The following is a 72,089-nucleotide window of genomic DNA, read 5'->3' as shown; positions in this document are numbered from 1 at the left end:
CTGTCACCCCCAGTCAAGACATTATTTCCGTGGCGACGGAAACCTCGCAAGTGATGTCATCAACAAGCGCTCAATCTTGACTCATTTCGCAACGATTTTCAACTCATTGTAAATAATGGTTGGCTGTCTGCAACAACAGTATTTCGGGTTCGATAAACCAAACCTAATTTATCACATCTGTTGAATCCTGATTTAGAGTTTACAACATCAATCAACATCTCTCAATTCGCTAATCTTATAAAAACATTTCGATGGACACAAATCTATCGTAATTGTTCCCCCGTTATTATTCAGAATTAATTTGATTTAAGTTACTGTCTCGTCTTTGAATTAGCATTTTTAATTACGACTCTTTTCCCAATGTATTATTCCCAACAAATAATTTAGTGAACAGACATCGCCTTGCATCAAAATCTCCGTTCTTATATTAAGTTGAATGAATTAGTCTTTCAATTTGAACCAAACAAACTATTTAAAACGTTCAGTTTATATCTTATACCAATACTAGTGACTATAACTTTCTCTGCAAAACAATTAGTTTAATTAAAACCAAAAACTCAGACATATATAACTACTCTTTACACCTCAGCTGGGAACCGAACCCCGGCCTCCCACGTGGCAGGCGAGAACTCCACCACTGAACCACCAATGCTATGGAACTGAGATTCTCCGCAAATAGACCCAATTTACAGTTATCTGTATTTGTTACTCCGGCATCTGAACAACAGAAAATAGCACTAATTTAAACGCCCAAAGTTTTCCCTCAATTAGGATTCTCATTAATCTCGCTCCCTTCGTATCTGACCCTTCTTTCTTAAATACGTGAATTTTGTTCTTTTCTGCCTCTTTCTCTCTTAACCCACATTCCATTGTTTTCAACTGGACCCCGGTTGGCAGTCCCCCTCCTAGGTAACCTGCTTGCGTCCATCTTAACTTTACTCCCTCCCAGACTTTCTTTATATCCTTCCACTGTCCCTTTCCCCCTGATCTATATTCCATTTTTTTGTCTAGGAACTCATTAAACTTCAGCTTTGGAGTATTGGGGGTCGCCATTGTGAATTTTTAATCGTGATTCAATTTAATTCAATCGGAAATTAATCGTAACTTAATCGGAATTTTACCAGACTACTTGAATATAATTAAAATATACTTAGCCCGTCGTTAGTTAATAACAACGATGTATTCGAGGAGACACTATTGCTCACACTCTGCCTTATCTCAGAGCTTTTCCTTGTATATTCAGTTCGAGAAAAACGATTGGGTTGGTATAGCTTTCGTGGAGCGCGCAACCAAGGGATCTATTCGACTATATAGTCGCAATATTAAATATTATATTCAGATCTTATTTCAATTATACATCAGTCATTTTGTTCCTGATTATACATTTTACACAGAAGTTATAGATACATACAACACAGAATTTTCGGATTTATTCAATAACCCTTCTTGAGTTCTCTCTCTCTCTCTCTCTCTCTGTCTCTCAAACCATCAACAATCTTAATGGAGACGATTACAACCACATTACATTTTAATATGAACAGTTACAAATACACGTTATCTCTCTGACCCCTATCAGCTTATCTTTATCATTGGACCTCTTATCAGACTGGACTTCGACCGAGTCGCGGGACAACCTCGGCGCCAGGTTTAATGAATAGCAATTAGCTATCCCCTTACTGATATCTATCCCTAATCTCTATCGTGCTGATCCCTATCAGAATTATACACATGTCCGACCCCTATTAAAATTATCTCTGACCCCTATCGAAACTAATAATTACACATGTTCGATCCCTATCAGAATTATCTTTAACCCCTATCGGAACAACAGGCCTCAAAAGTGATCCCTCATCATTGAAAGCTATCAGACTGCGCTGACCGGGTCACGGGACAAAATTACAATTTATCCCCTCGGCGCCAGATTTAATGAATAGTAATCAGCTATCCCCTTACTGATATCTCATCAATGATTTAATCACCCGGCCGTCGCCGGTTTGTACCACATATGTTCACTCTACTGTTCTTTGACTCGTCAGCAAATTATAAATTTACACAAGAATTCATACTTACTCGGAAATACTGATCAGAATTTAGACAGACTATACGACAATATGCAAAGTTTGATTTAACAGGTTTTGCTTACCTTGTTTATGGTGCACCTTTTAGATCAGTTTCCCGAGTTGAGCAGAATTATTGTCCTCCCCCGAATTTCTTTCACCCGTCTCTTTTTTGGAACCGTCCTTCCGTCACTCTCCTTCTCACACCCAATCAACTCACTTCGACCGGACCGTTATTCAACCATCCTCTGGCTACCATGTTTTGTTGATAAAAGGATATTAGAAGGGTGAGCCGGTTAAGGATCGATTCAGACCAGGTGTTAAAATTGTACGACAAGCGACAGTTTATTTCAGAGGGAGAATATCTGGTACACGTAAATACGGCTCTTCCGTTAGTTCGTGTTGGAACAGCAGGCAGAGAGCGCGTAAACAGTCAGCACAGCCCTTATATACGTCACAGAAAGTAGGTTGACTCTAGAAAGATCGGATCTACGGATTGGTTCAGCTGGTTGTAGTCTTCCGCCATTGGCTCAGTTGTCTGTCCGTCATCGTAGAATCTTCTTCGGGCACACAGTGTTCGTTTAAAAGGGAGATTATGTGTGTAATGTGGGAGCTATCCTGTAGGGGACCCCACAGGCTTTACTGTGAAAATACGTTGCTATGTGTTGTCTCAGTTATAACAATGCAATAGCCACGTATTTAGCAGTAGATTGGTCTCCTGCATAATAGCAATTCTTTACACATGTCTAGTTTAATCATCTTCGATCTTCCATATCTCTTTGTTCCAGTTGAACAGTTGGACAAAATAAACAATGGTGGTAATAAACACGTGGGATATTTTGTCCTTCAGCAAAGTAGCCTACTAGCCCAAAGCGCACAGATTGATAAAAGGCAATGCGCAACAAGCAGGTAAAGTCAGAACCATGGAGAAATAATGAGGACAAAGCTACAACTTGCAGTAGCGGTGTGTAGGTAAAAATCACCAGGGAAGAAAGCCAGAAAAATAGCCATATTACATGTTGTGATAATTGCGTTGTTATAACCTGTTAGTTCATATGCCTTGACACAGCTGAGACAAGAAGACAGTGGCAGAATACATTCAACCAGACCTTTGTTACATCATAAAGCTAGAGAGCAACATCTGTCCTGTTAAGTTCACAAGAAATGTTGCATGTAACAGTTACATGACCTTCAGAATGGTCGAGCAAGTGAATGTTTCTGACATTTCAGGAAACTAAACAACTATTGATTTAGAGTTACTGAAAAGTAAACAGGTGCTTCCTCCACTGTTAAAGCACCATTTCAACTTCAACATCATCTAATTTAGTGACAACTAAAAGATACCAAAAACCAGGGGTGCAACGTTCACTGGGATTGAGTGTATCTGCAGGAACAGTCACACCCATGGCCCTCACGCTAGCTCCACTTCTACCTACATAATATGTTAAGGAATCCCTAGTTATCTTTCTGTCCTCCCTAACTGTGCACTTGTTCACTTTCCTTCACTGATTTGAAAGGAAATGGCTGTTATAAAACATATGGTGGATTCTCCCACTATCACATGACTCCACCAATCCAATGACGTTTTTTTCTCTCTTTGGTACAATTGTCATAAGTATGTTGTAGATTTTCGTAACTGTAAGTACAACGATGTTCCTGTCATTTGTTAACAATACATTTAACTATCATTTAATCAAACTGATAAAAACTGATAAGCAAAATTATCAAGCGTCAAGTTTACATACCAGTATTTATTTATTTTTTGAATGAAATTTGAAAAGATGTAGTGTACAATGTACTGCTGAAATACTTGGGTGGTAAATTACAGTTTATTACACTCATTTTCTGAATGTTGACCGTTTTAAATGTGGATGCTGTTACAGTAATAAGACAAGTGGAGCTTAAGCAATGTTACATGGGGCAGAAATTGCACCAGGCTGCACCCATACCTTTTTACTGTGGGTTTCTACTACATGTTACAATACCCACATATCTGATGGTTTCTTCTATGTATTTACTGTATAAGGATACTGAAACTATGAGACTGACATTTTCTCAACATTCTCCAAGTGGGATAACTAGCAGCAGTAGTTCTGGTGTTTAGGTTTTTCAACATTAGTTCTGCCTAAACCAAGATTAACTCAGGGGTGAAAGATGTGTTCAACTCTAATGAATACTCAATCAAAGCTTCTGAGCATTAGAATTGTTATACATTTGTGGAAAGTAGTGAACAGTTACACACTTCAGGAGAAAGGAGGTATTATAAGGATGCAGCCATCAATCAGAGATTTAGACTAATCAAATGTTTGGTCTAATGATATTCTATGTACAATACTTCCTGTGGTCACCAGGACAGAGCTAGTCCGTCCCCCTCCACCCTGCCGGAGTCCCCTGGTCACAACTCTCCTGGTATCGCCTTACTGCTGGATCTGAAGAGGGTTTCTGTGCTGCTGGTCGACTGCAGGAAAACACCAGGGCAGAGTGGAACTGTGAGAGAAGGACACGAGGAGGGGGAGGGAGATGGAGATCTGATTTCATCAAGTAAGAACAGTGGGGGGTGTGGATTAGACTGCAATCTGATTCTGCATCTTCTGTTAATTGATGGAAAAACAGTAAACACTCAGTGGCCAGTAAATTCAGTCCAGTTTCGTGTACGGAGGGGAATGTACCTAATAAATTGTTTGATGATAAGGGCAGCAGGTAGCCTCCTGGTTAAGAGTGTTGGGACACTAATCAAAAGGTTGCTTGTTACAATGTCTGAGGCGACAAGGTGAAAAATCTGTATGTGCCCTTGAACAAGGTACTAAACCCTAATTGCTCCTGTAAATTGCTCTTGATAAGAGCGTCTGCTAAATAATAAAACAATAAAAAATAAACGTTTTGGAAATATGGGTTCATATACAAATACTAACTATTCAAGGTCTTTATTTTACAGGGGACACCCCTAACCATCGTTCTCTTAGTGGGAGGGGCTTATCGTCTGGGGAGCCTAAACAACATGTTGCTGAGGAGACAGAGAAGAGTCTCTCCAGATCAGAACATCTCAAGAAACACCAGCAGGGACACACAGGGAAGAAACCTCACCACTGCTGCTCTGACTGTGGGAAGAGTTTCACAAGCCAGAGTGGCTTCATTATTCACTGTGATCAGTGTGGGAAGAGTTTTGCTGCATCTAACACCTTCAAATCTAATGTAAGAATTCATACAGGAGAGAAGCTTTATAGCTGTGATCAGTGTGGGAAGAGCTTCAATCATTCAGGCAGCCTGACTACACACCAGCTAACACACACAGGAGAGAGGCCTTATAGCTGTGATCAGTGTGGAAAGAGCTTTGCTGCAGCTTCCGCCCTGACTACACACCAGCGAACACACACAGGAGAGAAGCCTTATAGCTGTGATCAGTGTGGAAAGAGCTTTGCTGTAGCTTCCAGCCTGATTAGACACCAGCTAACACACACAGGAGAGAAGCCTTATAGCTGTGATCAGTGTGGAAAGAGCTTTGCTGTATCTTCCGCCCTGATTGTACACCAGCGTGTACACACCGGAGAGAAGCCTTATAGCTGTGATCAGTGTGGAAAGAGCTTTGCTGTAGCTTCCTCCCTGATTATACACCAGCGTGTACACACAGGAGAGAAGCCTTATAGCTGTGATCAGTGTGGGAAGAGCTTTGCTGCAGCTTCCGCCCTGACTACACACCAGCGAACACACACAGGAGAGAAGCCTTATAGCTGTGATCAGTGTGGAAAGAGCTTTGCTGTATCAGGAAAACTAACTAGACACCAGCTAACACACACAGCTGAGTGTGGGAAGAGCTTTGCTGTATCTTCTCCCTGATAGCTGTGGAGAGAAGCCTTATAGCTGTGATCAGTGTGGGAAGAGCTTTGCTGTATCTTCCGCCCTGATTGTACACCAGCGTGTACACACAGGAGAGAAGCCTTATAGCTGTGATCAGTGTGGGAAGAGCTTTGCTGCAGCTTCCGCCCTGACTACACACCAGCGAACACACACAGGAGAGAAGCCTTATAGCTGTGATCAGTGTGGAAAGAGCTTTGCTGTATCAGGAAAACTAACTAGACACCAGCTAACACACACAGGAGAGAGGCCTTATAGCTGTGATCAGTGTGGGAAGAGCTTTACTGTAGCTTCCAACCTGATTAGACACCAGGTAACACACACAGGAGAGAGAACTTATGTCTGTCTATGTGGGAAGAGCTTTGCTCGAGCTTCCTCCCTAACTATACACCAGCGAACGCACACTGGAGAGAGGCCTTATAGCTGTGATCAGTGTGGAAAGAGCTTTGCTGTATCAGAAAAACTAACTACACATCAGCGAACACACACATTAGAGAGGCCTTGCACACTGGTGAGAAAGACGCCTTATATCTGTGATCAGTGTGGGAAGCGTGTCAGTCAGTTATGGACCCTTTATTCACACCTGTAAGGGTTTTCCTGTGGTGAAGTAGAGGTGGACCAAAACGCAGCGTGGTTATATTGATTCATGTTTAATAAAAACAGATAAACATGAACACTACAAAACAATAAACGTGGAAAACCAAAAACAGCCCTATATGGTGCAAAACACAGAGACAGGAACAATCACCCACAAACACACAGTGAAACCCAGGCTACCTAAGTATGATTCTCAATCAGAGATAACTAATGACACCTGCCTCTGATTGAGAACCATACTAGGCCGAAACATAGAAATACCCCAAAACATAGAAAAACAAACATAGACTGCCCACCCAACTCACGCCCTGACCATACTAAAATAAATACAAAACAAAGGAAATAAAGGTCAGAACGTGACAACACCAGTGAAGACACACTGGAGAAGGAACCTTATGTCTGTCCAGGTGGGAAGAGCTTTGTTTATTTAGGGCCAGTGAGAAAACAACAGAAAGCACAAACATGCTGTATTTCATCTCCCTCCCATCTGGCACCGGTTCCAGATCCCTAAATAAAGGATCAGTAGAAAACATCTAGTAAACAGTCATATCCATCTCCCATTCTTAAATAGTTTCCTCAGTCTGATCACCATGGTAACCTCTGTGCAGCATAATATGCAGCTCTGATCTAGGATCAGGTCTCCCCTGTTTCTGTAATATCACACATTGATCTACATGGATAAATGTTATCATAGGAAATGTCATAGTGAACCTGTGGGGGATGTTGATAATTGTATCTTCTTTCATGTACTCATGAGAATACTATTATTAAATGTCATTATGTAGAATAATATTTCAACAATACGTGTATATTCATGTATTCAATTGATCAATACATTCAATCCAATTATCTTCTAAACAAGAAGTTATCACTTAAATTGTGTATTTTATAAATCTGTATTGATTAAAATGATCCTAAATCTAATCCATAATATATTGGATAATTATTTCCATGAGTTCAAGGCAAGATCTCTGCATACTGTGTCTTGTAACAACGGTTAATGTAATAACTTTTAGATTTATAATGTAATAAAACTGGTAAATGTAACATCTTGTTGGTTAATATGTTAAAATGTTGTCTAATAACCTTTTCCACTTAATGTAATAAGTTATTGGTATCAAGTAACAACTGTTTTTAATGAATAATGTAATAACTTAAACCGATCATGTAATAACACCTAAACCAATGTTTAATGTGTTACTTCACCAATGTTAATGCACATACCACCCTCCACCAATTACAAACCCACACACACAAACCTATGCCCTTGTACTCTTACACAAACAAGCACACAGTTATAGACACATTGATAAAAAAAAAATGAAATAACAATTAATCGGTAGTTCTTATAGTCAATGAGACAGGGGGCTCGGTCGTGCAGGAGAAAGGAGGATTGGGAAACTGCAAATAACAATAAACTGAACTCCGCCTCCGGGTTGTGTAAAGAATTGCTATTTCTTATGCAGGTGACCAACCTACTGCTAAATACATGGCTACAACTCACAGTAAAGCCTGTGGGGTCCCCTACAGGATAGCTCCCACATTACACACTAACTGCCAAACCAGCGCACACACATAATCTCCTTTCTAGCCGAACATTGTGTGCCCGAAGAGGATTCTACGATGACGGACAGACAACTGAGCCAATGGCGGAAGACTACAGACTACACCCAGCCTGAACCAATCCAAAGATCCGATCTTCTAGAATCAACCTACTTTCTGTTAGTATATTAGGGTTGTGCTGATTGTTAACGGCCTCTTTTCCTGCTGTTCTGTGCGAGCTAACGGGAGAGCCGTAATTACGCTGTACTAGTTATCTTCACTCTGAATAAACTGTCGCTTGTCATACAATTTACCACTTTGTCTGAATCGATCCTTGACCGGCTCACCCCTCTAAATATTTAATTACTAACAGAACTTGGTAAGCAGAGGATAGTTAACTAACGGTCCAGTCGAAGTGGGCTGATTGGGTGTGAGAGAGGGGGTGAGTTGGTGGAAGGACGATTCACGGAGGACGAGTGAAGACGTTTCGGGGGTGGACAAAAATTCTGCTCAACTCGGGAAACTGATCTAAAGGTGCACCATGAATAAGGTAAGCAAAACCTGTTAAATCAAACTTTGCATATTGTCGTATAGTCTGTCTAAATTTTGATCAGTATTTCCGAGTAAGTATGAATTCTTGTGTAAATTTATAATTTGCTGACGAGTCGAAAGAACAGTGAAGTGAACATATGTAGTAACAACCCGGCGACGGCCGGGTGATATAAATCATTGATGAGATATCAGTAAGGGGATAGTTAATTACTATTCATTAAATCTGGCGCCGAGGGGATAAATTGTAATTTTGTCCCGCGAACCGGTCAGCACAGTCTGATAGCTTTCAATGATGAGAGATCACTTTAAGGCCTGGATAGTTCCGATAGGGGTCAGGAATAGAGATCAGTAAGGGGATAGTTAACTACTATTCATTAAATCTGGCGCCGAGGGGAGAAATTGTCATTTTGTCCCGCGACCCGGTATGGCTCAGTCTGATAGAGATTCACTGATAGGGGTCGGACATGTGTAATAATTCTGATAGGGGTTAGCTCGATAGGGGTCAGGAATAGAGATCAGTAAGGGGATAGTTAATTACTATTCATTAAATCTGGCGCCGAGCGGAGAAATTGTAATTTTGTCCCGCGACCCGGTATGGCTCAGTCTGATAGAGATTCACTGATAGGGGTCGGCTTTCAGGGGTCAGAGATATAACGTGTTGTTTTGTCTTGTTTTGTCTATTTGTAACTGTTTATATTAAAATGCAATGTGGTTGTAATTGTTTCCATTAAGATTGTTGGTGGTTAGATAGAGAGAGAGAGATAGAATTATAATAAGGGATATTGGATAAATCCGAAACTTCTATATTGTATGTACCTATGACTTCTGTGTTAAATGTATAATCAGGAACGAAATGACTGATGTATAATTGAAATAATATCTGAATATAATATTTAAATATTGAGACTAAATAGTCGAATAGATCCCTTGGTTGTGCGCTCCACAAATGCTATACCAACCCATGCGTTTTTCTCGAACTAAAACATACTAAGGAGAAGCTCAGAGATAAGACAGAGCACGAGCAGCAGTGTCTCTTCGAATACATCGTGGGTATTAATCAACGTCGGGCGAAGTATATGCTAACTATATTCAGATAGAAGGAGAGAATTCCGATTAAAACTACGATTAAATTCCGATTGAATTAAATTAAATTACGATTAAAGCAAATTCACAATGGCGACCCCCAATACTCCAAAGCTGAGGTTTAATGAGCTCCTAGAACAAAAAATAGAATATAGATCAGGGGGAAAGGAACAATGGAAGCACATGAAGAAAGTTTGGGAGGGATTAAAGCTAAAATGGACGCAAGCAGGTTATTTAAGAGGGGGACCGCCAACCGAGGTCCAGCTGAAAACAATGGAATGTGGGTTAAGAGAGACGTTGCAGGAAGCTAGAGAGAAAGAGGCAGAAAAGAACAAAAAATCACGTATTTAAGAAAGAAGGGTCAGATACGAAGGGAGCGAGATTAATGAGAATCCTAATTGAGGGAAAACTTTGGGCGTTTAAATTAGTGCTATTTTCTGTTGTTCAGATGCCGGAGTAACAAATACAGATAACTGTAAATTGGGTCTATTTGCGGAGAATCTCAGTTCCGTAGCATTGGTGGTTCAGTGGTAGAATTCTCGCCTGCCACGCGGGAGGCCAGGGTTCGGTTCCCAGCTGAGGTGTAAAGAATAGTTATATATGTCTGAGTTTTTGGTTGTAATTAAACTAATTGTTTTGCAGAGAAAGTTATAGTCACTAGTATTGGTATAAGATATAAACTGAACGTTTTAAATAGTTTGTTTGGTTCAAATTGAAAGACTAATTCATTCAACTTAATATAAGAACAGAGATTTTGATGCAAGACGATGTCTGTTCACTAAATGATTTGTTGGGAATAATACATTGGGAAAAGAGTCGTAATTAAAATGCTAATTCAAAGACGAGACAGTAACTTAAATCAAATTAATTCTGAATAATAACGGGGGAACAATTACGATAGATTTGTGTCCATCGAAATGTTTTTATAAGATTAGCGAATTGAGAGATGTTGATTGATGTTGTAAACTCTAATTCAGGATTCAACAGATGTGATAAATTAGGTTTGGTTTATCGAACCCGAAATACTGTTGTTGCAGACAGCCAACCATTATTTACAATGAGTTGAAAATCGTTGCGAAATGAGTCAAGATTGAGCGCTTGTGGATGACATCACTCGCGAGGTTTCCGTCGCCACGGAAATGATGTCTTGACTGGGGGTGACGGAGAAAATGGTTGGTGTCTTTTAGAAGGAAATGCGTGCATTATTGTTGAGTCACTTTTCAGAAGTTGATAAACATTTCGAAATACATTTTAAAAGGAGTATGTAAATCGTCAGGAAAGATGCTAAAAACTAGCAGCTGATTCGCTGGGTGGGTATCATTGATTTGTGGCGTTTATTTGGACTGTAATTAGGCCATGAGAAAGATAGATTGAATGTCTGAATCATAAAACATCGTGATAATGGATTCTGATGGTTATTGATTCTTGGTTTGATCGTTTAAATAACACCAGTGAATTTGAGCACTGTTTCCATTATGTGGAACGGTGTCAGGGTATTAATGGTGAAAAGCAACCTCTATAGTAAAACATAATTGTACATGTTTTAGTAAACTAGCTAGGTTGAATTTGGTTATTTGAGCATTTCCCTTGATACGTAGACATACGTAACAGGGGCAAGTTGTTTTTCCTTGAGGAACACGCAGATGGTGTTTTGTTTTATTGAGATGTAAATGTGAGTTGAAGGAGCCAAGGGAAAATACGTTATTTTTATTAAATATCAGGGATTATAATCTTGGGGAGAATGAGGCCATAAACGACCAAATTGGAAAGGCCTGGAAGTTTTGATTAATCATTAAGGTTTGCAAATATATACACATAAAACATTTGTTAGGACCAATTGTTTTTGTGCAAAGGTATTTTAAAGAGACACGCTCAAATATGGAACTTTATGAGTTTTTATTTTATGAGTTTTAAATTACACAAGTGAATTTGGATTTTAAGGATAAAGGGTTCTTTAATATGTCTAATGTAGTATAGAACTTGACTATAAATGGGTGGGTTGACTTATTGACCTTATCATGACTGTCTTCTAAGGTCTGATCAGCCTTAGGGGAGAGTCATTGGTATAATGAATGTGGTCATATTGAGTTACTAGTTTTAAGGTAAATTCATTATAAAGGAGTTTAGGTTAGGAGGTTAGGATAGGAGATATATTAAGCCAATAGAGCAGGGAATTACATAGAAAAATAAGTTTCAGTTCTTAGGGGTGATAAATTACTGTAGATAAGGAATTCTGCACTTTGCAACATATATTAAATTCATGTTATTGTCAGATAGAATACTGAGGGTCCTTGAAGGAAGGATTTTGATATGATAAGCATTTGTTTTGAATTTTTTGACTATTAGCAGTTTTAAAAAAAATAGTATTAAATTTAACAGGTATATAGGACATCTGTGATGATTTAGGATTATTGTTAGGTTGATTAAGGAAATGTAAGGACTTTAGAGATTGACACTAATAGACATGATTTTAGATAAAGTCAAACAGTTAGAAGCTTAGTGGTATTTGAGAGATATGAGAGAAAAGGTTTAAATTGGTAAATATATATTTAAGAAAATATATAAGTAGCGCAGATAGTTCTTAAGTAGATAAGAAACTTGACAGGGAATTGGTACTGGATTGACGCCCAAGGGAGAATTGGACATGTGGAAAACTAAAAGGGGCTCCTTCATGATGATGTCAGACATAAGGATAATATACTAATCTTACCTAAGTCATTATTTAGAGTAGGTAAGGTTGATACCTGAGCAGAGTCAGGTATCAAAAGGGGGATGGGTAAATTGTGGTCTAGGATAGGATGGGGCCTATTGGATAAGAAACTAATAATTTAGTCTAGGATAGGATGGGGCCTATTGGATAAGAAACTAAAAAAAAATAAAAAAATGTAGCTAACAAATGGGCATAGAAGTTAAAGATATAATCAGATAAAACACATGAGAAATTGTTTGTTAACCAAGCCTGTATGTCCAGGATTTTATGCATTACAGGTGAACTACAGGTGAAGTCACTCAATCCAGTCCCAGAGGCTTGGGGACCATAGAAGACCCCTGGTGACAGCTAGCTGAAAGAGCTACCCAGATTCATATCGCACGGCGGAAGGGTAAGACACTTTTTCACTGTCGGACAATAAACAGAGTTCGGGAGAAGAACTGGAATTAACAGAATTCCGGGGGCCAACTCTCGAATGAAGTAACCCTCCCTGTCCTATCACCCCTGTTTTTGTTCATAGAGGTGAAGATGTGTCTGGCTCTGGCTAAGTGATGTGTATTTTGTTCCAAAATAAGCATAAGAGATCCCTAGATCTGGGTAGACAGGAAGTTAGAGTAGAGATTACATGATAACCGATTTCGGACAGTTCTAGGATTGGAGAAGAGGGTATCCTTATAGCATAGGGAATCCCACAAGGGTGGATAGGTTTTCCATGATATGGGGAAACCTGGGAGCAATGTTGAACTTTGTAAAGGTGATGAAATCCTACTAACCATCAAAACTATTAAGCTCTCTGATGCAGGCACTCACACCCTCGGACTACAAAGGACGAGGACAGACATGATGGGTGTGTTTTCTATTAAGGTACTGCCAAGAACAGAGGTAACCGGACACACTCCTCTACCACCACTGTGTTAAAAATACCATTCAGGTAATTAATGTTAGAGACTATTCGGCTATTGATCAATTAGGAACTGAGACTGGTTTTGATGGTAGGGACAATTTGTGGCTGTCTTATATGAGGTATACAGCTAAAACCCTGAGAAGAAAGGACTGCATTATTTGTAGTCATGCTAGACCTGTTCTGGCTACACACCCATTTGCTGTAGGAGAAGGAGAGGGGTGGTTGTGTATTCTGAGAAGTTTTTACCAGGTTAAGCCCAATTCAACCCTCTGTTCCTCTTTGAGCCTTGTGTTTCCTGCAGTACCTCCTCATTGGGCCTCTTGGGGTGTTGAGGCATATGGGGGCAATTACAAGTGCATCACGGGTACAGGTAATGGCATTGATTATGGGAGATTGCCTGAAGCTGATTGCAGTAGTAACATAACCATTAATTCCACTTGGCCAGTTACAGGCCTAAACCAAACTAGTGGTCTGGCTGATGTGTGGTGGATGTGTGGAGCCAAAAGAGTGCTGAGACCCATTCTTTGAGGAGAATGGCAAGGTACGTGTGGTCTGACCAGTTTGATAATTCCACTGATCATTGTTGATGTTGCTGCTGAGCAGCTGCTGGGTTCTGTATCCAGGGGACCTGAAAACATTCCATCCCATGGGAGACATAGATGTAGTGCTCCATGGACAGAGGATGCAGTTGACATACACACTAACCTGTTGGGAGTGCCAGTGGGGATTCCTCATGAGTTTCAGGCCTTGGGTAGGAATGATGGACTCTGGCACTTACTACCTACTATGGGTCTAGCCATAGTGGATGCTAGACAGACTGCATGGATTAATTATATCTACTATAATCAACAGCGTTTTGTGAATTACTCCCGTGATGCACTCACTGGTATGTCTGAACAGCTTGAGGCCACATTTGGGGTTTCCAGACAGAATAGACTTGCCTTGGATATGCTTCTTGCCAGTCAGGGGGACGTCTGCAAGATGTTCGGTGAACAATGTTGCACGTATATTCCTAATAATACCAGTCCAGATGGTAGTATATCTAAGGCGGGCTTGATGCACTATCTGCTAAGGTGAGGTCCACAGGGGGGGTGGAGGAGTCTGTTCTCTTGGCCTGGTTTGGTAAGTACACTGGTATGATGGTTACTGGATTTCTGACCCTAATTCTTGTATTATTTGTTATTGATGTGATGTGCTGCTTGCATCATACCGTGTTTTAAGAAGTCTGTTACAGATGTGATGAAGGCTTCAGGCATGATGCCTTTGCTTGATGCTCCAGTTGGAGATGCCGATACGGACGCATGCTTTCAGGGGAGGATGGGACTGACTGAGGATGACACATGGTATGCTGTGGGTGAGGCAGTAGAATAATTTTACACCACCACAGTTCCTTGTTATAAATTTTTATGATAGGTTTTCTTTCCAGTATGTTTGTTCTCCCTGTTGTGAAGGTTTAGAGTCCCTGGGTGGCAAGGAGCCCACCTGGTACAGGATAGGAGTAGCTGAGAGGACCAGATGGTTTCTAATAATTCTTTACTCTGTTTTCCATGACCAAAGTTTTATCCTACATCTTACATGTCAATAAAAATAAAGTTTTATCCTGTTTTTGATAAGTGACACCCTTGTGGGTGACAAAAGGGGGAAACAAAAGCATATATCATTTGTTATTAATAATAAACTTTTTATTATTTTCATGAAATGCTATGACTGCTGAAATAAAGGATAATGAGTGACACCCTAGCGGGTGTCAAAAGGGGGACTTAAATTTCACACTATTTTCTTTTGTTCTGTTTTTGAATGAGCTGTTCTCTTTTGACATGAAGGTAGTTTAAACTTTGTAACTGTTATATGATTCATTGCTGAATTTTTGTTCACACCCTTGGGGTTATTTTACATTATAGCCATTACCATATATATGATTGAATATTATCTGCTGTTGCCTTGTGTGGATGTATGTATGTGTTATAATACCTAGCTGATTTGAAACATTGTTAAAAGTATCAGGGCCATGGAACTTTCTGATGCTGGAAAAATACAGAAGGGAGGGCACATTCAGAGCGTGGGGTTGCGAGAACAAGCGGTCTTTTGTTAGATAACAGGAGCCAGGTGCGAGATAACGGTATGGAGCATGAGACCCATCTTTCAGTTTTTGCAGCCATTTTAGGAGGGGGATCCAGTTGCTTTTATTGATTAAGCTTCTCCATTGTATGTCGTGTCCCATCTGGGATGGGAAGAGGGGGAAATTATTTTTCTTTGTGGGCCATTTCCGTATAGACTTACCTAGTTTAGGATATTTTTCCTTTTTGGATTATGTTTTCGTTTTTGCTTGGAGTAATGTATCTGGACTATATCACATCTCTTAGGAGATGTGAAGAGAGGGAATCACAACTTTTTCCTGCGGGAAAAAGTTGGCTTATGTGGACAATCATTTTACTTTTATTTTGAGCTGTTGTTCTCCGCTCTGTTAAATGAGGGTTGTAAGTTCCTAGGTGGCTGGTAGCCAACTTAGTACATAGTGGGATTGAATGGAGAACATGATGGTAATACATATATATCTATTTCTGTTTAATACCGTACCTTATTTCATAGTCCCTTTGGGAGAAGTTTCTCTTTGTGTCTGGATCTAGTTAGGTTGTGTCACGTCTCTGGTGAGACGTGAAGAGAGGGTTTTGTAAAGAATTGCTATTTCTTATGCAGGTGACCAACCTACTGCTAAATACATGGCTACAACTCACAGTAAAGCCTGTGGGGTCCCCCACAGGATAGCTCCCACATTACACACTAACTGCCAAACCAGCGCACACACATAATCTCCTTTCTAGCCGAACATTGTGTGCCCGAAGAGGATTCTACGATGACGGACAGACAACTGAGCCAATGGCGGAAGACTACAGACTACACCCAGCCTGAACCAATCCAAAGATCCGATCTTCTAGAATCAACCTACTTTCTGTTAGTATATTAGGGTTGTGCTGATTGTTAACGGCCTCTTTTCCTGCTGTTCTGTGCGAGCTAACGGGAGAGCCGTAATTACGCTGTACTAGATATCTTCACTCTGAATAAACTGTCGCTTGTCATACAATTTACCACTTTGTCTGAATCGATCCTTGACCGGCTCACCCCTCTAAATATTTAATTACTAACAGTTGCAAACCAAATTAAAACTCTAAACTTCAAAGTTTCCTGTGGTCACTTGTATGAACATATACAGAAAGTGTAAGGAATTTCTGCCCTGTTATCATTATTTATATTTATTACGGAATAGTAGGCTGATAAATAGACAAATCATTTGGAGTCCTGCATAAGTAGCAATTGTTTGCAGACGGTCATAATGCCAAAGAAGAAGACCCCTTCCTTCACAACAGCTCTGCTCGGTGAAGCGCAGCAAGTATGAATGTCCTGACTTCTGCCAAGGTTGCATCGCCGTAAATGCTTTATGGCCACTGCAGACGTCGGATTGAACATACATCGGACTTTACTGTTTCACCACAAGGATGGCGCAGCGCTAATCGGTATTTTATTTACGAGGCCACTCTTACTGGGCCTCAGCCAATACAAAATATCTGGACGCTCGAAGAGAACGTTGTCACAGAAGAGGCAAAGAGAGAGGCCCAACTCGAGGGAAAATCTGTCGCCCTCCAGTAGGTGGTGTTTTTTCGATCGACCAGGCAAGGAGTTTTGTGTGGAGGTCAATGAAAATGTGTTGAATTTGGTCAACAAAAAACGAATGGCTTATTTGTTATGTGAGGTTTATTTGATCGAATATAAGTTTCTTAGTCTGCACTCCTAAAACCGCTATAAGCCCTTGGCGGGACGCTTTTGCGTCTTCCATTCAGAGAACCGCTACACCCCCTATAAAGGCATCTAGCCATGAGCTCATTTGAAAGACAATAGCAAATAATTTCTCTAACTAAGCTGTTTTTGTTGTTTCTATAAATACCTTAGATTTGTGATTTTAGATTTTATTCGCAAATATAAAAACAATAAAACCACACGTGGACATAATGCATTTACTATAATTCAGGATGATACTAAAACAGTGAAACATGTCATGTACAGTTTAAATAGATTCATGATATAATACAAAAGTATTTTCTCGCACAATGACTCCCTAAACCGCTTCACCCACTTGAAGAGAGGTGTTGATGACTATGTACAGTAGGTGGCGGCACCTCTTAAACACCACAGAAGAAGCTGAAAAGCATCAACAGGAAGTACTTTGTTATCATCCTCTATCTAGTTTTCAAACCAAATATAATTCCACATGCTTTTGCAGGATGTTTCTAATGTAAGATTAGTCTAAATGAGACGTTCATTTTTCACAACTTAAATCGAGTTTTGATATTTATAAAGTTGTGGTCGAGCTATTCTTTATCTGAACGCTGTGACTAAGAAAGTAACTAGCATACACATTTAGTGTCGTTGTTAATTTTTTTGCAAGAATACAGTAACGTTAGCTTCCACGATGGATCGGGTAAGTTTGGTTGACTTGTATTAATAGGGTCCCTATTGTGGTGTTTTAAATGTTTAGGTCCAGTTTTCACGTGTGATCCTCCACATCCATGAGTTCGATTTGAACAGCAGGAGAAAAGAAACCATGGTGGTAATTTCAGCCAAGTACCCTACTAGCTCATCGCACACAGATTGATGATACAAGGCAATGCGCAACAAGCAGGTCAAGTCAGAACCAGGGAGAAATAATTAGGAATCGCCGACACCAATTATGTATATAAACCCTGGATTGTTGATGCTATATATTGGCCATTGAGGCTTTGAAGCCACCGGTTAAGTTCTTTGAACACCTCAAATTGTTTCTCCAGATGTCAGTTCGACCACCCAGCGTTTATACACTAATTTGTTGCGCCCAAATAAAGAAAACGACCATTGAAAATAGGTGATTTTTGTTGCTAGGCTACCAGTTACGTTGCTTCTGTTAGCTTGTTTGCGCGCGTCTTTATGCGGAAGTAATACAACAATGATAGCTAGTGTCGAATAATGATATGGAGTTAATATTAGTCAAATTATTGAGCATATCCTCCGCGAAAATAAGCATCAGAAATTGTCCTTATTTAGCATATCAAGACCTCAGTCTAGAGCTTAAAATATACAATGTAGGCCTACTGTCAGTATTTGTCGTCATATTGAGAAAGCCCTATGTGGACATCTTGTTATCACAGGATAGTGTATGTTTCCATATCCGCCCATAGGAAATGTCCATGTGTTATATTCAGAGTAATCCCAATATCATCTGTCTAAAATAAAATAGTTTTGATATATAGTTTTATACATTAGAACTTGAAAAAACACTGGAACAAAGACATCTGGATTGTTTTGAAACAGTTGAAGTCGGAAGTTTACATACACCTTATCCAAATACATTTGAACTCAGTCTTTCACAATTCCTGACATTTAATCCTAGTAAAAATTCCCTGTTTTAGGTCACTTAGGATCACCACTTTATTTAAGAATGTGACATTTCAGAATAAAAGTAGAGAGAAGGATTTATAAGCTTTTATTTCTTTCATCACATTCCCAGTGGGTCAGAAGTTTACATACCCTCAATTAGTATTTGGTAGCATTGCCTTTCATTTGTTTAACGTGGGTCAAACGTTTCGGGTAGCCTTCCACAAGCTTCCCACAATAAGTTGGGTGAATTTTGTCCCATTCCACCTGACAGAGCTGGTGTAACTGAGTCAGGTTTGTAGGCCTCCTTGCTCGCACACGCTTTTTCAGTTCTGCCCACAAATGTTCTATAGGATTGAGGTCAGGGCTTTGTGATGGCCACTCCAATACCTTGATTTTGTTGTCCTTAAACCATTTTGCCACAACTCTGGAAGTATGCTTGGGGTCATTGTCCATTTGGAAGACCCATTTGCGACCAAGTTTTAACTTCCTGACTGATATCTTGAAATGCGGCTTCAATATATCCACATAATTTTCTACCCTCATGATGCCATCTATTTTGTGAAGTGCACCAGTCCCTCCTGCAGCAAAGCACCCCCACAACATGATGCTGCCACCCCCGGTGCTTCACGGTTGGGATGGTGTTTTTAGGCTTGCAAGCCTCCCCCTTTTTCCTCCAAACATAACGATTGTCATTATGGCCAAACAGTTCTATTTCTGTTTCATCAGACCAGAGGACATTTCTCCAAAAAGTACAATCTTTGTCCTCATGTGCAGTTGCAAACCATAGTCTGGCTTTTTTTTGGCAGTTTTGGAGCAGTGGCTTCTTCCTTGCTGAGCGGCCTTTCAGGTTATGTCGATATAGGACTCTTTTTACTGTGGATATAGATACTCTTGTACCTGTTTCCTCCAGCATCTTCACGAGGTCCTTTGCTGTTGTTCTAGGATTCATTTGCACTTTCCGCACCAAAGTACGTTCATCTCTAGGAGACAGAACGCGTCTCCTTCCTGAGCGGTATGAAGGCTGCGTGGTCCCATGGTGTTTATACTTGCGTACTATGTAAACATCTGACCTACTAGAATTGTGATACAGTGAATTAATCTGTCTGTAAACAATTGTTGGAAAAATTACTTGTGTCATGCACAAAGTAGATGTCCTAACTGACTTGCCAAAACTATACTTTGTTAACAACAAATTTGTGGAGTGGTTGAAAAACAAGTTTTAATGACTCCAACCAAAGTGTATGTAACCTTCCGACTTCAACTGTATATATCCTAACATCACTTTACAAGGTTCTCTTCAAGAATCCATATTGTCTGAGGCCCAGTAAGGTAAAGGCCTCGTAAATACCGGACTGATTACCGCTGCTCTAGATTTGTGTTTGGTGGAGGAGGGTGGTATGTGCATTAACATTAGGATAGTAACACATTAAACATTGATTTTGGTGTTTTTACATGATCGGTTGAAGTCATTATGTTATTCATCACAAAACTTGTTACTCACCTGACTGATAACGTAACTTATTACATTAAATGGAAAAAGTTATACTATAACAATTCCACATTTTATCATATTAACCAACAAGACATTACATTTACCGGTTTTATTACATTGTAAATCGAAAAGGTATTACATTAACCGTTGTTACAAGACACAGCATACATAGTTCATGCCTGGACCTCATGGATATTATTATCCAAAATAATATTGATTATTTTTAGGAACATAAGTCAATTTAGATTTGTTTATTATTATAATAAAAATATAACATTGAAGTGATATATTCATGTTTAGAATACAATGGATTGAATTTATTGATCAATTGAATACATGAATATATACCTATTGTTGAAACCTTATTCTGCATGAGATTTAATGACAATAGTATCATGAGTATATGAAAGAAGATTATCCCCCCACACACAGGTTCACTGTGACATCTTCTATGATAACATTTATCCACTCAAATCACAAATGTGTGATATTACATAGACACAGGGGAGACCTGATCCTAGATCAGAGCTGTATATTATGCTCCACAGAGGTTACCATGGTGATCAGACTGAGGCAACTGTTTAAGAATGGGAGATGGATATGACTGTTCACTAGATGTTTTCTATTGATCCATTATTTAGGGATCTGGAACGGTCCAGATAGGAGGGAGATGAAATATGTCATGCTTGTGTTTTCTCATTGGCCCTAAATGAACGAAGCTCTTCCCACATACAGTACCAGTCAAAAGTTTGGACACACCTACCCATTCAAGGTTGTTGTTTTAAACTATTTTCTACATTGTAAATAATAAAGAATCAAATCAAACTTAATTTGTCACATGCGCCGAAAACAAGTGCAGACCTGGCCATCAAATGCTTACTTACAAGCCCTTAACCAACAGTGCAGTTCAAGAAGATGAACTAAAGTAAAAATGTGTAAAGAAGTAACACAAAAACATAACAGTAACGAGGCTATATAAAGGGGGTACCAGTACCGAGTCAGTGTGCAGGTTAGAGGTAATTTGTACATGTAGGTCGGGGTGAAGTGACTATGCATAGATAATAAACAGCGAGTATCAGCAGTGTACAAAACAAATGAGGGGGGGGGGGGGTCAATGTAATAGATGGGTAGCCATTTGATTAATTGTTCAGCAGCCTTACGGCTTGGGGTAGAAGCTGTTTTAGAAGCCTCTTGGACCTAGACTTGGCGCTCCGGTACTGCTTGCCCTGCGGTAGCAGAGAGAACAGTCTATGACTAGGGTGACTGGAGTCTGACACTTATGGGCTTTCCTCTGACACCACCTATTATATAGGTTCTGGATGGCAGGAAGCTTGGCCCCATTGATGTACTGGGCCGTACGCACTACCCTCTGTAGCGCCTTACGGTCAGATGCCGAGCAGTTGCCATACCAGGCGGTGATGCAACAGTTCAGGATTCTCTCGATGGTGCAGCTGTAGAACCTTTTGAGGATCTGAGGACCCATGCCAAATCTTTTCAGTCTCCTGGGGGGGAATAGGATTTGTCGTGCCCTCATCACAACTGTGTTTGGACCATGATAGATCTTTGGTGATGTGGACACCAAGGAACTTGAAACTCTTAACCCGCTCCACTACAGCCCCGTTGATGTTAATGGGGGCCTGTTCGGCCCTCCTTTTCCTGTAGTCCATGATCAGCTACTTTGTCTTGCTCACATTGTGGGAGAAGTTGCTGTCCTGGCACCACACTGCCAGTTCTTTGACCTCCTCCCTATAGGTTGTCTCCTTGTTGATCAGGACTACCACTGTTGTGTCGTCAGCAAACTTAATGATGGTGTTGGAGTCGTGTTTGGCCACGCAGTCGTGGAAGAACAGGGAGTACAGGAGGGGACTAAGTACACACCCCTGAGGGGCCCGTGTTGAGGATCAGCGTGGCGGACGTGTTGTTGCCTTCCCTTACCACCTGGGGTTAGCACATCAGGAAGTCCAGGATCCAGTTGCAGAGGGAGGCGTTTAGTCCCAGGGTCCTTAGCTTAGTGACGAGCTTCATGGGCACTATGGTGTTGAACGCTGAGCTGTAGTCAATGAACAGCATTCTCACATAGGTGTTCCTTTTGTCCAGGTGGGAAAAGGCAGTGTGGAGTACGATTGAGATTGCATCATCTGTGGATCTGTTGGGACGATATACGAATTGGAGTGGATCTAGGGTATCCAGGAGGATGCTGTTGATGTGAGCCATGACCAGCCTTTCAAAGCACTTCATGGCTACCGATGTGAGTGCTATGGGGTGGTAATCATTTAGGTAGGTTACCTTTGATTCCTTGGGCACAGGGACTATGGTGGTCTGCTTGAAACATGTAGGTATTACAGACTCAGTCAAGGAGGGGATGAAAATGTCAGTGAAGACACTTGCCAGTTGGTCCACGCATGCTTTGAGTACATGTCCTGGTAATTCATCTGGCCCCGCGGTTTTGTGAATGTTGACCTGTTTAAAGGTCTTGCTCACATCGTCTACCGAGAGCATTTTCACATAGTCATCCACAACATCTGGTGCTCTCATGCATGCTTCAGTGTTACTTGCCTCGAAGCGAGCATAAAAAGCATTTAGCTCATCTGGTAGGCCCGCATCACTGGGCAGCTCGCGTCTGGGTTTCCATTTGTAGCCCGTAAGAGTTTTCAAGCCCTGCCACATCCGACGAGCATCAGAGCAGGTGTAGTAGGATTCAATCTTAATCCTTTATTGACGCTTTGCTTGTTTGATGGTTCGTCTGAGGGCATCACCGGATTTCTTATAGGCATCCGGATTAGCGTCCCGCTCCTTGAAAGCTGCAGCTCTAGCCTTTAGCTCAATTCAGATGTTGCCTGTAATCCATGGCTTCTGGTTGGGATATGTACGTACAGTCACTGTGGTGACGACGTCGTTGATGCACTTATTGATGAAGCTGATGACTGAGGTGGTATACTCCTCAATGCCATTGGATGAATCCTGGAACATATTTTAGTCTGTGCTAACAAAACAGTTCTGTAAGCGTAGCATCCGCTTCACCTGACCACTTGCGTATTGATCTAGTCACTGGTACATCCTGCTTTAGTTTTTGCTTGTAAGCAGGAATCGGGAGGATATAATCAGGAGGATATAATTATGGTCAGATTTGCCAAATGGAAGGCGGGGGAGAGCTTTGTACGCACCTCTGTGTGTGAAGTAAAGGTGGTCTAGAGTTTTTTCCCTCTGGTTGCACATGTGACATGCTGGTAAAAGTTTGGCCAAACTGATTTGTTTGCCTACATTAATGTCCCTGGCCTCTAGGAGCGTCGCTTCTGGGTGAGCATTTTCTTGTTTGCTTATGGCCTTATAGAGTTGTTTTTTTTGCGGTCTTAGTGCCAGCATCGGTCTGTGGTGGTAAATAGACGGCTACGAATAATATAGATGAGAAATCTCTTGGTAGATAGTGTGGTCTACAGCTTATCATAAGGTATTCTACCTCAGGCGAGCAATACCTCGAGACTTCTTTAATATTAGACATCACGCACCAGCTGTTATTGACAAAAAGACACACACCACCACCCCTCGTCTTACCAGACGTAGCTTCTCTGATCTGCCGGTGCATTGAAAATCCCTCTAGCTCTGTATTATCTGTGTTGTCGTTCAGCCACGACTCGGTGAAACATAAGATATTACAGTTCTTAATGTCCTGTCGGTAGGGTAATCGTAATAGGACATCAATTTTATTTTCCAATGATTGCATGCCAGCAAATAGAATTGATCGCAGTGGAAGTTTACTCGCTTCCCTACAGATTCTTAAAAGGCACCCCGTTATGCGTCCTCTTTTCCGTCTTTTCTTCACACAAATGATGGGGAAATGGGCCTGTTCCCGGGAGAGCAGTATATCTTTCTTGTGTGACTTGTTAAAGGAAAAAGCTTCTTCCAGTTCGTGGTGGGTAATCCCAGTTCTGATGTCCAGAAGTTATTTTTTGGTCATAAGAGATGGTAGAAGTAACATTATGTACAAAATAAGTTAAAAAATAAGTTACAAATGCAAAAATAATAATAATAATTGTATAATTGGTTACGGGCATGTAAAACGTCAGCCATCTTTTTCGGCGCCATCTTAACAAGAAGACCTCAAAACTATGAAATAACACATATAGAATCATGTAGTAACCAAAAAAAGTGTTAAACAAATCAAAACATATTTGAGATTCTTCAAAGTAGCCACCCTTTGCCTTGATGAAAGCTTTGCACATTCTTGGCATTCTCTCAACTAGGTTCATGAGGTAGTCACCTGGATGCGTGTGAGCCAATCAGTTGTGTTGTGACAAGGTAGGGGTGGTATTCAAAAGATAGCCCTATTTGGCAAAATACCAAGTCCATATGGTGGCAAGAACAGCTCAAATAAGAAAAGTGTATACGGTCTGTCGCAAAAACCATCAAGCACTATGATGAGCGCTCTCATGAGGACCGCCACAGGAAAGGAAGACCCAGATTCACGTCTGCTGCAGAGTAAAAGCTCATTAGAGTTACCAGGCTCAGAAATGATTGCCCAAATAAATGCTTCACATAGTTCAAGTAACAGACACATCTCAACATCAACTGTTTTTGTATTTGTATTTTTTATTTAAAACTTTAATTTAACCTTCTCTGTTCAGAGGAGACTGCGTGAAATCAGGCCTTCATGGTCGAAATGCTGCAAAGAAACCACTAATAAAGGACACCAATAGGATGAACAGACTTGCTTGGGCCAAGAAACACGAGCAATGGACATTAGACCAGTTGAAATCAATCAGATTTAAGTGCAAGTTTTTGCGAACTTTCAAAGTTCTTGAAATATTCCATATTGACTGACCATGTCTTAAAGTAATGATGTACTGTTGTTTCTCTGTGCTTATTTGAGCTGTTCTTGCCCTAATATGGACTTGGTCTTTTACCAAATAGGGCTAACTTCTGTATACCACCCCTACCATGTCACAACACAACTGATTGGCTCAAAGGCATTAAGAAGGAAAGAAATACCACAAATGAACATCTAGCAAGGCACACCTGTTAATTGAAATGCATTCCAGGTGACTAACTCATGAAGCTGGTTGAGAGAATGCCAAGAGTGTGCAAAACTGTCAAAGGCAAAGGGCGGCTACTTTGAAGAATCTTAAATATATTTTGAATTATTTAAAATTTTTCTTGGTTACTACATGATTCCATATGTGTTATGTCAATAGTTTCTGTCTTCACTATTATTCACTATATGTCACTTCACTATATGTCTTCACTATTATTCTACAATGTAGAAAATACAAAAAATGAAAACCCTGGAATGTGTAGGTGTGTCCAAACTTTTGACTGGTACTGTATGTCTATCTAATGTTTCTCTCCAGTGTGTGTTAGCTGGTGTGTTTTCAGGTTTAATGATTGACTGAAGCTCTTTCCACAATGATCACAGCTGTAAGGCTTCTCTCCGGTGTGTGTTCGCTGGTGTGTATTCAGGTGTACTGATTGACTGAAGCTCTTTCCACAATGGTCACATCTGTAAGGCTTCTCTCCTGTGTGTGTTCGCTGGTGTGTATTCAGGTGTACTGATTGACTGAAGCTCTTGCCACACTGATAACAGCTATAGGGCTTCTCTCCAGTGTGTGTTCGCTGGTGTGTAGTCAGGGTGGAAGCTAGAGCAAAGCTCTTCCCACATAGACAGACATAAGTTTTCTCTCCAGTGTGTGTTTGATGGTGTCTAATCAGGGAGGAGACTACAGCAAAGCTCTTCCCACACTGATCACAGCTATAAGGCTTCTCTCCACTGTGTGTTAGCTGGTGTCTATTCAGGGTGGAAGCTACAGCAAAGCTCTTCCCACACTGATCACAGCTATAAGGCTTCTCTCCTGTGTGTGTTCGCTGGTGTATAGTTAGTTTTTCTGATAGAGCAAAGCTCTTTCCACACTGATAACAGCTATAAGGCTTCTCTCCAGTGTGTGTTCGATGGTGTCTAATCAGGGAGGAAACTACAGCAAAGCTCTTCCCACACTGTTCACAGCTATAAGGCTTCTCTCCTGTGTGTGTTCGCTGGTGTATAGTTAGTTTTTCTGATACAGCAAAGCTCTTTCCACACTGATAACAGCTATAAGGCTTCTCTCCAGTGTGTGTTCGATGGTGTCTAATCAGGGAGGAAACTACAGCAAAGCTTTTCCCACACTGTTCACAGCTATAAGGCTTCTCTCCAGTGTGTGTAACCTGGTGTCTACTCAGGGTGGAAGCTACCGCAAAGCTCTTTCCACACTGATCACAGATAAAAGGCTTCACTCCAGTTTGTGTTAGCTGGTGTGTAGTCAGGTTGCTTGACTGATTGAAGCTCTTTCCACCATCAAGGCAGGGGTAAGGCCTCTCCCCTGCATGAATTTGCAGATGAGATTGGAAGGCGTTAGAAGCAGTGAAACTCTTCCCGCACTGAGAGCAGCAGTACGGTTTCTCCCGGGTGTGAATCCACTGGTGAATAATGAAATCACTCCTGCTAGTGAAACTCTTCCCACAGTCAGAGCAGCAGTGTTGAGGTTTCTTCCCTATACATCTCTGCTGGTGTTTCTTGGGGTGCTCTGGTCTATAGAGACACTTCTCTGTCTCGTCAGCAACACAATGTTGTTGAGGGTCCGCCGATGTCAAGCCCATCCAACTGAGAGAATGGTTAGTGCTGTCCCCTGTGAAACAAAGACATTGAATAACTATGTTTTGGAAATATAGGTCCATAAAGAAATACTATATTTAAAAAATGTGTTTGTTATATAGCAGACTCTTCTCCAGCGCAACTTACAGGAGCAATTAGGGTTTAGTACCTTGCTCAAGGGCAGACAGATTTTTCACCAAGTCGACTCAGAGATTTGAACCAGCAACCTTTATTAGTGGCCCAACGCTCTTAACCACTAACCTACCTGCTGCCCTTATCAATATACACTCATTGGCCAGTTTATTAGGTACAACCCTCTCCATTCATGAAACTGGAGCGACAATTTACTGGCCACTGAGTGTTTACTGTTTATCAATGAATTAACAGAAATGCAGAATCAGATTTGTAATCTCATCCACACACCACATTGTTCTTACTTGATGAAATCAAATCTTCATCTCCCTCCTCGTGTCCTTCTCTCACAATTCCACTCTGCCCTGGTGTTTTCCTGCAGTCGACCAGCCACACAGACACCCTCTTCAGATCCAGCAGTAAGGCGCTACCAGGAGAGTTGTGACCAGGGGACTCCGGCAGGTTGGAAGGGGACGGACTAGCTCTGTCCTGGTGACCACAGGAAGAATTGTACATAGAATATCATTAGACCAAACATTTGATTACTTTAGTCTAAATCTCTGATTGATTGGCGCATACTTGTAATATCGCATTTCTCCTGAAGTGTGTCACTGATCACTACTTTCCACAACATTTTCAATCACTTTGCCAAATATTTCAGATGGAAGTGGTTTTTATATATATATTTTTTTTTACAAATTTCAAAATTGATAACACTTGGAATGCCCCGTCTTATGTTCAGAATGTTTGATTGAGCATTCATTGGAGTTGAACATCTTTCACCCGAGTTAATCTTAGTTAAATTCTGGGTTAAGTGTCACATAATTAGTCAACTGCTCGCTTAAGTTCTGGGTTCATAAATGGAGAGATTAAGAGATGGTAGAACAAGGAGAAGAACCGGAATGAGAAGCTCCACCCCCTCTTTCAAGATACGGGCTGAATGTCCCCTCCCCTTCCAACATGTGACAGATGGTAACACCTGCAAAATCATGATTGGTTCAAATAACCAGTGACACAAAACCTAAACACCAGAACTATTGCTGCTCGTTATCCCACTTTTGGAGCATGTTGAGAAAAATCTCAGTCTCATAGTTTCAGTATTCTTATACAGTACATATGTAACAGTTTAACTTTAGACCGTCCCCTCGCCCATACCAGGGCGCTAACCAGGGACCCTCTGCACACATCAACAACTGACACCCACGAAGCATCGTTACCCATCGCTCCACAAAAGCCGCGGCACTTGCAGAGCAAGGGGAACCACTACTTCAAGGTCTCAGAGCAAGTGACGTCACCGATTGAAACGCTATTTAGCGAGCACCACCGCTAACTAGCTAGCTGTTTCACATCCGTTACACATACATAGAAGAAACCATCAGTTATAGGGGTATTGTGGCATGTAGTAGAAACCTACAGTAAAAAGGTATGGTGTTGCCTGGTGCAATTTCCGCCCCATGCAACATTGTTCAAGATCCACTTTTCTATGTGACTTGTTACTGTAACAGCAGCCACATCTAAAAATCAACAACATTCAGAAAATGAGTGGAATAAACTAATTTACCACCCAAGTATTTCAGCAGTACATTGTACACTACACCATTATTTCAAATTTCATTTTTATATATACTGTTCGTAAACTTGACACTTTATAATTTTGGTTTTGTAGACCAGTTTTTAGCAGTTTGATTAAATTATAGTAAAATGTATTAACAAATGACAGGAAATATTTTCAAAAGTAATCAATTGCAAATGGCCTAAGTGTTTTGAAACATATTTTTGTGCTTCGAGTTGTGAAAATGTACCATTGGATTGGGCTAGTCATGGGCTAGTGGGAGTGAAGGAAAGTGAACAAGTGCACACTTAGGGGGGACGGAAAGATAATTAGGGATTCCTTAACATATTATGTAGGCAGAGGCGGCGCTAGCGTGAGGGCCATGGGTGCGACTGTTCCTGCAGATGAATCAATAAAATACAAAATAAAATTATGTGAACATCCCATTATTTAACACTATAAGCATTATTTAACCCTACAAAACATGGCAAATGTATATGATTGAATTAAATCCTGAAATTGGTCTAGGTGGTTGTTGCTTATTTTATAAAGCAATGTACCCTACTGTCAGTATACCTCCTTGAGGGGTCCCCTGGGACTAGTAGCTACGCTGCTGGTGGGGGAAGGAACAGGGTATTTATTTAGTAAGTCATTTATTAAGTGTTAATAGTTTAAATTAAGTTAACACACTGCCAGGACTTGAGGTAGGCCTACTTTAGAAGAATCCAACAATGACGCATTTTGTAGTTTTGTAATTTTAGTAATTTTACATGGTCTAACATATCTGTAGGCAGGAATTAGGAAACAAAACATTCAAAAGAACAGAATAGCATATTCTGAGTTTAAAGGTAGTTTCAGTGATATGATGTAGGCTATATGCACAAAGTAAACAGCATAGTGAGTCAATAACATGGACTTAATAAAGGCAGAACTAGTCACTTTAAATAACGCCACTTTAATAATGTTTACATATCTCATTACTCATCTCGTATGTATATAGTGTATTCTATAGCATCTACTGCATCTTGCCTATGCCGCACGGCCATCGCTCATCCATATATTTATATGTACATATTCTTATCCATCCCTTTACATTTGTGTGTATAATGTAGTTGTTGTGAATGTGTTAGATTACTTGTTAGATATTACTGCAATGTCGAAATTTGAAGCACAAGCACTTCGCTACACTCGCATTAACATCTGCTAACCATGTGTATGTGACCAATAAAATGTCATTTTATTTTCGCAATAACCAAGAACGTTGAACCGCGAGGCTAAACTTCTCCAATGTTTTGGTCCCATGGCTACCATGCTGGAAGAGCATGAAGCATACCCTTTGCACAGATACTGTGAGTGACTGTGTTAGAGCGAAGTCTTGCATCGTTTTGCTGAGTCTACCTTTAATGTAGCTTATTTTACAGTCACTATGCAATTTAGTTTTAATTCTTATAGTAAGAATGAGAAACAAAAAAACAACATTAAGTGAAAAGTAGGCATTGGTTTCAAGCTGAAAAAATAAATTCCCATGATCCCAACTCCACCCATGATCCCAACTCCACCCATGATCCCAACTCCACCCATGATTCCAACTCCACCCATGATTCCAACTCCACCCATGATTCCAACTCCACCCATGATCCCAACTCCACCCCACAGCTTTGACCTACTACAGTAGCTATGTTGGTCTATTGTACTTCAAACAATGATTATGCAGGTTGCTTATGAGCCAAACATTCTCAAAGAGCCCAATTCAGACTCTTAGAGGAGGTGCTCCCACAAAGTGATTTTTACCGCCTACAAGAATTCATTGCACACCACACTAATCCCATTCCACTAACTTTTGAGGCTTTATGTGTTATTATACTGAGCAAAAATATAAAACGCAACATGAAACAATTGAATATATTTTTCTTCATATGAGGAAATCAGTCAATTGAAATAGCTTCATTAGGCCTTAATCTATGGATTTCACATGATTGGGAATACAAATATGCATCTGTTAGTTACAGCTACCTTAAAAAATGGGCCTCAAGATTTCGTTGCGGTATTTTAGTGATTTCAAATTGCCAATCGATAAAATGCAATGGTGTTTGTTGACCGTAGCTTATGCCTGCCCATACCATAACCCCACCATGAGGCACTCTGTTCACAATGTTGACACCAGCAAACACCATACCATAACCCCACCGCCACCATGAGGCACTCTGTTCACAATGTTGACACCAGCACTCCCTAAAAACTTGGAGACATATGTGGCATTGTGTTGTGTGACAAAACCGCACATTTTAGAGTGGCCATTTAGTTTAATTTAATTGTCCCCAGCACAAGGTGCACCTGTGTAATGAATATGCCGTTTAATCAGCTACTTGATATGCCACACCTGTCTGGTGGATGGATTATCTTGCAACAGAGCTCACTAACAGGGATGTAAAGAAATTCAACAAATTTGTACAAAACATTTGATAGAAATAATATTTTTGAGAATATGGAACATTTCTGGGATCGTTTATTTCAGCTCTTGAAACATGTGACCAACACTTTACATGTTACATTTATATTTTGTTCAGTGTATAGCTTTGCTTTAATACTGTCTGTCAGTATACCTCCTTGAGGGGACCCCTGGGACTGGTAGCTGCACTGCTGGTTGGCTGCTGGTGGGGGAAGGACCAGGGTCTTCAAAATGATTTATTTATTGAGTTTAAATTAAGTTAACACACTGCTTTAATACTTACAAGACCATCATGATTAATTGACCGAATGATTTTGTCTTGTAGTAATGTGGTGCCTGCCTGTATTTCCTTAAACCTTTGTTTTAGCAATTTAGTTACTATTTTTTATTTAACCTTTATTTAACTAGGAAAGTAAGTTAATAACAAATTCTGATTTACAATGATAACCCACCGTTCCCCAGTAGGCTAACTGCCTTGTTCAGGGGCAGAACAACAGATTTTTACCATGTCATCTAGGGGATTCGATCCAGCAACCTTTCGGTTACCGGCCCAACACTCTAACCACTAGGCTACGTGCCTCCCTAATACACGTCATTAAAAAAAATATATATAATTCATAACAGATTTTCTTGCCCCCACCCCTAGCGCCGCACCACTGGAATGGCCGTACATGGCAGAGTTGTTGACAAATATCCAGATCGGAGTTGTAAAAAATAATCAAGACGGTCAATGAAGCCAGTCAACTGGCAGAGTTGTTAGTTTGGCCACTGTTGATCTAAACAGATTTGTATTAAAATTTCAAGAGGACAGGAGAAGAAGCACAATGGAATTTATTCTGAATGTTTGAAATTGGTGCGTTTTTCCTGATGCTAGCCAGCATGCATATGCTCACTGCAGTGCACAACGTGCTGTTTACGTGTATTTGTTTTCTCAGCTACAGTTAGAGTTGTGTCCTGTCCGACAGTGAAATATGTCTAGCTCTTACCATAGCTTGGTCTATGGAGTAGCTAGCTAGTGTTGCAAAAGTCTATTGCGTTGCATGCATTGTAAGGTAGCAGCGTGTCAATTTGGTTTTGAACTGATGTAGCTATGTCATTATTATTTATTTTTTATCCAGTCCTATAAATACTCCAAACAGCCTACTCGACCTCTCGGAGGCGTACGCATGGTCCTAAAGCACACCATTAATACATTTAGTATCACATTCCAATGATAAAACTAGGGGGGACAAAGATGCAATTTCAGAATGAGGTGGGGACATGTTCACTCCATCCCCAGTGAATGTTGCACCCCTGGTTTTTGGTATATTTTAGTTGTCACTAGTAGACTAAGCATATAGGTGATTGGAGGATGTTGAAATGAAGCTTGAACAGTGGAGGCAGCGCCTGTTTTCTTTTTCGACTTGCGGTAACTTGCTTGACCATTCTGAAGGTCATGTAACTGTTACATGCAACATTTTTTGTGAACTTAACAGGACAGATGTTGCTCTCTAGTTTTATGATGTAACAAAGGTCTGGTTGAATGTATTCTGCCACTGTCTTCTTGTCTCAGCTGAGTCCAGACATATGAACTAACAGGTTATAACAATGCAATTATCACAACATGTAATATGGCTATTTTTCTGGCTTGGCTTCCCTGGTCATTTTACCCACACACCGCTACTGCAAGGTGTAGGCTTGGCTTCCCTGGTCATTTTACCCACACACCGCTACTGCAAGGTGTAGGCTTGGCTTCCCTGGTCATTTTACCCACACACCGCTACTGCAAGGTGTAGGCTTGGCTTCCCTGGTCATTTTACCCACACACCGCTACTGCAAGGTGTAGGCTTGCTTCCCTGGTCATTTTACCCACACACCGCTACTGCAAGGTGTAGGCTTGGCTTCCCTGGTCATTTTACCCACACACCGCTACTGCAAGGTGTAGGCTTGGCTTCCCTGGTCATTTTACCCACACACCGCTACTGCAAGGTGTAGGCTTGGCTTCCCTGGTCATTTTACCCACACACCGCTACTGTAAGTTGTAGCTTTGCCCTCATTATTTCACCAAGGTAAAGTTGGTTTGTCAAAAGCCATTTAAAGTGGTATAAATCAATAACTAAATAACTGTCACAGAAACATAAAACTAGATATTATTTATTCTATAAATGTCTAGCACACTTTTACAACCTTTGTTTTGGGGAAAAATTCCAGTTTTGATTTGATAGAGGGCATGTAGTCTATCAAATTTAAATTTCTATCATATCAAAACCGGAATTTCTACTCCAAGCAAAGGTTGTAAAATGATGCTAGACAGTTAATTAATAAATCATACCTAGTTTGTGACAAACGGTGAAATAATTATTGATTTTTACCATTTTAAATGGCTTTTGGCTAATGTCTGTTGAATGTCCGAATGTGTGAATATAAAACCAACTTTACTTTGGCCTCATTATTTCTCCATGGTTTCTGACTTTAGCTTCTCGTTGCCTTGTATCAATCTGTGTGCTTTAGGCTAGTAGGCTACTTTGCTGAAGGACAAAATATCCCACGTGTTTATTACCACCATTGTTTATTTTGTCCAGTTGTTCAAATGGAACGAATGGACATGGAAGAACAAAGATGATAACTAGACATGTTATACACCACATTAGGCATACTGTTAATAAAAGTAAAGCAAACTTACCCGATTCATCGTGTAAACTATTCTTTCTTCAGCGTTTCTTCAAATATAAAAACGTGACAGTTAATCTGTAGCTAGTTTACACTACAGTTAATTTGTTTGTCACAGCATTCAGATAAACTGCTAGACCAGAGCAATCAGGCGTCCTTTAAAATGGCACAATTCGACTTAAACTGTGAAAAATAAATGTCTGATGTTGGCTAACCTTACTTCAGAAAGATCCTGGATACGATTTAAATCTATTAAAGTCAATAAAACGTTCAACACCCTATTCACCAAGAATCCTGTTGTCTGTTATCGTCTAACTCTACCCGAGATCCACTTGAAACAACGTCCTCTTCGAGAGTCCAGATAGTTTAAATGTCTGAGGCCCAGTAATGGACGCCTATAAAATACCAGACTGTTTACAGCAGCGCTATCCGTGCAGCGAACCAGAAAAACCTGGTGTACGTTCAATCCGATGTCTGCAGTGTCCATGCAGCATTTTCAACAATGCAACCTCCGCAGTAGTCAGTGCATTACAAGCATTTCGCTACACCAGCAATAAAATATGTATGTGACCAATAACATTTGATTTGATTCATAATTCTTCCGCTTCACGGAGCAGACCAGAATCAGCGACGTTGAGAAGGAAGTGGTCTTCTTCTTCTTTAGTGTTATGGCGGTCCGCAAACAATGACTATAGGTGCACGCCCCCACCTAGTGTGTTGGCTGTGTATCAGCCTACTATTCTGTATTATTAATTCATAACACTGTGAAAAACCAACTAACCCTGCACCCATTAAAACCTCATCATTATTCCACAACTTTGGCCCTCTGATCCTACACCAGGCCAGCAACCGGAAAGGACGAGATATTATCTTTCAAAACACATTGGAACTCTTCTGAAGTAAAATATTGTACACCCAATGACTTCTCAACAGCTGCCACCACAACATCTATCCAATGTGATTTACATTCTATTCCTGCGGTACGGTTGACAACCATGGCCATGAACACCAAAACAAATAAAAAATACTGAAGCATGTTATTCTTATCACTCTCTATTGACCTCGACCTAAACATATAACATCTAAACCTGTGTTTACAACAGACCTTATTTTCGGCATTCATCCAAAAACACCATTAATTTCCCCATAGGCTTTGTCCAGCGAACCATGGCAAAATTAGTGCCTATAAAAATATGGCATTACTCTTTCTCTCTATAGAGCCCCACAGTGGACAAGTCATAATACCCATAAAACCTAGTGGCCAAACAGGGAAAGGGTTCCAATTGTTTTCCAACATTCATTTTTCCCCCATAGGTGATTTCCAATAGGCTTACCCTGACGAGACATTTCACATCGGCTACACTCACCCCCCTTTTGACCTCCTCCTCTTTCTGCAGCAACCAGTGATCCGGGTCAACAGTATAAACATTACGTCCGTCCCCTCGCCCCGGGCGCGAACCAGTAGTCAAGGACTACAGACCGAAACAGGTCGGTCTGCACACGTCAACAGTCACCCTCGAAGCATCGCTACCCAAGGCTCCACAAAAGCCACCGCCCTTGCAGAGCAAGGGGAACCACTACTTCAAGTGATGTCACCGATTGAAACGCCATTAGCGCGCACCACCGCTAACCATTTCACATCGGCTACACAAGCTCCTGCACATCTCTTGCTGACACCTATTGTGTCATTTTAAAACTTGCCCATGACAGGTCACAGAATTGTCAATTTAAAGAAATTCAGACAATTTATTCAATACAACATTTAGCTGACATTAGATTGTTAATCCAGATATGCTTATGTTTAATACTAGATCATTGATTGCAGGATATTAGCTTGTCACTTAGTCTTTTAATAAATTGATAACAGTAAACCTAGATAGTTGTATCTCATAGTACTCGGAGTGGTGACTCAAGACTCGCGTGAAAATAAGAGAGAGCCGCACTCTAGGAGCTCAGATGCAAAATGTAATTACCGGTGTCTGTAATCATCGCCAAGAGTGGCCTAATATCATTGGTTAATTCTCAAATATTAAAATGGCATACAAAGAACAACATACAAACAACAAATGGATAGCATACGATCATAGATTCATTTTAGACTGCACAACCTTACAAACAATTACAATGGCAAAGTCACAATAATGGCTTCAGATCAATGTCTACGTTGAGACCGAAGGGAGCAAAGGTCTTTAAGTTAAAGATCCAGGCAGCCTCTCGTTTTAACAATAAATTATCAAGGTCACCCCCTCTAGGGAGTGTTCGATGCCAATATAACGCAGAGACGAAATAGAGTGGCCTGCCTCCAAAAAGTGGGCCGCAACTGGATAAGTAAAGTTTTTGCACCTAATGGTGCTACGATGCTCTGAGATACTTACTTTTATTTCGCACTTTGTTTTAACCACGTAATTTTTACCACAAGGACAAGTTATAAGATAAATAACTGCCTTAGTGGAGCATGTGATAACACCTTTGATTGGGATCTGTTTCCCTGTTTGTGGGTAGCCAGATAACAGATGGCTAATTACATTGATATGCTTTGGAATGTCTAGGCAGCGTATCAGGAAAGCAAGCAAGACTTTAGTTTAGATAAACAAATGTAGTTCGCTAGCTAGCTAGGTCGATAGCTACCTTACATCAGACATCCTCTACGCTGATGTTGGCTTATTGGATGCTACCAAAAAATTTAATGGGATGAATAGAAATAGTGATAGCACACAGAAAGCTGCAATGATAGAACCCATTTTCAACTCTTGGGACATTGACCTTAAAAAATTTCACCCCAAGTGAGCCCCCTGACTCATTGACTATAAGGCCTACAGATGAATTCAGGTCTTTTAATGAATGTGTGCTTGTGTGTGTTAGTGTATGAGTACAGGTGCATAGGTTTGTGTTTGTGGGTTTGCATTAGGAGGGTGGTATGTGCATTAACATAAGTGAAGTAACACATTAAATATTGGTTTAGGTGTTACGATATTCATTTAAAAAGTTGTTACTCACCTGATAACGTTATTTTTCCACATTAAGTGGAAAAAGTTATCATATTAACCAAGAAGATATTACATTTACCAGTTGTATTACATTATAAATCTAAAAGTTATTACATTAACCATTGTTACAAGACAGTATGCATAGTTCTTACCTGGACCTCATGGATATTATTATCCAATGTATTATTGATTAGTTTTAGGAATATTTTAATCACTATAGATATATAATATATACAGTTTAAGTGATAACTTCTTGTTTAGAAGATAACAGATTTAATTTATTGATCAATTGAATACATGAATATACACTTATTGTTGAAAAATTCTACATAATGACATTTAATAATATCATGAGTATATGAAAATATACAATTATCAACACGCCCCCACACATGGGTTCACTGACATTTCCTATGATAACATTTATCCATTTAGATGTGTAATATTACATAGACACAGGGGAGACAAGATCCTAGATCAGAGCTGTATATTATGCTCCACAGAGGTTACCATGGTGATCAGACTAAGGCAACTGTTTAAGAATGGGAGATGGATATGACTGTTCACTAGATGTTTTCTACTGATCCTTTATTTATGGATCTGGAACCGGTGTCAGATAGGAGGGAGAGGAAATACGGCACATTTTTGCTTTTTGGTGTTCTCTCATATTCCCTAAATGAGCAAAGCTCTCTCCACATAGACAGACATAGGGTTTCTCTCTAGTGTGTGTTCGCTGGTGTGAAATCAGGCTCCCTGATTGACTGAAGCTCTTTCCACAATTATCACATCTGTAAGGCTTCTCTCCAGTGTGTGTTCCATGGTGTCGATTCAGGGTGGAAGCTGCAGCAAAGCTCTTCCCACACTGATCACAGCTGTAAGGCTTCTCTCCAGTGTGTGTTCCATGGTGTCGATTCAGGGTGGAAGCTGCAGCAAAGCTCTTCCCACACTGATCACAGCTGTAAGGCTTCTCTCCAGTGTGTGTTCGATGGTGTCGATTCAGGGTGGAAGCTGTAGCAAAGCTCTTTCCACACTGATCACAGCTGTAAGGTTTCTCTCCAGTGTGTGTCAGTTGGTGTGTTGTCAGGTGGACTGACTGATTGAAGCTCTTCCAACACTGATCACAGCTATAGGGCTTCTCGCCTGTGTGTGTTCGCTGGTGTCTAGTTAGTTTTTCTGATACAGCAAAGCTCTTCCCACACTGATAACAGCTATAAGGCTTCTCTCCAGTGTGTGTTCGCTGATGTATAGTTCGTTTTTCTGATACAGCAAATCTCTTTCCACATTGATCACAGCTATAAGGCTTCTCTCCAGTGTGTGTTCGCTGGTGTGAAGTCAGGGTGGAAGCTAGAGCAAAGCTCTTCCCACACTGATCACAGCTATAAGGTTTCTCTCCAGTGTGTGTTCGCTGGTGTGTAGTCAGGTGGACTGACTTATTGAAGCTCTTTCCACACTGATCACAGCTATAAGGTTTCTCTCCAGTGTGTGTTCGCTGGTGTGTAGTCAGGTGGACTGACTTATTGAAGCTCTTTCCACACTGATCACAGCTATAAGGTTTCTCTCCAGTGTGTACACGCTGGTGTACAGTTAAGGCTCCTGCACTAACAAAGCTTTTCCCACAATCAAGGCAGGGGTAAGGCTTCTCCCCTGTATGAATTCTTACATTAGATTTGAAGGTGTTAGATGCAGCAAAACTCTTCCCACACTGATCACAATGAATAATGAAGCCACTCTGGCTTGTGAAACTCTTCCCACAGTCAGAGCAGCAGTGGTGAGGTTTCTTCCCTGTACGACCCTGCTGGTGTTTCTTGAGATGTTCTGATCTGGAGAGACTCTTCTCTGTCTCCTCAGCAACATGTTGTTTAGGCTCCCCAGACGATAAGCCCCTCCCACTAAGAGAACGATGGTTAGGGGTGTCCCCTGTAAAATAAAGACCTTGAATAGTTAGTATTTGTATATGGATACATATTTCCAAAACCTATAACTTTTTTTTATTGTTATTTAGCAGACGCTCTTATAAAGAGCCATTTACAGGAGCAATTAGGGTTTAGTACCTTGCTCAAGGGCACAGACAGATTTTTCACCTTGTCAGTTCAGAGATTGGAACAAGCAACCTTTTGATTAGTGGCCCAATGCTCTTAACCACTAGGCTACCTGCCGCCCTTATCATCAATATACACTCAGTGGAGTGGCCAGTTTATTAGGCACACCCCCCTCCATACATGTATGCTGTTAATCAATGAATTAACAGAAGTTGCAGAAGCAGATTGTAGTCTAATCCACACCCCATTGTTCTTACTTGATGAAATCAAATCTCCATCCTCGTGTCCTTCTCTCACAGTTCCACTCTGCCCTGGTGTTTTCCTGCAGTCGACCAGCAGCACAGAAACCCTCTTCAGATCCAGCAGTAAGGAGATACCAGGAGAGTTGTGACCAGGGGACTCCGGCAGGGTGGAGGGGGACGGACTAGCTCTGTCCTGGTGACCACAGGAAGTATTGTACATACAATATCATTAGACCAAACATTTGATTAGTCTAAATCTCTGATTGATGGCTGCATCCTTATAATACCTCCTTTCTCCTGAAGTGTGTAACCGTTCACTACTTTCCACAAATGTATAACAATTCTAATGCTCAGAAGCTTTGACTGAGTATTCATTGGAGTTGAACACATCTTTCACCCCTGAGTTAATCTTGGTTTAGGCAGAACTAATGTCTCATGAATTGGTCAACCGCTCAATTTAGTTCTGGGTTCATACGTGATAAGAGGAGAGCTTAAGAGACGCTGGAACAAGGAGCTCCACCCTCTTTCAAGATACAGGCCGAATATCCCCTCCCCTTTCCAAAATTCAAAGGACGCCAACACCTGCGAAACCGTGATTTGTCATAATAACCAGAGAGGAAAAACCAAAACTTCTGAACTACTGCTGCTCATTATTATGTAGTATTTAGAGCCAAATCCATCAATTATTTGGTTTTACCTTCCACCTGAAATTAAATGAATGTAAATGTATACAGTTATCCCCATGTACAATAGAGCCACGTCTTTCTGGTGCCATTTACAGCTTGTTTCTAGCCTAAAGTGCTGCAGAGTTATTCTGATGTTTTTCTGGTGCTAACAAGCATGCAATGAACAACGTGCTGTTTACATCTATATTTGCTCACCCTTCAGGAAATCAGATCACGACTCAATCCTACATATTGTACAGATATTCCAGTAATTCTATACACATACTGTCCATAATGTCTATACATCATGTGATGGAAAATGTTATCATGTGAAGAGCAGTCTTCAAAATGTTCATAGTGTTATAAATAATCCTTGGTTCCTGGTAAAAATATGAAGGGGGGCAACATGACCCCCTCCTCAGGACCATCTAGCAGAACGGCCAGAATATGTTCTATAAGTTAAGACAGGAGGCGGTGCCAGACACGTGTCCTGGAACCAACCCTATGAACTATGACTATGTAACCTGTCTGTAACCAGTAATATAAGAGATCTAATGGGACTGCCCTGAGGGAGATACCTTCAGAACGGTACTTTATGCATCCTAAGTTTGACTTTGACCTCTAGAGCATGCTGATAATAAACAATGATTCATTTAAGATTGAATTTGAGTGCCCCTGTGTAGAATTTACACAACTATCTCATCACATCTACTACAAGACCAAAAGTATGTGGACACTTGCTCATCAAACATCTCATTCCAAATGCATGCGGTCCCCCCTTTGCTGCTATAACAGCCTCCACTCTTCTGGGAAGGCTTTCCAATAGATGTTGGAACATTGCTGCAGGGACTTGCTTCAATTCAGCCACAAGAGCATTAGTGAGGTCGGCACTAATGTTAGCCAATTAGGCCTGGCTCGCAGTCGGCGTTGCAATTCATCCCAAAGGTGTTTGATGGGATTGAGGTCAGGGCTCTGTGCAGGCCAGTCAAGTTCTTCCACAACAATCTTGACAAACTATTACTGTATGGAACTTGTTTTTTGCAAGGGGGCATCATGCTGAAACAGGAAAGGGCCTTCCCCAAACTGTTACCATAAAGTTGGAAGCACAGAATGGTCTAGAATGCTGTAGCGTTAAGATTTCCCTTCACTAGAATTAAGGGACAGAACGATGACCAACAGCCCCAGACAATAATTCCTCTTACACCACACTTTACCGTTGGCACTATGCATTGGGGCAGGTAGCGTTCTCCTGACATCTGCCAAACCCAGATTTGTCCGCCGGCAGCGAGCCTTACACGGAACCCAAACTGTCTGCCATCATGCGCTATCGTGCATAAATGTATTTTGTCCCCCTACACCAAACGCAGGTTAAAATATCAAAACAAACTCTGAACCATTACATTAATTTGGGGACAGGTCGAAAAGCATTAAACATGTATGGCAATTTAGCTAGTTAGCTTGCACATGCTAGCTAATTTGTCCTATTTAGCTAGCTTGCTAGCTAATTTGTCCTGGGATATAAACATTGAGTTGTTATTTTACCTGAAATGCACAAGGTCTTCTACTCCGACAATTAATCCACACATAAAACAGCCAACCAAATCGTTTCTAGTCATCTCTCCTCCTTCCAGGTTTTTTCATCTTTGAACTTATAAAGAAAATCCCTGATTGGCAACTACACTTTTACCATGACAACCGGCAAAACACTTCGTCTTTCAATCACCCACGTGGGTATAACCAATGAGGAAATGGCACGTGGGTACCTGTTTCTATAAACCAATGAGGAGATGGGAGAGGCAGGACTTTCAGCGCGATCTGCGTCAGAAATAGGAATGACTTCTATTTTAGCCCTTGGCATCGCAGATGCTCGTTGGCGTGCGCGAGCAGTGTGGGTGTAATAATTGAATAACATGGATTTCTAAATTTATTTTGCGACGCTCGCGCAAGCGATGTGTCCGGTCTGGTCAGCATGTTACACCACTCCAGCCGAGGCTTGGCATTGCGCAAGGCAGTGGCGGATTTAGGTATGGGCAGCCCAAGGCGGCATCTTGCCGGGGGCGGCACGGGGCACCCAATATTTTTTGGGGGAATGTTGACATTTGCGTGATTGGTTTTCTATCGCTCATTTGCACGTCACGTCAATGATATCATGTCACCGTGTGGGACTGTGGGTCAATTAACCTTGTCGGAGTGGGCGCCCTGATTCTAGTTTGGGAGCTAGGCAGGCTGCTGCCTGGGAAGGTCTCCCAATCAGAAGTAGAAGATGGGGAAGTGGGACGGGGGTAGGTTGACCTCAGGTCTCCCCACTGGAAGCCCGAGGTAGGGGGAGCGGGGGATTAGTCAAATCAGTCACACTATGAAATGATACCAAATAAACCACAATTCATTCATAACTGTTAATATATAATTTCACAGACATATTGTTGCATTTTTTTCTGGTTTGCAAAATCATTAAGAATAATATAAAACAGTGTGTAAATGCAAATTCAGGAGCACCCTCTGGCATTGGCCAGGATGAGGTGCCATCTACCTTCTCAGCCATACAGGCCTCTTCAGAAATGATCTCGGAGCCTCAGGATGAGGAGCCGTCCACCTCCTCAGCCACACAGGTGTCTCCACAAATATTGTCTGAGCCTGAAGACCCATTTACTTCCACTTCTCCCCAGCAGGATTCTTCAGGTGGGTTTTTGTGCACGCACGTGTGTGTGCATCCCTGCGTAACAAACAGAATAAATAATCTCCCTTTCGCAAAGTTTTAAGTTTCCATATTGTAGGTAACAATGATGATTGTATTATTACTGGGTATGTATGTGGGATGTTCCACCACTATAAATGCTGTGAATAACATGCTGCCGAGGATGAATCACTGTCTACAGATCCGGCTGCTGAGGATGAATCACTGTCTACAGACCCTGCTGACTGACAGAATTCAGACACAGCTAGTTTGCACAGGACCAAGTGAGGTACCACCTAACTTTGTTTCCCCAAGGAATGAGAGTGAAGGAAGAAGTTGCCACCACCAGTATTTCAGGAAGACCTTGGTGAGTGGTGAAAAAAATCCCTAGAAGTTGGCTGGTGTATTCTGAAAAAAAACAACAGCCTTTTCTGCTGCAAACTCTGTTCTAAGAAGAAAATTAATTTGGGAAACTCAGGACTTGTCACGTTCGTCATAAAGATGAGACCAAGATGCAGCGTGAGTAGAGTTCCACATAATATTTAATAACTGAAACTCAACAAAACAACAAACAATCGAACGAAACGTGAGGCTATACGAATAGTGCAGACAGGCAACTAAACATAGAACAAAATCCCACAAACACCAAAGGGAAATGGCTACCTAAATATGATCCCCAATCAGAGACAACGATAAACAGCTGCCTCTGATTGGGAACCATATCAGGCCACCATAGACATACAAATCACCTAGACCTACAAAAAACCCTAAACAATACAAAAACTAGTGTACCCACCCTAGTCACACCCTGATCTAACCAAGATATCTCTGTTTTCTTTATATTTAAAGGTCAGGGCGTGACAGTACCCGCCCCCCCCAAAAAAAAGTTGCGGACTCCCGGCCGCAAACCTGAACCTATAGGGGAGGGTCCGCGTGGGCATCTACCCTTGGTGGTGGCTCCGGTTCTGGATGCAGCCCCCCTCTTTACGCTGATCCCTCCACCTTTGTAGAACCGGACTGTGGACCGGCGCTGGAGACCCCAGACCTCAGAATTTGTCTTACTCTTCCAGTGACCGTAGCTGAAGCAGAGGAGCTTTCAAAGCTGAAAGCTTTGTATGGCTCGCCCAGGGAGCCATACAAGCTCGAACCGCGACTGGCTCAAGGTGATCTTAGGCTTGTGTGTGGCTGCTCAGCTATGGAAACCCATTTCATGAAACTCCTGACGATCAGTTGTGCCGACATTGCGTTCAGAGGCAGTTTGGAACTCGGTAGGGAGTGTTGCAACAGAACAGATGATTTTAACGTGTTACGCACTTCAGTACTCTGCGTTCCCATTCTGTGAGCTTGTGTGGCGTACTCCTCGATTGAGCCATTGTTGCTCCTAGACTTTTCCACTTCACAATAACAGCACTTACAGTTGACCGGGGAAGCTCTAGCAGGGCAGATATTTGACAAACTGACTTGTAGGAAAGATGGTGGTGCCACGTTGAAAGTCACTGAGGTCTTCAGTAAGGCCATTCTACTGCCAATGCTTGTCTATGAAGATTGCATGGCGGTGTGCTCGTTTTTATACACCTGTCCGCAACAGGTGTGGCTGAAATAGCCAAATCCACTAATTTGAAGGGGTGTCCACATACTTATGAATGTACTGTATTTATACTCTGGACTAATATTTATATATTTCTGAATTCCATTCCTTTAGATGTGTGTAACGTTATTGTTGTGTATTGTTAGATATTACTGCACTGTTGGAACTAGGAACACAAGCATTTCGCTACACCTGCAATAAGATCTGCTAAGTATTTGTATGGACCAATACAATCTGATTTGATTTGTTTTCTCAGCAAGATTGAGTTGTGTCCTGTCTGACAGTGAAATATGGCTAGCGTTTACCGTAGCTTGGACTATGGAGTAGCTAGCTAGCGTTGCAGAAGTCCATTGCATTGCATGCATTCTAAGGTAGCAGTGTGGCATTTAAAAAAAACTGATGTATATTGTCCCACAAAACATAGCTACGAGCCGCATTTGGACGTGCACTTGCTATCGTTAGCTAGCTTTTCTGTCGATGTTCAGCTGTTGTCTGCTAGCAAGCTAATGGCTTTAGTTATTTGTGTAACAAACCTTCCATCAACAATTACAGCTAGCTACATTTATTTGCCTTTTCGTTAGATAGCTAGCTACAGAGGCTAACTAGCTAATAGCAACTGTATTGTTGCCAAGCATCCAAGTTGCTGACCAGGTTAGATAGAACTATAGATAAATTAGTTAGTTAGTTAGATTTGTCTGAAACTTAGTTGGCATTGCCAGAAATGCTACAAAAAGTTATTAATGGACAGAAATGTAGCAAGAGTGATACATTATAAATGTAATAAAAACTGTTGCATCTACAAAAGGTAGTCAAACAAACATTTAAGTCCAATGGTCACTTTATGGAAGCTAGTGTCGTTTTAATCCGCTGCAATCATTTTTACCAAATCGGCGCATAAAATACTTAACACTCACGACTACAATATAACGGAATATAAAACAAAATAATTTGTGTGATTAACATGTTTATCTTAGCAAGGAAGCCAAAGACAAAAAAAACTAAAAGTGTTTACTGTATGACTGACTCATAGACCGTTCAGGGAACATGAAAGATGAGGATGGCATTTCTCTACAAATTAAGGTGAGTCAACATGTTTTTTTCTACTCGCAATGCACACACAGAAATCAGTACCATGGATAGACGCATCATATTTAGCCTAAGTTTATCTAACTAAATCGTTTTTGGCAGGGGTGCAACATTTAGAATTGGGGGGGACAAAAAAAATGCTAATTCAGAATGTAGGGATGTCCCTTGTCCCCAGTGAAAGTTGCACCCCTTGTTTATTTTTAAATATTTTCGTTGTAGTAATGTAAGCATAGGTGATAAGATGATGTTGAAGTTTAAATTGTGCTTGAATAGTGGATGCAGGGCCTGTTTTCTTTGCGACTTGCGGTAACTAAATCAATTGTTGTTTAGTAGTCCGAAAACGTTGGAAACATTAACTTGCTTGATCATTCTGTAGGTTGTAACTATGAACTTAACAGGACAGATATTGCTCTCCGGTTTTATGATTTTAACAAATGTCTGGTTGAATGTATTCTGCCACTGTCTTCTTGTCTCAGCTGTGTCAAGGCATATGAACTAACAGGTTATATAACAAACAACGCAATTATCACAACACAGGTTGTAATATGGCTATTTTTCTGGCTTGTCTGACGCTTTTACCCACTGCACCACTACTGCATGTTATAGCTTTACCCACGCACCACTACTGCATGTTATAGCTTTACCCACGCACCACTACTGCATGTTGTAGCTTTACCCACGCACCACTACTGCATGTTGTAGCTTTACCCACGCACCACTACTGCATGTTGTAGCTTTTCCCACGCACCACTACTGCAAGTTGTAGCTTTACCCACGCACCACTACTGCAAGTTGTAGCTTTACCCACACCACTACTGCAAGTTGTAGCTTTACCCAGCACCACTACTGCAAGTTGTAGCTTTGTCCTCATTATTTCTCCATGGTTCTGACTTTACCTGCTTGTTGCGCATTGCCTTGTATTAATCTGTGTACTTTAGGCTAGTAGGCTACTTTGCTGAAGGACAAAATATCCCAAGTGTTTATTACCACCATTGTTTATTTTGTCCAGCTGTTCAAATGGAACGAATGGACATGGAAGATCAAAGATTATAAAAAATAGGCCTTGACATTTCATACACCACAGAAAGCATATTGTTCATAAGTCAACCAAACTTACCCGATCCATCATGGAAGCAACTGTATTCTTTATTTAACGTTTCTTCAAATAAAAAACATGACAGTAAGAGTAACGTTACGCTACAGTTACTTTCTTTGTCACAGCGTTCAGATAAATAAAAGCTAGAACACACCTTTTTAAATATAAAACTCGATTTAAATTGTGAAATAAACGTCTCATTTAGACTAATCTTACATTAGAAACATCCTGCAAAAGGATGTGGACATGTATTTGGTTTGAAAACTCGATAGAGGATGGTAACAAAGTACTTCCTGTTGATGCTTTTCAGCTTCTTCTGTGGTGTTTAAAATGTGCCGCCACCTACTGTATATAGTCATCAACACCTCTCTTCAAGTGGATGAGGCGGTTTAGGGAGTCATTTATTGTTAGGATATAACTGCTGTATTGCCTCGATGATATATAGTATGTTAAATTAATGTCAAAAGAAATTGGCATGATCAATATAGCATGAATCTATTTAAACGTTAAATGATTTTGTATCACGTCTTTTGTGTCATCCTCAATGATTGCAAATGCATTATGTCCACGTGTGGTTGTATTGTTTTTACATTTGCAAGTTACATCAAATTAAAATCAAAACAAATCTAAGGTATTTATAGAAACAACAGAAATAGCTTGCAGCTTCCGCCTGGCTGTGGTTTGCTGGAAGGTGGGAGGCTGAATTTGAGATGAGAGAAATTCCTTGCTATCGTCTTTCAAATTAGCTCATGGCTAGATGGCTTTCTAGCGCTTATAGCGGTCCTCTGAATGGAAGACACACAAGCGGCCTGCCAAGGGCTTGTGGCAGTCCTGTGAGTGCAGGCTAAGACACTTCAATCAAATAAGCCATTTGTTTTTTGATGACCAAATTCAACACTCTCTCATTGACCTCCATACAAAAACTCCTTGCTTGGTGGGCGAAAAAAACGGACAAACACCACCTGCTGGAGGGAGACAGATTTTCCCTTGAGTTGGGCCTCTCCCTTTGCCTCTTCCTCTCTGACAACGTTCTCTTCCAGAGTCCAGCTGTGGTTATTGGCTGAGGCCCAGTAAGAGTAGCCTCGTAAATAACATACTGATTACCGATGAGCGATCCGTGCAGTGAACCAGTAAAGTCCGATTGATGTTCAATCAGACTTCTGCAGTGGCCAAACACAATGGCCATTTTAGCATGTACATCTTGGTGGGGCAAAGCATACATTGTTTGAGGGGGATGAATGCCAGCAAGGCAACAACACAACATTAAACAATACATTAATTGTACTATAACAGTGACAAAAACAATATTATTAAGGCCTACATAAAGATGTCCCAACAGCAGAGCTTTCTTTTCAGCACCATGGAGTGAATCATTGTCATGCTACACCTGGCTATCAGCAGAGCCTTGTCTGGCAGCGAAACATTTCATTCAGCCTCATTTACCTCCTTTTAAAAAAAAAGGCTGATATGGCTGACTTGCTTTAACAAATGTGGTTTCTACTGACAATTGAGATGTACAAACTATGGCATAATCAATCAAATGTATTTATTAAGCCCTTCTTACATCAGCTGATGTCACAAAGACCTGTACAGAAACCCAAGGGGACTGATGGGGAACGATGAGCGGATAAGAGGCAATCAAATTTTGATTAAGACAATGAGCAACATAGTAGTAGTCAATATAACTATTTGTTTAGCACTTCTAAAATGAACAGAAACAGAATTCAGAACATGCGCCGTTCTTACAGTATTAGTCAGTATAAGTCAGAATCATAGGATAAATAAAGGGGTAAATAAATAAAGGGGGCATATAAGCAGACAATGAAAGCTTTTACAATATTTGATGATATTTCTCTGAAAACGGGCTATAGGCTACATGTCAGAACAGTAGGCTAAATTATGAGGGGGTAAGGGATCAAATTATTAGGGTAAAGTACATGGGCTACTAACAGCTCACTACACAACATACATTTAGTATTACTTTCTTAGCTACAGTATACATATCTCCCTGGCATATTGTTGCTGAGCATATTATATTATCATTGATGCAGCAGCATACAATACATTTTTGGACTCACTTTGTGCTGTGCTCACTTGAACAGGAAGGTGGCATGAGCAAATTTTGTCATCAGTCTGTCTTCCTCTGGATTTATGATACTTTCAAGTCAACTGAAAACTGGGGGAAAAAACAAGGTTGTATCATGACGTCAGTGATCTTCAGGTCGGAGCTCTAGAAAAAGAGGCCAGAGTTTCTGACTTGGAATTCCGAGGTAGATGACCATTCAACACGTATTTTCCCGGTCGGAGCTTGCGGTTTTCCAAGTTCCCAGTTGTCTTGAACTCATTGAAGTCTGACATTTCCCAGTTCAGTCTCCAGTTGTTTTAAACGGGTAGAAGTCCTGCTGGATTGACAGCATGGCCAATATATTCAACCGTTTCTGGCCCACGATGTTGTATGTGAATGTTTATCCTTTTAAGCTTGGAAAAGAGACCAGACTTGGACCACACACCCTCTCCACTGAATAGTAGGCTAGTGATTGCTTTGCAACGCTTGCAGTTATACACTGATTCCTTTCAAACCACTCATTGTTGAATTGGCTATTTCCAACTTGTTGTGTAATGTTTATGTCCAATGGCTGATGAGCACCGATACGTATTATCTATAATTTAACTTCACTCTGCGGTCCGACTCATCCCAAACCATCTCAATTTGGTTGAGGTCAGGGGATTGTGGAGGCCAGGTCATCTGATGCAGCACTCCATCACTCTCCTTCTTGGTAAAAAAGCCCTTACACAGCCTGGAGGTTTGTTGGGTCATTATCCTGTTGAAAAACAAATGATAGTCCCACTAAGCCCAAACCAGATGGGATAGCATACCGCTGCAGAATGCGGTGGTAGCCATGCTGGTTAAGTGTGCCTTGAATTCTAAATAAATAAATGTGTCACCAGCAAAGCACCCCCACACCATAACACCTCCTACTCCATGCGTCACGGTGGGAAATACACATGCGGAGATGTTTTAATCAATTACTTTGTAATGTGATTATATTTAGTATAGTTTCATTTAAAAAGGATAACTTCAATGTTTTACAATTGAAATGCTTCTGAAAAATCACTGAGGATGGTCCTCCCCTTCCTCAGGAGAAGCCTCCACTGATACACACCCCCAACAGACACCAGTTAGTCACCCAGATAATCTCCTCCTTACTAATACCTAACGAGCTCAAAAAGGAACAAATCACATAGCCAGATAACAGATGGCTAATTACATTGATATGCTTTGGAATGTCTAGCCAGCGTATCAGGAAAGCTAGCTAGATTTTGGTTTAGATATACAAATGTAGTTTACTAGCTAGCTAGTTTGTTAGCGACCTTACATCCGATTGTCCTCTTTTCTGCTGCTCTGATGTTGGCTGACTGGATGCCTTCATCTTTGAAATGAAGAGGAAAAAAAGAGGGGAAACATTATTTGATAGAATAGCATCACTTCTCAATGTTTGACGACATGGCAACCCAATGAGTTGAGACTTCAGTTCAGTTTTCAAAATCCCCTGGTTCAAAGTTGTGGCTACAAACAAACATTTTAATATTTCTCACATCAACTGGATAAACCTTCACGGGGCGGTTCTCCAAGTCCTGAAATCGCTATGAATTCTGGATATTGTGATTTGCTTACAACCAGAAAATGTAGCAAGCCCGTTTCTACAAGTGAGATACAGAAACACTCAATAGTTACATGTAGTGAGGAATTTCAACATTTTCATGACACAATATATTCATAACATATTAATGGACATACACTGAGATGACAAAACATTATGATCACCTGCTCTTTCCATGACATAGACTGAACAGGTGAATCCAAGTGAAAGTTGTGATCACTTATTGATGTCACTTGTTAAAGCCACTTCAAATCAATGTAGATGAAGGGGAGGAGACAGGTTAAAAAGGGATTTTTAAGCCTCGAGACAATTGAGACATGTATTGTGTATGTGTGCCATTGATGTTGAATGTGCAAGAAAAACATATTGAAGTGCCTTTGAACAGAGTATGGTAGTAAGTGCCAGGAGCACCGGTTTGTCTCAAGAACTGCAACCTAAAGGACATCCAGCATACTTGACACAACTGTGGGAAGCATTGAGTCAACATGGGCCAGCATCCCTGTGGAACACTTTTGACACCTTGTAGAGTCCATTCAAAAAAGACATTGAGGGTGTTCTAAGGGCAAAGGGGGGTGGGGGCAACTCAACATTAGGAAAGTGTTCTTAATATTTTGTGCACTCAAGTGTATACAGGTAAGTCTGTATTCTAGAGGTCGAAGATCAAAGTTCTGTTGATCTGAATGGACAGCTGTGAATCTAAGCTTTCCAATGAGCAATGATTAAAGGGTATACATGAGTAATAACATGAGTAATAACCTGTATGCTGACATTGTCATGGGGTGAAACCCCAATGGGAAAACTGAATGGGATGGAGGGATGAATAGAAATAGTGATAACACACAGAAAGCTACCATTGCTGCAATGATAGAACACATTTTACTCCAGGGACAGACCTTAAAACAAATCTACATGAGACATTTTCACCCCAATTGAGACAACCGATCACCCTGGCTCATTGACTATAAGGCCTACAGATTCATTCTGTTCATTTTTTATCATATATATATATATATATATATAATATATAAAATTGTACAGGCGTGTATATTTCAATAATTACGTTATTTTACTTTTAGAAGTGTGTATATTGTTAGATATTACTGCACTGTTCAAGCTAGGAACACAAGCATTTCCACACCGGCAATAACATCTGCTAAATATATGCATGTGACCAATACGATTTGATGATTAGAGTGTATGTTGCCTGAGTGCACACCAGTAGCTTCACGTTTCGTTTATGCTTTGAGTTTCTCTTTATTAAACATGTGGAACTCTATTCACGCTTGGTCTACTCATTACGACGAACGTGACAGTGTGAGTACAGGTGAATAGGTTTGTGTGTGGGTTTGTAATTGGTGGAGGGTGGTATGTGCATTAACATTAGTGAAGTAACACATTAAACATTGGTTTAGGTGTTATATGATTGGTTGAAGTCATTATGTTATTCATTTAAAAAGTTGTTACTCACCTGACTGATAACGTAACTTGTTACATTAAGTGGAAAAAGTCATACTATAACAATTCAACATTTTATCATATTAACCAACAAGATATTACATTTACTGGTTTTATTACATTATAAAATCTAAAAGTTAGTACATTAACCGTTGTTACAAGACAGCCTACATAGTTCTTTCCTTGACCTCATGAATATTATTCAATGCCTCATTGATTTGTTTTAGGATCCTTTTAATGAATGTAGATATAAATGTTCAAAATGAAAGTGATAAGTTCTTATTTAGAAGATAATTTATTGAATGTATTGATCAATTGAATAAATGAATATACACGTATTGTTGAAACATTATTCTACATGATGACATTTAATAATAGTATCATGAGTATATGAAAGAAGATACAATTATCAACCCCCCCCCCACAGGTTCACTATAACATTTCCTATGATAACATTTATCCATTTAGATCCCAATGTGTGATATTATAGACACAGGGGAGACCTGATCCTAGATCAGAGCTGCATATTATGCTGCACAGAGGTTACCATGGTGATCAGACTAAGGCAACTGTTTAAGAATGGGAGATGGATATGACTGTTCACTAGATGTTTTCTATTGATCCTTTATGTATGGGTCTGCAACCGGTGCTGGAAGGAAGGGAGAGGAAATACGGCATGTTTGTGTTTTCTGGTGTTTTTTTTCTTCTCATTGGCCCTAAATAAACACAAAGCTCTCCCCACCTAGACAGACATAAGGTTCCTTCTCATTTAACATTTACATTTAAGTCATTTAGCAGACGCTCTTATCCAGAGCGACTTACAGTGTGTCTTCACTGGTGTGAATAAAGGGTCCATAACTGACTGAAACTCTTCCCACACTGATCACAGATATAAGGCTTCTTTCTCTCCAGTGTGTGTTAGCTTGTGTTTAGTCAGGGAGAACGTTTGAGAAAAGCTCTTTCCACACTGATCACAGCTATAAGGTTTCTCTCCAGTGTGTGTTCGCTGGTGTCTAGTCAGGGTGGAAGCTCGAGCAAAGCCTTTTCCACATAGACAGACGTATGGTCTCTCTCCAGTGTGTGTTAGCTTATGTGTAGTCAGCTCTCCTGACTGATTGAATCTCTTCCCACATTGATCACAGCTATAAGGCCTCTGTCCAGTATGTGTTCGCTGGTGTGTAGTCAGCTCTCCTGACTGATTGAATCTCTTCCCACATTGATCACAGCTATAAGGCCTCTCTCCAGTGTGTGTTCGCTGGTGTGTAGTCAGGTGTCCTGACTGATTGAAGCTCTTCCTACACTGTTCACAGCTATAAGGTTTCTCTCCGGTGTGTAAACGCTTGTGTATGGTCAGGCCTCCTGAATTAGCAAAGCTTTTCCCACAATCAAGGCAGGGGTAAGGCCTCTCCCCTGTATGAATTTTCAGATGATATTTTAAGGCATTAGATGCAGTAAAACCCCTCCCACACTGAGAGCAGCAGTACAGTTTCTCTCCAGTGTGAATCTGCTGGTGAATTAAGGACCTCAGTCTAGTAAAATTCTTCCCAAAGTCAGAGTAACAGTGGTGAGGTTTCTTCACTGTACTTCTCTGCTGGTGTTTCTTGAGGTGATCTGATCTGGAGAGACTCTTCTCTGCCTCTTCAGCAACATGATGTTGTTGAGGCTCCCCAGATGATAAGTACCTTCCACTGAAAGAGTGATGGTTATGCGAGTCCCCTTTGAAACAAAAGACATTGAGTAACTAGGTTTTGGAAATATGGGTCCATAAACAAATAATATAGCAACATACACTCAGCGGACAGTTTATTCGGTCCACCCCCCCTTTCACAAAAATTGATCGCTCCTACATACAGTGGGTCACATGGCGGTGAGTCCATTGACCCATCCAGCCTGGTGTCAACGGTACAGGCTAGTCGAGGTGGTGATCTGGTGTGGGGAATGTTTTCCAGGCACACTTTAGGTCCCTTGATACCAATTGAGCATCGATTGAACACTACAACGTATCTGAACATTGTTGCTGAGCAAACCCAATCGAGTATATTTGGGATGAGTTGGCAGCATGAAAGTGTAGCCGTCCAATCTGCAGCAACTGCGTAATGCCATCGCGTTAGAATGGACCAACATCCCTGGGGAACATTTGACACCTTGTAGAACCAATGCACCAAAGAATTCCGGCTGTTCTGGAGGCAAAAGGAGGGTCCGACCCAGTACTAGATGTGTGACCTAATAAACTAGTAACTGAGTGTATATTTTTTATCAAATCAACAGAAGTTGCAGAAGCAGATTGTAATCTAATCCACACACCCCATTGTTCTTACTTGATGAAATCAAATCTCCCTCCTCGTGTCCTTTTATCACAGTTCCACTCTGCCCTGCTGTTTTCCTGCAGTCGACCAGCCGCACCGACACCCTCTTCAGACCCAACAGTAAAGCGCTACCGGAAGAGTTGCAACCCGGGGACTCTGGCAGGGTGGAGGGGGACGGACTAGCTCTGTCCTGGTGAACACAGGAAGTATTGTACATAGAATATCATTAGACCAAACGTTCGATTACTTTAGTCTAAATCTATGATTGACAGGAGGTATAAGGATGCACCATTCTCCTGAAGTGTGTCATCGTTCACTACTTTACACATGTACAGTTTATCAATCACGTAATTTTTCAAATGGAAGTGGTATATATTTTTGTAATATCCAGTCTGATGTTCAGAACCTTTGATTCAACGTTCAGTGGAGTTGAACACATCTTTCACCCTGAGTTAATGATGGTTAACACAGAATTTAAGTGTCACGTAATTGGTCAGTCACTCGATTAAGTTCTGGGTTCATACATATTGGGAGAGATTAGGAGATGCTAGAACGAGGAGCAGAACCGGAATGAGGAGCTCCCCAGTCTCTCTCAAGATACTGGCTGAATGTCCACTCCCCTTCCGAAATGTGACAGATGGTAACACCTGCTAAATCATGATTTGTTCAAATAACCAGTGATGAAAAACCTAAACACCAGAACTACTGCTGCTAGTTATCCCACTTGGAGCATGTTGAGAAAATGTCAGTCTCATAGTTTCAGTATCCTTATACAGTACATACATAGAAGAAACCATCATATTGGTATTGTAAAATGTAGCAGAAGCCTACAGTAAAAAGGTATTGTGTAACCTGGTGCAATTTCTGCCCCATGCAACATTGCTCAAGATCCACTTTGTGACTTGTTACTGTAACAGCATCCTCATCTAAAAATCAACAGCTTACAGTGCATCAACAACACTCAGATAATGAATGGAATAAACTAATTTATTTTAGTACTTAAAAAACAAAAGTTAACTACACACTATATAATTCTGGTTTCGTAGTTCAGTTTTTAGCAGTTTAAAAACAAATGACAGGAAAATATTTTTAAGCTTGAAACATATTTTTGTGCTTAGAGTTGTGAAAATTGTACCAAAGAGAAACACAATTAGATTGATGGAGTCATGGCTAGTGGGTGTATCCACAATATTTTATACCAGTCATTTCATTTCCAATCAGTGAAGGGAAGTGAATAAGTGCACACTTTGGAAGGACAGAAAGACAATTAGGGATTCGTCAACATATTATCTAGGCAGAAGTGGAGCTAGCGTGAGTGCCATGGGTTTGATGTTAGCCTACCATTATTTAACCCTATAAAACATTTAACACTATACAATATGGTACATTTATATGATTAAATTAAATCCTGAAATTGGTCTATTAAATAAATGATTCATTTTTTAAGTAAATAGTTTAAATGAAGTTAAAACACTGCCGGGACTTGAGGTAGGCCTATACAATAAGAATCCAACAATGATGCATGTTGTCTACATTTTAAAAAGTCTAATACATCTGTAGGCAGGAATTAAGAAACATTGGGAAACGGAAAACATTCCAAAGAACAGAATAGCATATTCTGAGTTTAAACGTAGATTCAGCGATATTATGTAGGCTATATGCACAAAGTAAACAGCTACATTACCGAAATCACCAAAAACGTTGAAGTGCGAGGCTAAACTAGCTAGCTTGCTTTCAGCTGACTGGTGTTAACAAGCGAGCTACAGAGGCTAGCTGCTGGACTTTGGACAAGCAAGCTAATGTTATATAGCAGCTGTACAGTTTCCAAGTTGCTGACCCGTTCAGATAGAACTCTGAGATTTGCCTGAAAAGAAATGAGCAATATCAGAAAAGCTACAAAAAAGGTCGCACATCGTTGGTTGTTAGTGGACATAAATGTGCACGTAACATGTAATAAAACCGGTTGCAGATACAAAGTTAAATGTTTAAGTCCAATGGTCACTTTATGGAATCTATGGTGCTGTTTTAATCCTATGAAAGAATTTCAGCTAAATAGGCACAGGAAATACTGAAAACCCACGACTATAATATAATGGAATATAACAACATATAAAATAATATTTGTCCCAATGAAATGTTTTACCAGTGCATAGCGAGATGCGCATCTCAGTTACTTCTCAGGAAGATTAATAATTTCAAAATGGGTTATTAACTAGCTGGCCTGGCGCATCCTTGACTATGCATGGAAATTAGGCTCGCGAGCAAGCATTCTAGCCAGGTAGCCTAGGACAACAACTACTACAAGCGTGACAGAGTTATAGACCGTTCAGGGAACATGAAAGAGGAGGATGGCATTAGCGTTTCTCTACAAATTGGGTGCGTGAACATGTTTTTTTCTATTTGCACTCACACACAGATATCAGTACCATGGATAGACATATTTAGCTTAGGTTGATCGGACTAAATCTCTGTTGGTATCTTTTAGTTGTCAATTTAGTAGACTAAGTATTGGTGATTAGATGATGTTGAAATGGTGCTTAAATAGTGGAGGCAGCCCCTGTTTTCTTTGCGACTTGAGGTAACTCTAAATCAATATTTGTTTAGAAGTCCGATTTTTACATTTGATTTGATTTAAATAGGCAAGTAAATTACAGCCAAAATATGTTGTGCTCTCCGTCTCTGCCTTCTTGTATCGGCTGTGTCAAGGCATATGAACTAACAGCATCAAACAACACAATCACAACACGTAGGTTGTAATGGCATAGGTTTCTGGATTGGCTTCCATGTAAAAACAACATTCTGGCTTATTTCTCCATGGTTCTGACTTTACCTGCTCGTTGCGCATTGCCTTGTATCAATCTGAGGGCTTTAGGCTAGTAGGCTACTTTGCTGAAGGACAAAATATCCCAAGTGTTTATTACCATCATTGCTTTTGTCCAGCTGTTCAACTGGAATGAATGTTATGGAAGTTCGAAGATAAACTAGGCCAATACATTTTATACTGTTAATACAAGTAAACCAAACGTACCAGATCCATCGTCGAAGCTATTCTTTCGTCAACGTTTCTTCAAATAAAAAAAAGGACAGTAAATGTGTACCGTACACTAGTTATTCTTTGTCATAGCATGCATATAAAGAACAGCTAGACCAGAGCAATCAAACGTAATTTTAAATATCACAACTCGATTTAAATTGTGACAAATAAATGTCTGATGTAGGCTAATCTTACTTCAGGAAGATCCTGGATAATATTTTACATTATCTATTAAGAGTCAATAAAACGTTCAACACCCTATCCACCAATAATCATGTTGTCTGTTCGTCTTAACTCTACCCGAGAGTCTGTTGGAACAACGTCCCCTTCGAAAGTCCAGATAGTTAATTGTCTGAGGCCCAGTAAGTGTAGCCTTGTAAATACCAGACGGATTACCGCTGCGCTATCCGTGCAACGAACCAGTAAAACCCGATGTATGTTCAATTCGAAGTCTGCAGTGGCCATGCAGCATTTACAGCAATGCAACCTGCGCAGCAGTCAGTGCATTCATACTTCTTCCGCTTCACGCAGCAGACTCAAAGCTGTGGTGAAGGAAGTGGTCTTCTTCTTCTTTGGTATTATGGCGGTCCGCATACAATTGTTATAGATGCATGCAGCTACGTACTGTATTGGCTGTGTATCAGCCTACTACTCTGTCGTCTGAATTCATTACGCGTTGGGAAAAACCAACTAACTAACTAGTGCTGCACAGGGGTGGAAAAAATACCTAATCGTCATACTTGAGTAAAAGTAAATATATCTTAATAGAAAATGAGTAAAAGTAAATATATCTTAATAGAAAATGACTAAAGTAAAAGTTGGAAGTCACCCAGTAAAATACTATTTGAGTAAAAGTCTTTAGTTTTAAATATACTTAAGTATCAAAAGTGTAATTTCTCAAATTTAATTAAGTATCAAAAGTAAAAGTATGAATAATTTCAAATGTCATACGAAGTAAACCAGACAGCTCAATTGTTTATTTTACAGATGGCCAGTGGCACACTACAACACAATTTACAAAGAAATAAGTGTTTCGTGAGTCTACCTGACCAGGTAGCCTAGTGGTTAGAGCGTTGGACTTGAAACCGAAAGGTTGCAAAATCCAATCGATGAGCTGACAAGGTAAAAATCTGTCGTTCTGTCCCTGAACAAGGCAGTTAACCCACTGTTCCTAGGCCGTCATTGAAAATAAGAATGAGTTCTTAACTGACTTGCCTAGTTAAACAAAGGTAAATAAAAAAATCAGAGGCACTAGGGATGACCTCTTGATTAGTGCATGAGTTGAACCATTTTCCTGTCCTGCTTAGCATTCCAAATGTAATGAGTTTTTTGGGGTGTCAATGTATGGAGTAAAAAGTACATCATTTTCTATGCATGTGGGTCCTTACTCAACATTGACAGGAGGCTCCAAACAAAAGACTGACTAAAATGACAAAACTCATAAATGGAATGAAATCAACCAAAACTCGTTTCTCTCAAGTGCAGCATAGGTTGTGCGGTCTGCAAACAACGTGTCGACTCCGACAATAATACTGGAATAATTATATTGAATGCATTAACAGAAATTACTGTAACCAAAGTAACAAACATTGCAGATTAGAAATTACAGGAATTAATGTTAGAATGTACTACTGGTGATATGTAATGGGGAAGTGATATCAAATGCAAACAATTCACACAATGAAGTTATGAAACAATGAATGTGCACAAATTGGCAGGAGAGAGAGCGTTTTGGAGAGAGAAGAACATTGTGCATCTGGGCGCTCTATGGTCAATCTGACATCTGCATCGGCCATGCAGCATTTATGGTGATACGACCTCAGTAGAAGTCAGGGAATTCATTCTTCTTGCGCTTCGCAAAGCAGTGCAGAGGTATTTGTTTTTTCTACAGGATGTGTACCCCCCATTACAGCCTTATTCTGAAATGGAATAGTCTTGGTGGTTCCAAACATCTTCCATTTCAGAATGATGGAGGCCACTGTGTCCTTGGGGACCTTCAATGCTGCAGAAATGTTTTGGTTCCTTCCTCAGATCTGTGCCTCGACACAATCCTACCGTGGCGCTCTACAGACAATTCCTTCAACCTCATGGCTTGGTTTTTGCTCTGACATGAACGGCCAACTGTGGGACCTTATATAGACCGTTGTGTGCCCTTCCTAATCATGTCCAATCAACTGAATTTACCACAGGTAGACTCCAATCAAGTTGTAGAAACATCTCAATGGAAACAGAATGCACCTGAGCTCAATTTTGAGTCTCATAGAAACAGGTCTGAATACTTATGTAAATAAGGTATGCATCTTTAAAAAATAAAAATAAAATAAAATACATTTGCTAAAATTCCTAAACTTTTCACATTGTCATTATTGGGTATTGTGTGTAGATTTAGGGGGGGGAGTATTTAATACATTTTAGAATAAGGCTGTAATGTAACAAAATGTGGAAGTCAAGGGGTATGAATACTTTACGAATGTATGTATTGTAACAGGCTCACAATGTGGTTACTTAAGTCCGATTTGGATATATTTGGCTGTTTTCGCAGGTAACATTTAAAAGTTGAGAAGTGACTTCTAAATGCTAACTCCAGTTAGTATAAGCTGGTTAGCATAGCTAGCATACAGACATCGGTGGTGGTAGTCAATTATTTTTTAACTAATGCAGTTGATTGGGGAAAGTAACATTTATTGTTAGGGTTGACATCCATACAAGCATTATACTCTGATTTGTACCTCAATATATTGTGACATACACATATAAAGAATAGTCTAAACGTAGGATAATTTTTCTGGGGGGCAATGAAGAGATTCAGGATTATTCCCCAATGGCCTTTTCTTTCCATGGCAATTCCATTGTTTTGCTCGAGTTCAATTGACTTCTTTACCGCATCTATGTTCCAAACAGGTTACCATGGTGATCAGACTAAGTCAACCGTTTAAGCATGAGATATGGATATGACTGTTCACTAGATGTTTTCTATTGATCCATTATTTAGGGATCTGGAACCGGTGTCAGATAGGAGGGAGTTGAAAGACACGTTTGTGCTTTCTGGTGTTTTTTCATTGGCCCTAAATGAACAAATATCTTTCCACATACACAGATATAAGGGTTCTCTACAGTGTGTGTTCGCTGGTGTCTAGTCAGGTTCCCTGACTGACTAAAACTCTTCCCACACTGATCACAGCTATAAAGCCTCTGTCCAGTGTGTATTCGCTGGTGTCTAATCAGGTTCCCTGACTGACTAAAACTCTTCCCACACTGATCACAACTATAAGGCCGCTTTCCAGTGTGTGTTCGCTGGTGTGTAATCAGATCTCTTGACTGACTAAAACTCTTACCACACTGATCACAGCTGTGAGGTGTCTCTCCAGTGTGTGTTCGCTGGTGTGTAGACAGGTTGGAAGCTCGAGCAAAGCTCTTCCCACACTGATCACAGCTATAAGGCTTCTCTCCAGTGTGTGTTCGCTGGTGTCTAGTCAGGGACGAAGCGAGAGCAAAGCTCTTTCCACATTGATCACATTTATAAGGCTTCTCTCCAGTGTGTGTTCGCTGGTGTGTAGTCAGGTCTCCTGACTGAGTGAAGCTCTTCCCACACTGATAACAAACATAAGGTTTCTCTCCAGTGTGTATGCGCCGGTGTATGGTTAGATTTTCTGAAAGAGAAAAGCACTTTCCACACTGATCACAGCTATAAGGCTTCTCTCCAGTGTGTACACGCTTGTGTATGGTTAGGGTTCCTGCATTAGCAAAGCATTTCCCACAATCAAGGCAGGGATAAGGCTTCTCCCCTGTATGTATTCTCAGATGAGATTTTAAGGTGTTAGAAGCAGCGAAACTCTTCCCACACTGTGAACATCTGTACGGATTCTCTCCTGTATGGATTCTATGGTGTAACTTAAGACCTCCTGGACAGGTGAAACTCTTCCCACACTGAGAGCAGCAGTATGGTTTCTCTCCGGTGTGAATCCGCTGGTGAATAATGAAGCCACTCCTTCTAGTGAAACTCTTCCCACAGTCAGAGCAGCAGTGGTGAGGTTTCTTCCCTAAACCTCTCTGCTGGGGTTTCCTGAGTTGTTCTGATCTGTAGAGACTCTTTTTTGCCTCGTCAGCAACATGATGTTGAGGCTCCCCAGATGATAAGCCCCTCCCACTGAGAGAATGACGGTTAGGGGGGTCCCCTGTGAAGCAAAGACATTGAATAACTAGGTTTTGCAATGCATAAACAAATACTACCCTCAGTATAAACATAACTGCCAAAATAAAAGGAAACACTTGAGGAAATGAGGGTTCTGGCGGCTCTTATGGTGTTGGATACATTTTCCTGGCATGCTTTAGATCCACTCAACCACTTAGAGGGCAAAGTAAACGCCAATAAATGTAGAGCCATTGAGTGTTCACCTTCAACCTATGGTTGATGACAATACCCCCATCCACAGGGCATGAGTGTTCACTGAATGAGTGAACATAAAAAATGAGCATAAAAAAACATAGTTATTACTTTAACTACTGTTCCCTGAAGGAGGGAAACAAGGTACAGCTATAGGGATTTCACGTACTAGCGCCCTCTACTGAGGAACATTAGAATCACGCTTGACAAGGCCAATGAACACCGTGCCGCACCAGAAGTCCCACCTTCTCATGTGATAAAACCAAGGTACGGAGTCATTCCTTCAATTCAGTACCGCTCTTAATCTGAACATGGCGGTGTGAGGACAAACAACTGTTGTCCTTTGTTTGCCTCTTTCATTGAACATTAGTTCTAGTCATAACTGTAGGTTCCCCTTTAGTCAGGAAACTCAGGGGATGTGAAATCACGACCCAACCCAACACCAAATGAAATGGCCCACGGCAGACCACCTAGGGTTCCAACCCAACACCAAATGAAATGGCCCACGGCCACCTAGGCCACACTAGGGTTCCAACCCAACACCAAATGAAATGGCCCACGGCAGACCACCTAGGGTTCCAACCCAACACCAAATGAAATGGCCCACGGCAGACCACCTAGGGTTCCAACCCAACACCAAATGAAATGGCCCACGGCAGACCACCTAGGGTTCCAACCCAACAACAAACCTGTGGCATCTGGGTATATTGCAAAACTGTGCACTGCCTTTCAACAACCCTCTCCCGTCCCAGCCATAAGAACACTGTGGGCTACGCTGGGGCAATGACATCCAAGCGATAAAACCTCACAAAAGTGTGTGGTGATGCACAACTGGCCGCAGTACAAATATCCATCGCCCATGAGATGGAGGTGAACCAAACACCTCCATGCTCTTTTGCACACCAATATCTCTACCTGTACATGACCATCTGATCATTTATCACTCCAGTGTTAATCTGCAAAATTGTAATTATTCGCCTACCTCATGCCTTTTGCACACAATGTATATAGACTCCCCTTTTTTTTCTTCCTATTGTGTTATTGACTTGTTAATTGTTTATTCCATGTGTAACTCTGTGTTGTCTGCTCACACTGCTATGCTTTATCTTGGCCAGGTCGCAGTTGCAAATGAGAACTTGTTCTCAACTAGCCTACCTGGTTAAATAAAGGTGAAATAAATAAAAAATAAAAATAAAAACATGGGTGGCAGGGTAGCCTAGTGGTTAGAGCATTGGACTAGTAACCAAAAGGTTGCAAGTTCAAATCCCCGAGCTGACAAGGTACAAATATGTTGTTCTGCCCCTGAACAGGCAGTTAACACACTGTTCCTAAGCCTTCATTGAAAATAAGAATTTGTTCTTAACTGACTTGCCTAGTTAAATAAAGGTAAAATAAAAAATGGCCGATTGGTTCTGAACTTGTAGACCTTAAAATGCCTGTTAAAGGGATGCAGGTCTAAAATGGGACAAAGTCCAGCCCCTCTTGGGAACTGGCTGTACCAGCTGTCCTGAGAGAAATTGCTTGAGATGGCACTTTAAAGGCCTGAAAATGGGCACTTAGGTACCCATCCAGATTGGGGTGGTACCCACTTGAGGGGTACCGCTTTCACAATGAAAATCTAGGGATGATTCTCTCTCATCGTGATAGGTGCTCCCGGGAGCTGCTGCTTTCCCCACTTCGCAGAGGGACCAGCTTTCACTTTACCTTAAGGAGTAAATGTGCCAAGCAGACTGAGGCTGTTCTTGAGGGAACAGGAGCAGACTTGGGTGTAGATACGGAAGTCAGGGCAGCCAGCTTACTGCCGGGCCTTTGTCTGCAAATCCTCTCGAAGACAGTCCTGCCTTGGCGGAAAAATACTTCAGAGCCGTGAAGAACCGTGTCCTGCATAGATGTCAAGGCCGAGCCGAACAACCCCGTAGGAGAAAGTGCCTTTGCCTGTCCAGCTGGTCTCTCTCCGGCACCTAAGACAAAGTCAACCAGCCCGAATGCTGAGACAGTGCAACGGAACATGCGCAACACGAAATCGGCCATAGTAATACTGTCATCTAGGAGCTCTGTGTGGGGATCCTCGCAGCCAGGGCTGCCAATAGCTCAGTTTGGTAAATCTGCAGCATTGTGACCATGTTCAGGGACTGGGGGATGTGTTGGAATTAGCCATCCCTTTGGTAGCCAATGAGGCTAGGTAGACAGCTAGCTTCCCATCCAATGGAGGCATTGTGACAAGCCCCGCCCCCTCCATACCCATGAAGTGTGAATACCCATGCAGCATAAGCTTGGCTGAATGCAGCTGAGTCTGAGGTGTATCCTACGAAGCAGGGTTGAGGTTCTGGTGACGCTACGCAATGCACTTCCACACTCTCCGTACTGCTGTACTGTTTGTTGCTTCTTGGCTACCTGACAAACATTTTCGCTTTTGGTTCTTAACCATTTAAATCAAAGTCTGTGTTTAACAAGTTTACCAAGGTCTTATTTTTGTCCGCACACAACTTTTACCTGGACATAGATCTGCAGGACCTTGCCCCCCCCCGAAGAAAGTGAAGTAGCGTTATGCCTTCTTATTGCAGTCGCTGTACTCTTAATATAAAGGATAACTATTGCCTTATGGTGAGTGTAGCCGAGTTGCTCGGCTTCAGACGCAATCGTGCAAGTGTGGGAATTAATGATACAGCGTCTGTGCCCCCAGTAAATACAGGTAGTAGTGTTAAACCCCCTTCACAGTCCCCGCAGCCTAACAATGTTCTCATGGCTTCTGGAAAAAAAAAATATTTTGGCATGCTCAACCGGTGTCGCTCATTCAGCCGATAGAGACTTAACTGGATTTCTCCACTAAGCAACGAGTGGGAGTTAGAGCCTTCTCAGGTCTCTCCTCCACTCGTTACAGGGTCTGAGCCGCCGAAGCATCCCATCATTAGCTCTGACAAATTGAAAACCCTAGTCATTGATGACTCCATTACCCGCAATATCAGACTTAAAAATAATTATCCAGCGATCATACATTGTTCACCAGGGGGCAGGGCTACCAACGTAAAGGCTCATCTGAATATGGTGCTGGCTGAGGCTAAAACTGGCAAGTGTAGATGGTAAAGGCATCAACGACGTTGGGATGAAACAGTCTGGTTACCAAGTGTAACATAACTTCAGCGTGTTATTTCGCTAAAAAGATGTGTTGGCATCAAGTAATTGTCTCTGGCCCCCTCGCAGAACCGGCCAGACACCACGTCGCCAACCAAACAGGAGCCCTGCACGATGCCAAAAGAGATATCAGCTGGCTCTATATCACTACGCTGGGAGGATAGCGCCATCTGATCTCACCACGAGCCCAGGTCCACCCCTGCATCCCCCAACTCAGACTACGCCAAGGTACAGGCGCCCAGGGGAGGAAAATCGTTACCACAAAGCCTTCTATGGAAGGCGACACGTTTCTCTAAAGTGCTTAAACGCAGCCGGCAACAGTGGTCCAATGAGCCAGATCAATCCAGGGCAGCCCGAGCAGCCATCCAGCAGAGACATACAAGACTAAACTCGTGAGTATTATTCAAAGACATGGTGAAACCGCATGATTGTGGGCAAGGTCGTGAACTCAAACCCGGCTTAACAACCTTCATAGACTCGTTCGTATTAGCAATCTTCCTTTACAACCAGTTAGACATGCTAAAAAGCCACAAGAATAACTAGCAAACATTTTGGTAGGAAATTTCACAAAACTAGTTACCAAACTTTGACACACAACTTCCAGAAGGGTAAGCATAGTTAGTGGGACAGTTAAGTTTGAATAAATCCTGAAATTGCATTCCAATCTTTGTTTAGAAGAAATGTGTGAAATCGTTCTGCTCAGCTCGAGATGAAGACAGGAAGAAATTGAAGGAATGACTCCGTGCCTTGGTAGGCGGGGGCTCCACTGAAGCACAGGGTATATTGGCCTTGTCAGGCGTGACTAATGTTCTGCAGTAGAGTGCACTAGCGCTCAAACAGCCCACAGGGTATATTGTGCACTAGCGCTCAAACAGCCCACAGGGTATATTGGCCTTGTCAGGCGTGACTAATGTTCTGCAGTAGAGTGCACTAGCGCTCAAACAGCCCAAACAGGGTATATTGGCCTTGTCAGGCGTGACTAATGTTCTGCAGTAGCACTAGCGCTCAAACAGCACTAGCGCTACATGCTGCCACAGGGTATATTATATTGGCCTTGTCAGGCGTGACTAATGTTCTGCAGTAGAGTGCACTAGCGCTCAAACAGCCCACAGGGTATATTGGCCTTGTCAGGCGTGACTAATGTTCTGCAGTAGAGTGCACTAGTGCTCAAACTGCCCACAGGGTATATTGGCCTTGTCAGGCGTGACTAATGTTCTGCAGTAGAGTGCACTAGCGCTCAAACTGCCCACAGGGTATATTGGCCTTGTCAGGCGTGACTAATGTTCTGCAGTAGAGTGCACTAGTGCTCAAACTGCCCACAGGGTATATTGGCCTTGTCAGGCGTGACTAATGTTCTGCATTAGAGTGCACTAGTGCTCAAACTGCCCACAGGGTATATTGGCCTTGTCAGGCGTGACTAATGTTCTGCAGTAGAGTGCACTAGCGCTCAAACTGTCCACAGCTGTATTGGGCCAAGTTTCCTCACTGAAAGGGAACAATGCAAATCATACGCCCTGGCCGTTTGTTACCAGATCTCAACCAAATGGAACACTTATGAGATTTCGGAGCGGGAACCTCAGACAGCGTTTTCCACCACCATCTAAAAAAAAACACCAAATCATTGAATTTCTGGTGGAAGAATGGTGTCGCATCCCTCCGATAGAGTTCCAGATACTTGTGGAAACTATGCCAAGCCACATTTAAGCTGTTCTGGTCTATTAAGGCACTATGTTGCTGTTTCTTTTTGTAGTTACCTGTATATGTATTGTTTATCAATCAATGAGCAGTTAGAGAAGCAGATTATAGTTTAATCAACACACATTGTTCTTACTTGATGAAATCAAATCTCCATCTTCTTCCTTCTCATCCTCCTCGTGTCCTTCTCTCACAGTTCCACTCTGCCCTGGTGTTTTCCTGCAGTCAACCAGCCTCACAAACACCCTCTTCAGACCCACCAGTAAGGCGTTACCAGGAGAGTTGTGACCAGGGCACCCCGGCAGGGTGGAGGGGGACGGACTAGCTCTGTCCTGGTGAAGACACAAAGTATTGTACATAGAATATCATTAGACCAAACATTTTATTACTTTAATCTCTCTACAACACTGTTCCAAAAATGCAATTGAGAAAAACTGTAATGGCACTTACTAATGAAGTTTGTAGTATTGACTGTCCCCATAAGACATTTTAGCACTATAGCCGAGTTGACCATAGTCAAATCTAATTGTATTGGTCATACGCGCCGAATACAACAGGTGTAGAAGTCAGAAGTTTATATAAACAAGTTTTAATGACTCTAACATAAGTGTTTCAACCACTCCACAAATGTCTTGTTAACAAACTACAGTTTTGGCCAGTCGGTCATTTACTTTGTGCATGAAAAGTCATTTTTCCAAAAATTACAGACAGATTATTTCACTTATATTCACTGTGTCACAATTCCAGTGGGTCAGAAGTTTACATACACTAAGTTGACTGTGCCTTTTAAACAGCATGGAAAAGTCCAGAAAATTGTCATGGCTTTAGAAGCTTCTGTAAGGCTAATTGACATAATTTGAGTCAAATGGCAGTGTACCTGTGGATGTATTTCAAGGCCTACCTTCAATCTCAGTGCCTCTTTGCTTGACATCATGGGAAAATCAAAAGTAAATCAGCCAAGACCCCAGAAAAAAACTGTAGACCTCCACAAGTCTGGTTCATCCTTGGGAGCAATTTCCAATTGAAGGTACCACGTTCATCGGTACAAACAATAGTATGCAAGTATAAAGACCATGGGACCACGCAGCCGTCATACCGATCAGGAAGGAGACACGTTCGGTGTCCAAGAGATGAACGTACTTTGGTGCAAAAAGTGCAAATCAATCCCAGAGCAACAGCAAAGGACCTTGTGAAGATGTTGGAGGAAACGGGTACAAAAGTATCTATATCCACAGTAAAACGAGTCCTATATCGATATAACCTGAAACGCCGCTCGGCAAGGAAGAAGCAACTGCTCCAAAACCACCATAAAAAAGCCAGACTACGGATTGCAACTGCACATAGGGACAAAGATCGTACTTTTTGGAGAAATGTCCTCTGGTCTGATGAAACAAAAATAGAACCGTTTGGCCATAATGACCATCATTATGTTTGGAGGAAAAAGGGGGAGGCTTGCAAGCCGAAGAACACCATCCCAAACGCGAAGCACGGGGGTGGTGGCATCATGTTGTGGGGGTACTTTGCTGCGGGAGGGACTGGTGCACATCATAAAATAGATGGCATCATGAGGGGAAAGTATGTGGATATATTGAAGCAACATTTCAAGACATCAGTCAGGAAGTTAAAGCTTGGTCGCAAATGGGTCTTCCAAATGGACAATGACCTCAAGCATACTTCCAAAGTTGTGGGAAAATGGCTTAAGGACAACAAAGTCAAGGTATTGGAGTGGCCAGCACAAATCCTTGGCCTCAATCCTATAGAAAAATTGTTGGCAGAACTGAAAAAGCGTGTGCGAGAAAGGAGGCCTACAAACCTGACTCAGTTACACCAGCTGTCAGGAGGAATGGACCAAAATTCACCCAACTTCTTGTGGGTTTCTGGCATGATGGTGTTGATGTGAGCCATGACCAGCCTTTCAAAGCACTTCATAGCTACAGACGTGAGTGCTACAAGTTGGTAGTCATTTAGGCAGGTTACCTTAGTGTTCTTGGGCACAGGAACTATGTTGGTCTGCTTAAAACATGTTGGTATTAAAGACTCGGACAGGGAGAGGTTGAAAATGTCAGTGAAGACACTTGCCAGTTGGTCAGAGCATGCTCGCAGTACACGTCCTGGTAATCTGTCTGGCCTTGCGGCCTTGTGAATGTTGACCTGTTTAAAGGTCTTCGGAGGGCATAGCGGGATTTCTTATAAGGTTCTGGGTTCCAGTCCCACTCCTTGAAAGCGGCAGCGCTAGCCTTTAGCTCAGTGCAGATGTTGCCTGTAATCCATGGCTTCTGGTTTGGGTATGTACGTAGTCACTGTGGGGACGACGTCGTTGATTTACTTATTGATGAAGACAATGACTGATGTGGTGTACTCCTCAATGCCATCGGGAGAATCCCAGAACATATTCCAGTCTGTGCTAGCAAAATAGTCCTGTAGCTTAGCATCTGCTTCATCTAACCACTTTTATCTAACCACTTTTTTATTGACTTCCTGCTTTCATTTTTGCTTGTAAGCAGGAATCAGGAGGATATAATTATGGTCAGATGTGTGGAGTAAAGGTGTGTGTGGAGTAAAGGTGGTCTAGATTTTTTTCTCCCCCTGGTTGCATATTTAACATGCTGATAGAAATTTGGTAAAACAGAAGATTCCCTGCATTAAAGTCCCCGGCCACTAGGAACACCGCCTCTGGATGAGCATTTTCCTGTATGCTTATGGCGGAATACAGCTCATTGAGTGTGGTCTTAGTGCCAGCATCAGCCTGTGGTGGTATGTAGACAGCTACCAAAAATACAGATGAAAACTCTAGGTAGATAGTGTGGTCTAGAGCATATCATGAGGTACTCTAACTCGGGCCAGCAAAACCTCAATACTTCCTTAGATGTCATGCACCAGCTGTTGTTTACAAATATACATAGTCCATCACCCCCTGTCTTACCAGACACCGCTGTCCTATCCTGCTGATACAGCGTATAACCAGCCAGCTGTATGTTGATAATGTCGTCATTCAGCCACAACTCCGTGAAGCATAAGATATTAGTTTTGGTAGTTTAATCTTCCTTGTAGGTCGTTAATTTTATTTTCCAATGACTGCACATTGGCTAGTAGAACGGAAGGCAGAGGGGGTTTATTCGATCGCCCACGAATTCTCAGAAGGCAACCCACTTTTTCTCTGTCCTCTTTTCACGCAAATGACGGGGATTTGGGCAAGTTCCCGGGAAAGCAGTATGTTCTTCATGTCGGGATCATCAGACCCATTAAAGAAAAGAAGAAGCTAATATTCACTGTTCTGATGTCCAGAAGTTATTTATTTTCAGTCAAAAGAGACGGTAGCAGCAACATTATATACAAAATACGCTTTCTTTTTTTCTTTAAATAGTTCAACTGTAATGGCACATACTACAGAAGTTTTTACTATTAACTGTCCCAGAAGACATTGTACCACTATAGCCTAGTTACAAATAAATGTATGTGTACTATAATAACTTTGGAAATAGTGGCATGTTTTTATCCATATTACTGTAGGGGAGAGTGTTGAGCCGGCCTTGTTTCTAGGAAACCATACACAAAATTAATAATTTGACCAAATATTTAGGAAGAGGTCATCATTTCATAGAGTCTGTGAAGAAAGAAAACACATTAAAAAAAAGTGGTACGCAAGTTGGGTCCAAAAAACTGAATTTGGCTTAGAGGTTTCATGGTGCTTGCATCTCAATTTTAAGATTGTTCTATACATCAGTTGGGATCTTAATAAGCGTTGAGTTCCTAAACCAGGCATGAAAATGCATCCTTGTAGCTGTGTGGGCTTATATAGTCCACATGTTTGCCTTGGGTAAGTTGAGCCAATGAAACTTTGAGCAAATGGAAGTGTTTTCTTCCCAGGTGTAATGCAAGGCATTAACGCTGGGATATGAGGTAACAACAGGGCTTAGTCTATGCTAAGTGTTTAAAAAGTACAATGTTTGTGGTAGGTGTTAAACCTGTGTTAAATAATTGTATTGTTCCTCAAGCAAGGAAGGGGCCGATGACATCAGTAAAGTGTGTACTTCACTGTATCTATAGTTGGGATATTGCTTTTCAACAATAACATTTATTTAAAAAAATATTTAAAAAAAATAAAATCACCGGAGTACTACTTTAAAGTGTGGGAGAGTGGGGTAAGTTTAGCAATTTTTACATTCAGCATCACTACTTCAAGGGAAATAGTATTCTTTCTATATTTTTCAGCCATTTTTACGGTATAGCCAATTTAGACTTTTATGGTTGTCATTAGTTACCACAGCCACAAATGACCTCTTCCTACATATTTGGTCACACAATTGTGTGCACAGTTTCCTAAAAACAAGGGGTGGCTCAACTTTAAAATTATATTTGACAATTTGTACTCCAGTAATTTATAAATAAAATAATGTACTTTTTACTCAATACATTTTCCCTGACACCAAAAAGTACTAGTTACATTTCGAATGCTTAGCAGGATAGTATATTTAAGACCAAATACTTTTACTCGGTGACTTTCACTTTTAGCCGAGTCATTTCTACAAAGATATCTTTACTCAAGTATGAGAATTTAGTACATTTTCCACCACTGTCTAGCTAACGTTAGCTGTTCAAATGGAACACATGGAAGTGGACGATCAAATTTGAAAACTAGGCCTAGATATTTCAAACACAGTAGGTCTATATTGCTAACAAAAGGCAACCAAACTTACCCGATACATTGTTGACGCTATTCTTTCTTCAACGTTTCTTCAAGAAATGTGTACGCTATAGTTACGTTGTTTGTCACAGCGTTCAGATAACCATTATGGCATTGTCGCAGGCAATTCCAGTCTCAAGTCTACAACTGAAACAGCTAGATCAGAGCAATCAAACGTCTATTTAAATATCAAAACTGGATTCAAATGTATGTAGGCTAATCTTACTTCAGTAAGATCCTGGATAAGATTTTACCTGAGCTATAAAAGTCAAGAAAACATTCAACAACATCCCATTCACCCAATAATCCTGTTCTCTGCTATTGTCTACCTGAAAGCCACTTGGAACAGATTTCTTCGAGAGTCCAGCCACAGAGAGAACAATGACATAGATATTTCACTGGAGGTATAAATGTGAAGCATCCGGTTGGCGTTTCCACTCACTACCAAATATGGTGGTGAGAGGAAGCCCAGTGGCTGGCAGTGAGAGAAGATGGAGCGAGATGGATTTTGGCCGACATTTTGCTCATTTGATCTCAGTGCAGTTTTTTGTTTCCAAAACTAAAATATGTTACGAACAGATAGGACTAACTTTGATAGACTTTACCGTTTGCGAAAGTTTTTTAAAAGTGCGTTTGTTTAGGAGTGCATCGACTTTAGTTATTGCACATGCGCACAAGAGTAGGCGTTTCCAAATCGAAATATGCAAATACATGCTAGAACCAGCCAATGTTAGCTCTGCTCATCTTTTGCTTGTTCCATTTGCTCACATTGGCAACAATAGGCTGTGGTCCGTCTTGGGTTAGTTATAAAAACCATTGGTCCAACGTGAAGTCCTTCTTCAATAGTATTTATGGAGGTCAGCAAACAAACGTTAGAGGTGCATGTTGCCACCTACTGTACAATCCATTATACTTGGTGATAGAAAAAATACCTGCCAATTGAATCCTCATGAAAAACAGAACACTCCCTGCAATTCTTCCGTGTTAAAATAATGTAATCCCAAGTACTTCTCTGCAGCTGCCACCACAACATATTTTATGTGGCTTAAATTCAATTTCTGCGGTACAGTTGATAGCAATGGTTATGAACACTAAGAAACCAACCTTACTGAAACACATTTTATTCCTAATCACTCTCGAGGATCCCTCGCCCTGTACCCATCCTCCTCTGCTACTCAAATCAAATCACATTTTATTGGTCATGTGTTCCAAACAGAAAAGGTGTAGACTTTACAGTGAAAGGCTTACTTACGAGCCCATTCCTAACAATGAAGGGTTAAAAAAAGTAAGATAAATATTTGCTAAATAAAAAAGGACACACTTTCACACTCTTCAAATATGCTGCTGCTACTCTGTTCATTATGTCCTGATGGCCTAGTCCCTTTTACCCCTACTACATGTACATACTACATTACCTCAATCACATGTTCCCCTGCACATTGCCTCGGTACTGCTACTCTGTTCATTATGTCCTGATGGCCTAGTCCCTTTTACCCCTACTACATGTACATACTACATTACCTCAATCACATGTTCATTATGTCCTGATGGCCTAGTCCCTTTTACCCCTACTACATGTACATACTGCATTACCTCAATCACATGTTCCCCTGCACATTGCCTCGGTACTGCTACTCTGTTCATTATGTCCTGATGGCCTAGTCCCTTTTTTTGTGTGTGTGGGTAGTCTAGTGAGTGTGTGGGTAGTCTAGTGAGTGTGTGGGTAGTCTAGTGAGTGTGTGGGTAGTCTAGTGAGTGTGTGGG

At 41.1% G+C, this 72,089-nt stretch overlaps 4 protein-coding genes and 1 pseudogene across 8 annotated transcripts in view; 1 reads left to right on the top strand and 4 right to left on the bottom strand.

Annotated features, from left to right (window-relative positions):
* Positions 1 to 8,283, top strand: part of LOC135564888 (zinc finger protein ZFP2-like) — a 14,525-nt gene extending 6,242 nt beyond the window's left edge. The window contains exons 2-4 of the mRNA XM_065010970.1: positions 4,409 to 4,598; positions 4,993 to 5,857; positions 5,895 to 8,283. Of these exons, the coding sequence (XP_064867042.1) occupies positions 4,409 to 4,598; positions 4,993 to 5,857; positions 5,895 to 6,498 (1,659 nt within the window). The 3' untranslated portion in view covers positions 6,499 to 8,283. The remainder of the gene's footprint in view (positions 1 to 4,408; positions 4,599 to 4,992; positions 5,858 to 5,894) is intronic.
* Positions 8,284 to 20,289: 12,006 nt separating this feature from the next.
* LOC135564751 (zinc finger protein ZFP2-like) lies at positions 20,290 to 34,260 on the bottom strand. Its single transcript, XM_065010744.1, has 3 exons — positions 33,610 to 34,260; positions 27,252 to 27,435; positions 20,290 to 26,848 (listed from the first exon to the last, which is right to left on the bottom strand). Exons 1-3 carry the CDS (start codon positions 33,616 to 33,618, stop codon positions 25,524 to 25,526), a joined length of 1,518 nt encoding a protein of 505 aa, XP_064866816.1. The 5' UTR covers positions 33,619 to 34,260; the 3' UTR covers positions 20,290 to 25,523.
* A 2,646-nt stretch (positions 34,261 to 36,906) lies between these two features.
* On the bottom strand, positions 36,907 to 46,275 carry LOC135564750 (zinc finger protein ZFP2-like). 4 transcript variants are annotated; one of them, XM_065010741.1, is made up of 4 exons: positions 45,995 to 46,275; positions 42,060 to 42,242; positions 38,880 to 39,057; positions 36,907 to 38,500 (listed from the first exon to the last, which is right to left on the bottom strand). In XM_065010741.1, the coding sequence occupies exons 2-4, from the start codon at positions 42,069 to 42,071 to the stop codon at positions 37,176 to 37,178; spliced, it is 1,515 nt and encodes a 504-aa protein (XP_064866813.1). In that variant the 5' UTR covers positions 42,072 to 42,242; positions 45,995 to 46,275; the 3' UTR covers positions 36,907 to 37,175. The 4 variants fall into 4 exon arrangements, with proteins under 4 accessions (XP_064866813.1, XP_064866815.1, XP_064866814.1 ...); XM_065010743.1 differs by lacking the exon at positions 42,060 to 42,242; XM_065010742.1 differs by lacking the exon at positions 45,995 to 46,275 and having other exon boundaries at positions 42,060 to 45,970.
* A 4,913-nt stretch (positions 46,276 to 51,188) lies between these two features.
* LOC115127630 (zinc finger protein 239-like) lies at positions 51,189 to 56,817 on the bottom strand (annotated as a pseudogene).
* Positions 56,818 to 57,385: 568 nt separating this feature from the next.
* On the bottom strand, positions 57,386 to 70,735 carry LOC135564753 (zinc finger protein 501-like). 2 transcript variants are annotated; one of them, XM_065010756.1, is made up of 4 exons: positions 70,655 to 70,735; positions 70,339 to 70,481; positions 65,778 to 65,973; positions 57,386 to 60,605 (listed from the first exon to the last, which is right to left on the bottom strand). In XM_065010756.1, the coding sequence occupies exons 2-4, from the start codon at positions 70,345 to 70,347 to the stop codon at positions 59,419 to 59,421; spliced, it is 1,392 nt and encodes a 463-aa protein (XP_064866828.1). In that variant the 5' UTR covers positions 70,348 to 70,481; positions 70,655 to 70,735; the 3' UTR covers positions 57,386 to 59,418. The 2 variants fall into 2 exon arrangements, with proteins under 2 accessions (XP_064866828.1, XP_064866829.1); XM_065010757.1 differs by having other exon boundaries at positions 70,339 to 70,472; positions 70,655 to 70,707.
* Positions 70,736 to 72,089: the final 1,354 nt, after the last annotated feature.

The sequence above is a fragment of the Oncorhynchus nerka genome, linkage group LG26, assembly GCF_034236695.1.
Source record: "Oncorhynchus nerka isolate Pitt River linkage group LG26, Oner_Uvic_2.0, whole genome shotgun sequence".
Lineage (NCBI taxonomy): Eukaryota > Metazoa > Chordata > Actinopteri > Salmoniformes > Salmonidae > Oncorhynchus > Oncorhynchus nerka.
This window is presented reverse-complemented; position numbering and strand designations above follow the sequence as displayed.

Excerpts from the sequence above, each read along its gene's own strand:
- LOC135564753 (XM_065010756.1), bottom strand. Across the intron at positions 60,606-65,777 it reads TGGAGATTTGATTTCATCAA|GGGACCCCCCTAACCGTCAT; the intron begins GTAAGAACAATG and ends TTTGCTTCACAG.
- LOC135564750 (XM_065010740.1), bottom strand. The coding sequence starts at position 39,084 with ATGTACAATACTTCCTGTGGTCACCAGGACAGAGCTAGTCCGTCCCCC. Across the intron at positions 38,501-38,879 it reads TGGAGATTTGATTTCATCAA|GGGACACCCCTAACCATCGT; the intron begins GTAAGAACAATG and ends TTTATTTTACAG.
- LOC135564751 (XM_065010744.1), bottom strand. Across the intron at positions 26,849-27,251 it reads TGAAGATTTGATTTCATCAA|GGGACAGCACTAACCATTCT; the intron begins GTAAGAACAATG and ends TTTGTTTCACAG.